This window comes from Cricetulus griseus, chromosome 7 (assembly GCF_003668045.3).
Source record: "Cricetulus griseus strain 17A/GY chromosome 7, alternate assembly CriGri-PICRH-1.0, whole genome shotgun sequence".
In the NCBI taxonomy this organism is placed as follows: domain Eukaryota; kingdom Metazoa; phylum Chordata; class Mammalia; order Rodentia; family Cricetidae; genus Cricetulus; species Cricetulus griseus.
In genome coordinates this window covers 72526696-72597996 of record NC_048600.1, presented here as the reverse complement: position 1 = coordinate 72597996, position 71301 = coordinate 72526696, and the positions used below count along the sequence as shown (strand labels likewise).

Below are 71301 nucleotides of genomic sequence, written 5' to 3'. Positions count from 1 at the left end.
TGTGTGTGTGTGTGTGTGTGTGTGTGTGTGTGTGTGTGTGTTCATATAAACTCCCAGTAGATGGGCTGGAGAAGTGGCTCAGCCATTAAAGGTTAGGATCACAACCAAAAATAAACTTCCAGTAGTTTTCAGAGGTGTGGATTCATAATTTGGAGTTCAGCTACTTACACACTGTCACTGCCCCTTACTAGTACCCAACAGACTGACCCAGAGGTCCCATCCCTCATCTATCATCACAGCATCCATGAGCTGTATGGCCAGTCACAATCCATGTTCTTTAGAGCTGCATTGAACTTAAATGCTTGTTTCATTGTAACTAGTGACATGCAAATTACAGAACAATCTACAAGTATAAATGACATCAGTGAAAATGCAAATATTTATATCACAGTTATCTGGACAAAAATAAGGTCTTAAGAGTCCACACATTCTGGTCACGTGATATGAGAAACAAAGCTGTATTCATCTTCTTCCTACTAACTGGTTTTTCTCTTTTTTTAAGATTTTATTTATTTATTATGTATACAACATTCTGCTTCCATATATATCTGCACACCAGAAGAGGGCACCAGATCTCATAAACAGATGGTTGTGAGCCACCATGTGGTTGCTGGGAATTGAACTCAGGACCTCTGGAAGAGCAGTCAGTCCTCTTAACCTCTGAGCCATCTCTCCAGTCCCTAAGTGGCTTTTCTTGTACTATGAGGTGCCATGTAGGCTTAGGGGATATAAAAGTCAGCAGCTATCTACAAGGCAGCTCCTGACACTGTGAAAGCTAGCCAGCAGGGAGAAGACTTCCTAGCCATCTCTAACTTGATTTTTCCATGTCTTATAAACACCGTGTGTGGTGTCTTCAGCAGTAAGGTCTTACCATCAAGTTCTAGGAGGTGACCAAAAGCAATGGCATCAGCCTGTGTAGTTTTGAGGGTCTCCAGGACACAAATGAGAAACAAGTCAATAACATATAACAATAACACCTGGCAGTGGGCTGTTTGGAAGTCCATGGCTTCTGGGAGCCATATCTCTTGGGAAGAGCAAGTACATTCATATGAATACATGAAGAAGAATAGCAAGCCTTTTCCTATGGCCTTTCAAACATCCTTAGTCCTTTGCTTCTATGTTCTCACTTTTATCCCTTTCCCCTACTTCAAATTCCTTCCCTATCATTCTGTCCTTTGTGCCACTGTATTCTACTCTCATCTTTTCCTAAGATCTTTCCCTTCCCACCAATTAGCACTTCCCAGTTTCCTATAGTCTACAGATTTGCAAATTAAACACACAAATCGAAAGATTCAACACTAAGATCCCCAGATGAGAGCGACCAGGTGACATTTGTTGAAAACAAAAATCATAAATGTGTAAACAGATGCTCACACTGAGAACTAGTTACACATTTCACAACCCAATCACAATAATGTGTATCAATATGGCAGTTCTTGAGAACAGTTCTTGCTCATGAACTATCTAGTGTGTGTGTGTGCAGTGGTCTGTTTGAATCTGTCAGTATTCTAAGACTACCCATTATTTCACTTAATTTTGGCCACATACAAAGGAGGAGATACTTCTCCTTTTAGTAGAGTGCACAGAGGACCAGATGCCTAAGGGATGGCTGGACCCATGGCTGGGCCTGGCCAATGAGTGGGGTCCTCTCCCATGGTCTTCCTGATCACTGGGACCGACTTGTGAGATGAGGCCACTCCACAAAGAACAGAACTTCTCAGTGTCACACAATACTCAGGGTAAAGTGGCTTCATGTGTCTCAGATTAGTTTTACTACATTATCTTCAATTCACTTTCTGGGTAATCATTATCTGGATTATATCTCTGAGGATTTTAAAGCCCAAATTATATCTTTAGCCCATAGAGGATCAGACTTGGGTTCTGGCTGAAATAAATCCTGAAAGTAAGTTTGATTTCCCTTTGAGAGCACTGGTTTGTGATAGTCTAGGACAGTGATCCTACAGACTGTTGTCCTCTAGATAAAAGACACTGTAAGTGACCTGGATACTTCATGACCCTGAAATGTGGCAGTTTCACTAGAAGTTATGATGGTTCTAACTGCAGATATGAATTCTGTTTTGAAATTTTCTTACATACAAGGAAATTTTAAACCTCAGATCTCCAGGCCCAGGGACTTCCTCTGTTAGCACAGTCAGGTTAGTGCACACATCAGAGTATTCATTCCTAGGGTCACATGAAACTAACCCCAAAGCATTCTTGGTTGCCTAGGAGACACCCATGGACATCACCACCTGGATGAGCAACTGCACTGGACCGTCAGACTTCACCCTGGTGGGACTTTCACTCAATCCAAACACCCTGCTGCTCTGCTTGCTGTGGTCAAGTTTGGATTTTCCTGATGGCCTTGTCTGCCAATGCCCTCCTGATCTTTCTGTACACTCTGACTCCCGAATTAACACACCATGTACATTTTCAACAGTCATTTGTTCCTCCATGTGACACTAGCAGTTCAGAACTTTCCCTTCTGGCTGCCCTGTCTTATGACCATTGTATGGTTACTGTTCTTGTTAAGAGTTTTAAGAGAATACTAAGATCAAAACAAACCTATTTTCTGTCAAGGCCACTTTAGGTTCTGTTCCTCCAAGGTCATTTAGACTAGGAAGGATCCCCAAGTCCTTTACCCTCTCTTTTACCAATTGCAAATATTTGGGGATGGGTGAGGGCCTTTCTGACCACAGCCTCCTTCGGAAGTATTGGGATCTTGTCCCTCAGTAGACTGTCTTCATTGTAGAATGTACACTGATTAGCATCCACTCTATGGAGCCTCCATGGCCTCTTGATCAAGAGGACCAGTGACTCATTAGAATTGTAAGAACTTTTGATAGATATGCTATGCCCCATAGGACCTAGGGACCTTGAAAGACCAGAGTAAAAGTACTGACCCTTTAATCCCTCTGTCCACATGGGAGTATGCTCCAAGTTGGTACATCAACACCCAGAATTCAGTTGCTCCAGTCTTGTCTGATATTTTTAAATTTTGTATAATACTGGGGGAGGGGGAACACATTTTGTCCACTAAGTCAGCCCTTGTAGACATTTCCAAAAGCAGATCAATAACTTTCAGTGACTCTAATGATTTAAATAAATGTTTGATTGAACTTTGACCTTAAAATTTTGATTAACATCACTTAATGATCTTTACTGTTCATCTTTACACACATAAGGTACTCAGACCTTCTGTGTCCTGTTGAGGATTTTCAGCTTGTTCTTTAATGTTTTATTCTGGAAACACTTAGCCATCTTAATTTAGATAGAAGTCATATCATATGGAAATCCTCTTTTAACTAAAACTGTCTTCATAACTACTTCCTTGGAACATTTGCTTCTCTGAAGAAAAATGCACACATAAAGCTGAATTCTTATTTGGAGGGAGCCAGTTACTGGGGACAACAGTGATAGGGTGGAAGGAAGAACACTTGAAGGATTCAGAATTGGAAGCTGCTATTCTTTGGTCTCACTAACTGCTATAACTGAAGCTGTAAACAGCTATGTGACACTTGTGAGCCTCACTGAACCCCTGAGATCCTTACAACACTCTGAACATGAAGAAGAAAGACTTCTTAGCCAATTCTCTGCAGAAGGAACAGGTGAGATGCACACAGTGACAGCTCGTTTCCCACTGCATCCCCAGGAACAACAGTCAGTTCTGTGCAGACTGTACTGTGTATCAGCTTCCCTTATTTCCATCAACTGCTTTATTGCATTTCTATGACACATCACTTCGTGGCATTAGTTCATAACTTGTTAATTATATAGGATGTGATTGTTTAATGACACTGGTATTTTTATTTTTCTTCCCCAAAAAAGATTCTCATGAATCAGTTTCCAACACTCTACAAAGCCTTCACATTTCAAGCTGGAGAAGTTCATACAGGACATTGGTCATACAGGAGTGACAATCTGTTGGACAGGCAGGAGACATTGGGATGTCAGGCAGCTGCATTAGATGCTCAATTCTCTGGATCTACTGGTGGCCCTGCTCTGACACCATGCAGCACCCAAGACATTCAAGTCCTAACAGTGCTGAGTCAGCAGCCTTAGGTGCCAGATGCAGCCTGGAGTCCCACAGAGCCTCTGTCACCTGCAGTTGGTGCAGATTCCCCAGACCAGCAGCAACAGGGAGAAACCCTTTTCTTTCCCCTCCCTGCCAAAGTCCACACAGGGTCAGCACTCAAGCCAAGTGTGAAGGAGTCAAGAGACTGCCCCATATACAGCTAAAGCCCTGGGAGCATGAGACGGCTGAACTCAGGAGGGTGGCCTGATGAATAGAGGACACCGTGTGGCCAGAGAATAGAATGGGAACACCACCAGGACATGGGTATGCGATCAGAAACCTTTAGCATTCAGGAAAAGTTCACAGCAATTTGGCTGCAGGTTCAAGAGTGCGGATGGATCCCTGAATCTGGGTACAGGCCACTCTTCCTTCCTTTTCCGCCGACTCATCACAGACCAGGTGAGTGACCCCCTACTTTTACCCAACTCCTGTCCAAAGTGCCATTCACCCAGATCCCCCCAGGCTTGTCCCTGCTTGAAATAGACACACCCAAGCAGGGAGGAGCTCCCTGAATCCGGATACAGCCAGTCTTCCTTCCCTTTCCGCCGATCCATCAGAGACTAGGTGAGTGACCCCCTGCTTTTACCCAACTCCTGTCCAAAGCGCCATTCACCCAGATCTCCCCCCCCCCCGTCTTGTCCCTGCTTAAAATAGAAACTCCCAGGCAGGGAGGAGCTCCCTGAATCTGGGTACAGGCCACTCTTTCTTCCGTTCCCGGCGACCGATCTGCCTGGAGGTGAATGATCCACCACTCTTACCCAACTCCCTATCAAAGCCCCATCCATCCCGATCTACCCGGGCCAGCTCCTGCTTGGTGTAGACCTGCCCTGGCAGTGAGGAACCCCCAGAGCCTGGAAACTCCCCACTCTTACTTCCTGTCCCGCCCACACACACCCGATCCCTATAGAGGCCTAACTCCTTCAGAGTGAGGAGACTACAAGGAGAGGCAAGACCATCCAGAGCTTCGGACATTGAATTCCTGGCCCACACACACTACAGCGTAACAAGAGGAGATAGACCCCACCTGTACTCACTGGAATAAAATATGGGAAGAAGACAGAATAAGAACTCGCTCAACAACAGAAAGACCAATATGACACCACCAGAATCTAGGGACTCCACTCCAGCAAGACCTGAAAAGCCCAACATAGTGCATGAAGAAGAGATGGACCTCAAAAATTATCTCAGCAAGATGATAGAGACCTTCAAAGAGGAAACAAGAAAATCCCTTAAAGAAATAGAAGAAAAAGCAAGCAAAAAATTACATGAAATGGAGGAAAAGACAAACCAAACAATTCAAGAAATAAATCACTTAAAGAAGCTAAAGAAACCCAAGAAAAAACAACCAAACAAGTAAAGGAAGCTCTTGAAACAGTTCAAAGCATGAAAGCTGAATTACACACAATAAAGAAAACACAGAATGAGGTGATGCTGGAAATGGAAAGACTGGATAAACAATCAGGATCTAAAGACGTGAGTATAACTAATAGAATCCAAGAGACAGAAGAGAGAATCTCAGCTATTGAAGACTTGCTAGAGGATATACATTCATCAACCAAAGAAAACCTCAAGTCCAACAAATCCCTAACACAAAATATCCAGGAAATATGGGACACCGTGAAAAGACCAAACCTAAGAATAATAGGTGTAGAAGAAGGTGAAGAAACACTGCTCAAAGGTACAGAAAACATATTCAACAAAATCATAGAAGAAAACTTCCCCAACCTACAGAAAGATATGCCTATGAAAGTACAAGAAGCTTATAGGACACCAAACAGACTGGACCACAAAAAGAAGTCCCCCCGACACATAATAATCAAAACTCCAAATCTACAGAATAAAGAGAAAATATTAAGAGCTGCAAAGGAAAAAGGCCAAGTAACATATAAAGGCAAACCAATTAGAATCACACCTGACTTCTCAATGGAAACTCTGAAAGCCAGAAGGTCTTGGATAGATACCCTACAAGCACTAAGGGGGCATGATGTCAACCCAGACTACTGTACCCAGCAAAACTTTCAATCACTATAGATGGAGAAAACAAGATATTCCATGATAAAAACAGATTTAAACAACACATATCCACAAATCCAGCACTATAGAAGGTTCTGGAAGGAAAACTCCAACCCAAGGAACACAACTACATGCACAAAAACACAGGCAATAGATAATCTAATTTTACCAAACACAAAAAGAAGCAGGAGGGCAACATCCACACACAATGACACCACCAATAATAAATTCCAAACAAACAAGAACCAATGAACAATGGACATTAATATCCCTAAATGTCAATGGTCTTAACTTACCCATAAAAAGATATAGGCTAACAGAATGGATACGAAGACAGAATCCATCCTTCTGCTGTTTACAAGAAACACACCTCAATTTCAAAGACAGGCGATACCTCAGAGTAAAAGGATGGGAAAAGATTTTCCAATCAAATGGCCTCAAGAAACAAGCCGGTGTAGCATTCCTAATATCTAACAAATTGGACTTTAAACTAAAATCAATCAAAAGAGATGAAGAAGGGCATTTCATACGCATCACAGGAAAAGTCCATCAAGATGAAATCTCAATCCTGAACATCTGTGCTCCAAATACGAAGGCACCCACATTTGTGAAAGAAACATTACTAAAGTTCAAACCACACATAAAACCACACACACTTATAGTAGGAGACTTCAACACCCCCATTATGCCACTAGACAGGACTACCAGATAGAAACTTAACAAAGAAACAAAGGATCTGAAAGAAGTTATGACCCAACTAGGGTTAACGTATATCTATAGAGCATTCCATCCAAACTCAAAAGAATATACCTTCTTCTCAGCACCACATGGCACCTTCTCTAAAATTGACCACATAGTAGGCAACAAAGCAAACCTCCACAGTTACAAAAGTATTGAAATAACCCCCTGTATCTTATCAGACCACCATGCATTAAAGCTAGAATTCAACAGCAATACGAATTGCAGAAAACCTACATTCTCGTGGAAAATGAATAACACCCAATTGCACCAGTCCTGGGTTGAGGAAGAAATAAAAAAACAAATTAAGGACTTCCTAGAATCTAATGAGAATGCAGACACAACATACCCAAACTTATGGGACACTCTGAAAGCAGTGCTAAGAGGGAAGTTCATAGCACTAAGTGCCCACATGAAGAAACTAGAGAAAAGTCACATTAGAGAACTGACAGAACAACTGAAAGCTTTAGAGCAAAAAGAAGCAAACTCACCAAGGAGGAGTAGACGCCAGGAAATAATCAACCTGAGAGCTGAAATCAATAAAGTAGAAACTAGGAAAACATTACAAAGAATCAATGAAACAAAGAGTTGGTTCTTTGAGAAGATCAACAAGATAGACAAACCTCTAGCCAAACTAACCAAAAGGCAGAGAGAGAGCATGCTAATTAACAAAATCAGAAACGAAAAGGGTGATATAACAACGGACAGTGTGGAAATCGAGAGAATCTTTAGGTCATACTTTGAAAACCTGTATTCCACAAAACTGGAAAATCTAAAGGAAATGGACAGCTTTCTGGATAAATATCACTTACCAAAATTAAATCAAGATCAGATAAACAGTTTAAATCGACCCATAACCCCTAATGAAATAGAAGCAGTCATCAAAAGCCTCCCAACCAAAAAAAGCCCAGGGCCAGATGGCTTCACTGCAGAATTCTACCAGAAATTCAAACAAGAGCTGATACCAGTACTCCTCAAACTGTTCCACACAATAGAAGCAGATGGGATATTGCCAAACTCTTTCTACGAGGCTACAATCACTTTGATACCCAAGCCACACAAAGATAAGACTAAGAAAGAGAACTACAGACCGATATCCCTCATGAACATCGATGCTAAAATACTCAATAAAATATTGGCCATCGAATCCAAGAACTTATCAGAAAAATCATCCACCACGATCAAGTAGGCTTCATCCCAGGGATGCAAGGATGGTTCAACATACGAAAAACCATCAATGTAATCCACTATATAAACAAACTGAAAAAGAAAAACCACATGATCATCTCACTAGATGCTGAAAAAGCCTTTGACAAAATCCAACATCCCTTCATGATAAAGATCTTGGAGAGAACAGGAATAACAGGAACATATCTAAACATGATAAACTCGATATACACCAAACCAATAGCCAACATCAAACTAAATGGAGAGAAACTCAAAGCGTTTCCTCTAAAATCAGGAACAAGACAAGGCTGTCCACTCTCTCCATACCTCTTCAATATTGTACTTGAAGTACTAGCTAGAGCAATAAGATAAGAACAGGGGATCAAAGGGATACAAATTGGAAAGGATGAAGTCAAACTTTCACTATTTGCAGATGACATGATAGTCTACATAAGTGACCTGAAAAACTCTACCATGAAACTCCTACAGCTGATAAACACCTTCAGCAAGGTAGCAGGATACAAAATAACTCAACAAAATCTGTAGCCCTACTATACAGATGATAAACTCAATGAGAAAGAAATCATGGAAACATCACCTTTCACAATATCCACAAGCAACATAAAATATCTTGGGGTAACACTAACCAAAAAAGTGAAAGACCTGTACAATAAGAACTTTGAGACTTTAAAGAAAGAAATTAAAGAAGATACCAGAAAGTGGAAAGATCTCCCATGCTCTTGGATAGGCAGAATTAACATAGTAAAAATGGCAATCCTACCAAAAGCAATCTACAGATTCAACGCAATCCCCATCAAAATCCCAACACAGTTTTTCACAGACATTGAAAGAACAATACTCAACTTTATATGGAAAAATAAAAAACCCAGGATAGCCAAAACAACTCTTTACAATAAAAGATCTTCTGGAGGCATCACCATCCCTGACTTCAAGCTCTACTATAGAGCCATAGTTCTGAAAACAGCTTGGTATTGGCACAAGAATAGACAGATAGACCAATGGAATCGAATTGAAGACCCAGATATTAACCCACGCACCTACGAACACCTTATTTTTGACAAAGGTGCTAAATCTATACAATGGAAAAAAGATAGCATCTTCAACAAATGGTACTGGCACAATTGGATTCGGACATGCAGAAAATTGCAGATTGATCCATACCTGTCACCATGCACGAAACTTAAGTGCAAATGGATCAAAGATCTCTCCATAAATCCAGCCACACTGAATCTTCTAGAAGAGAAAGTGGGAATAACCCTTGAACAAATTGGCACAGGAGAACGATTCCTGAACATCACGCCAGAAGCACAGACACTGAGGTCTGCAATCAATAAATGGGACCTCCTGAAACTGAGAAGCTTCTGTAAGGCAAAGGACACAGTCAGTAAGACAAAACAACCACCCACAGAATGGGAAAAGATCTTCACCAGCCCCACATCTGACAGAGGACTGATTTCCAAAATATACAAGGAGCTCAAGAAGCTAGCCACCAAAACACCATACAATGAAATTAAAAAGTGGGGTGCAGAACTAAACAGAGATTTTTCAACAGAGGAATCTGAAATGGCTGAAAGACACTTAAGAAAGTGCTCAAAATCCTTGGCCATCAGAGAAATGCAACTCAAAACAACTCTGAGATACCACCTCACACCTGTCAGAATGGCTAAAATCAAAAATACCAATGACAATCTATGCTGGAGAGGATGTGGAGAAAAAGGAACACTCCTCCATTGCTGGTGGGAGTGTGAACTTGTAAGACCACTTTGGAAATCAGTATGGCAGTTGCTCAGAAAAATGGGAATCAATCTACCTCAAGATCCAGCCATTCCTCTCTTGGGTATATACCCAAATACTGCATGTTCATACAACAAGGACATATGTTCAACCATGTTCATAGCAGCATTGTTTGTAATAGCCAGAACCTGGAAGCAACCTAGATGCCCCTCAACTGAAGAATGGATTGAGAAAATGTGGTACATTTATACAATGGAGTACTACTCAGCAGAAAAAAGCAATGGAATCTTGAAATTCGCAGGCAAATGGATGGAACTAGAAGAAACCATCCTGAGTGAGGTAACCCAATCACAAAAAGACAAACATGGTATGTACTCACTCATATATGATTTTTAGACATAGAGCAAAGGTTTACCAGCCTATAATCCTCTTCCCCAAAGAAACTAGAAATCATGAATGACTCTAAGGGATAAATAGACCCCAGGAATGGGAAGTGGCATGAACTCCCAAGCTAATTGAGAGCATGAGGGTAGGGGAGTGGGTGCTGCCACAATAAGAGCACAAGAAGAAGAGTAGAGGAGAAGAAATGGAGGAGCAGAGATATTGAGTTGGGGGAAGAATAGAGGAGAGAGCAGGATGAGAGATAACATATCAGAGGGAGCCACTATAGGTCCGAGAAGAGATCTGGAACTAGGGAGATCTCCAGAGACCTACAAGGATGACACCATCTGACAGTCCGGGCAGTGAAGGAGAGGATGGACTAGAGCCCTTCCCCTAGAATGAGATTGATGGCTACTCTGTATGCTATCCTAGAGTCCTCATCCAGTGGCTGATGGAAGCAGAGACAGACATCCACAGAAATACACTGAGCTGAAATCTGGAACCTAGTTGAAGAGAGGGAGGAATGAAGAATGAAGGGGTCTGTACCAGGTTGGAGAAACCCACAGAAACAGTTGACTTGAAAAAGGGAGAGCATATCGACCCCAGACGCTCTTTGGGAGGCCAGTACGGGACTGATCCAGCCCCCTGATCATGGATGCCAATGGGGAGGCCCCTGCACTCCTGGGAGCCTCCGGAGGTGGACTGGCATTTTGCCCTGGTGTCTGTGGGGGACTTTGAGAGCCCATCCCACTTGAAGGGATGTGCTCTGTCTCTGGACACATGGGGAGGGGCCTAGGCTCAGCACAGGAAGATTTGGTGGACCTGGTGGAGCCCCTGTTGGGGGCCCTACCCTGCCTGGGGAGTGGTGGGTGGATGAGGTGGGGGGTAGGTTGGAGGTGGGGGAGAAGGAATGGGGGTGAGGGGAGGGAGAGGGAGAGGGGACTTACTTGTGTAATAAGCCTGTTCCCTAACTTGAATTAATAATAATAATAAAAAGAGAAAAAAAAAAGAGTGCGGATGGAGTTGGATCCATCTTTTTCCCTGTTTTACACCATCATCGACTACACAGTTTACACCTCACAGATGTCTGCAGTTTAAGTGGAGGTGTGACTTCCTAAAGTGTGACTTCTGTTCAGCTGATAGCAATATAAATATTCAGATTTTCATCTAAGCCATTTGAACTTGTAGGTCATTCTATAATCTTCAGGTCACTATTTAAAATGAAATAAACATTTTAACTGAATGTACTTCTAAAGAATGTGGCTTCTGACTGAGAGCAGAACACAGGGATGAAGTGATGGTGACAGGCAAGACGATAGATGAAGGATGCGGCCTCGGGATCAGTCTGTAACATATTCATAAGGGGAAATGAACACCAAGGTTTGGACTCCATAGCTATGAAAGTTAGTGTGACAAAAACTACTGAAAGTATATATGAACACACACACACACACACACACACACACACACACACACACACACACACACACACACACAAGGCAGGGGAGTAAGGGAGAATAGAATTCTGTATAGTGTACAAGGGCCTGGAAATACAATAACTGATTCATATTGGACCCAATTATTATTTATGATTGCTCTTTTCCTTTTGTCACAGTGGCTGCATTTTAAACCACTAGCACCTGGGCTATTAAGGCTGTAGCCTGGTGCTAGGGGATGGGGGTGGGGTGGGGAGAGATTCTGTTCCCCCAGACAATGGCTCTGTTACTAACTACATCTCTATAATTCTAATAAAACTTGAGATTCAAAGGCTAGGTTGAAAAACCTGTGAGCTCAGAGAGTTAGAGTAGCCACTGCTAACTTTCTTTCTTAGTTGGTGTCCCTGAAACCTCTCTCCTCCCACACCACCCCAACTAAAACACCCAGGCTATGATCCTCCCTGCTACTTCCTGTCAACTAGTTGCTAACACAGTCTCTGAGCCCATGTTAGTTTTATTTAATTAAAGCAAATGCAAGGCATCTTTACATAGTTAAAAAAGTACAGCATAAGCAAATGTAACACATCTTTGTCTGGTTAAACACATAACATGTGATGGGGAAATTCCAGGCCATTGTTAACACTGGCTGTGACTTTCCACTTTAACAAAACTGAAGGTAAATGAGGCTGTGGCAGTGGTTTCCATCACCATCCCTGGCTACATTAGTTACATTCTTCTTTAAAGTCACATGGGGGGGAGTTATTAACAACATCTTTATCCAGGAATAAGCAGGGTCCAGCTAGGGATGACGTCACTTGCCTCCTGATCCTTGTGCACTTAAAGAGCTGCTGTCCCTTGTCCCATATAACCTAGGCTGCAGCTGCATCTGATGGTGAGTGACCCAACAGGAGAGAAGGCACAGCACAGGGTGGACACTAGCAGACTGTTTGTTCTTCAAGGGGTGTGTTGATCATTTATTGTCTACTTTTTATGCGGAGGGAAAAATTCTGCCTTCTTCTCTCTCTTTTTTCATCTTTTGGGACAAGGTTTCTCTGTGCAGCCCTGGCTGTCCAGAACTTGCTCTGTAGACAAGGCTGGCCTTGAACTGTGAGATCTACAAGATCTATATGCCTCTGCCTCCCGAGTGCTGAGATTAAAGTTGCAGACTGCTACACCCGGCTTCTCCTAAAGCTTCCCTTTAGAATTTCCTTACAGAGATTTTTATCTAAGTTATAAATGAAGCAATATGTGTTACACACACACACACACACACACACACACACACACACACACACACACACACACACGCCAGACTGGCCTTGACTTCATTGCTTGTCCCCCTGCCCCAGTCTCACAAATGCTAGGATTGTAGTAGGTATCTGCCCACACACCCACCCATCCTTCTGTATTATTAGTTCATATTACAATCAATCAGTTTTCCATAATGTCTCTTTTGTGGTTTATTTACCTTCAATTGGGGGTAATATTTGAGGGTTGCAATAATTCCAAAATAATTTTCTTAATCTTATTCATGGTTTCATCATATGAAGGAGACCATGCGTGATCTAAACACAAAGTATACAGTCCTGTGGAAATAGTGTTTCCCATAGAACACAGGAAGGTACTGACTCGGTGCCTACTCATAGGTTAAGCATTCATACTGTGCGTTATTGTGTGATGTGAGGCAGATGCCCTGAGACCCTGAGCTTCTCCACCATAAAGGAAGGAAAGGTGGTGTCTCTTACAGAAGCACAGAGTGGCCCAGGGATGATTCTGGCTTGGGATGATGCTTTTCCATTTCTCTGCCCTCACTGTGAGTAATACCCAGCATTAACCATGCACCAAGCTGTTCACATGAAATTAATAGCACAGCATGGGTAAGTGTGGCCTGCTGCTGGTCCCCTGACTTGTGTAGACACCACTTTCCTTTATCTCACTGCTCTCTGGGTGCCTTGTTGCCAGTGTTCCCCACTAAACAGAGTGCACTGCCTTCCCAGCACACCTCCTGTTCCTCACCTGCCTCCTGACCTCCACTCACCATGCAAACACTGTTCCGGGATTCTCATAGACTGTGGTAGCTTCCCTGGCCCTCGTTCACTGTGTCCACAATTATAACCTGGGTCAGCAGGTGCATTAAGGAGACCACTGGAAAGCTTAAGTTTAGAACAGATACAAATTCCTTTCATAAACAAGCCTTCTAAAATGGAAATATGTCTTCCTACCTCTCAGTCTATTTGTCTGTCTGTATTTCTGTCCACCTCCTTCCATAGGTCTCAGGTTTGTCTGATGTTTATATGACAGTGTCATGGACCTGGCTACATCAGCAGCTTGGCAGAAGATCGTCCTTTACAGACTTTAAGCTGAGGCTTAGATCTGATTGTGGATCCTGTAAGGAGATGAACTTTGAGGAGACCAGAGAAGGGTGAGACTTCCCATCATTTCAGTCTAACCAGTGATAGATGAGCAAGCATGTTCTCTGTATTGTATCAATATTTTCATATGGCTATGCTTGTATGAATGTTTATTTAAAGAGCATTATCTATCAAAACAAATATATGTAAGAAACTTCAAATTCAATTTTAAAGGGACTGCATGCATTTTTCAATTAAGATCTCTTACCATGTTATTTTTTTAAAAGCCACATTCTTCAGTGAATATGAAAGGAGAGTGGATCTCATAATGTGTTAATACTACAAGCAAATATACGATGGCTCTTAATAACTTTGCTCATTGGCAGTCTTAAAATGTGTCTATTTTTGCTTATGTGCACTTGCCTTTTATTGTTTTTTTATTTGTTCCTTTTTGTCAATAATTATGCAGATTTCAAGAACTGATTAATAGAGGTCACTGCTAATCATCAGGAATAACCATGGTCATTAACTATAGTAGCTTGAGTCTGAGTTGTAATGGCTCTAACCACAGATGTGAATACTTGATTTTTTAAATTGCTTAATATAAATTATCATTCTACAGGTCCAGGGATCTTTCTCAGCACACTAGGCTTGTGCACATATCAGTAAGCAGTCACTAACCCCAAATCATTCCTGGTTGCCTAAGAGACACGCATGTACATCACAACCAGCATGAACAACTACAGTGGGCAGTCAGATTTCACCCTGGTGGGATTCTTCATTCAGTCCAGTCACCCTGCTCTGCTTGCAGTGGTCATATTTGTGGTTTTCCTGATGGCCTTGTCTGGCAATGGCCTCCTGATCCTTCTGATACACTCTGACACCCGCCTCCACACACCCATGTACTTTTTCATCAGCCAGTTGTCCCTCATGGACATGATGTACATTTCTGTCACTGTGCCCAAGATGCTCACGGACCAGGTCCTGGGGAGCCACAAGATCTCAGCTGCTGCCTGTGGGATGCAGATGTTTCTATACCTGACACTAGTAGGTTCAGAATTTTTCCTTTTGGCTGCCATGTCTTATGACCGCTATGTGGCCATCTGCCATCCACTCAGGTATCCTGTCCTCATGAACCGAAGAGTGTGTCTCCTCCTGATGTCTGTCTGTTGGTTCCTGGGATCCTTGGATGGCTTTATGCTCACTCCTGTCACCATGACCTTTCCATTCTGTAGATCCAAGGAGATCCACCACTTCTTCTGTGAGGTCCCTGCTGTGACAAAGCTCTCCTGCTCAGACACCTGGCTCTATGAGACACTCATGTACCTGTGCTGTGTGCTCATGCTTCTCATCCCTGTGACAGTCATCTCAAGCTCCTATTCATCCATCCTCCTCACAGTTATCAGGATGAACTCTGCAGAGGGCAGGAAGAAGGCCCTTGCCACCTGCTCCTCCCACATGACTGTGGTCATCCTCTTCTATGGAGCTGCTGTCTACACCTACATGCTCCCTGCCTCCTTCCACACTCCTGAGAAGGACATGGTGGTGTCTGTGTTTTACACGATACTCACTCCTTTGCTGAACCCACTAATCTACAGTCTCCGGAATAAGAATGTCACAGAGGCTCTGAAGAAATTGCTGGGTGTGAGAACTCTCTTTCAAGAAACAAAAAAGTAAGTAATTGGGATGAATAGTTTTTCTTTGCCTGCACATCTATTCTTCCAGTTGTCCTGCTTTTATTATCCCTCATCCATCATCCCTCATTCCATGGCCATCCCTTTTGAAGAATTATTTCTCTATTCTAAAAACTTCATTGAAAAACTTCTTGTACATTCAAAATCTTTATTTGTATCCTGTCAATGTTACATTTTATGAAGTCGATAGTGACTTTTTAATTTTGTTCTATAGCTTATCATTCAAATGTTATGTCATATTGAGAAATAAATGGTCATGCAGTGTTCAACTGATAAAAGAGTGATTGAGTTGGGAGAGAAGTGGTTAGCAACATTAAGTAGAGGTGAAGGTGAATCGAGATAAATGACATATTGGATTAACTTTGTGTTTTCTTGATAATTTATGTATGTTTGAAATTGGATAAAAAATAAAGAGCAAGATAGAGTTTTATCCCTTCAGCTCCTGTATTATGATATAGCAAAAACAATGGTTGAAAGAAATTTAAATCTGGATCATACATGTGGCCACAGGGGTTTCAAATCGTCAGCTGTATTTGCACATAAATGTACTCATGTATCCCTCAAAGCAAAACACAGCCCTCACTGCAAGGGAATGAGGTATAGCTTATTCTTGAGCCTATTGTGAGTGACCATGCCCAGGAACATGGATTCAGGTTGCCCCCTGAAAACATCTTCCAACATGTTCCAAAGTTGCATGGGAAGTTACAAAGCACAAACAAGTCATAAGTCACAATTCCAGGTATTTTTCAACTGCATTTGTGGAGACATTAGTGGTTCAGGTTGTCGGAAAGTGAGAAAATCTCTGCCATGGTTCTCAGATGATGCCTGGTGACATGGAAACCTTTTAGTTTGGGAAAAGCTAGCATTCTGATAAACCAGTGTATTCCAAAATGTTTTGCCTGATAGGGAGAGAGATGCTGGCCCAGGAAGCAAAGCTGGCAATGAATGACTCCTAAGGGCACTATAGACAATGGGGGGTCATTTGGCTTTGTATCTTAGGGTTCTAATGATCCATAAGAACTCCATGGAAGTTCTAGTCAGTTGACCAGCCTTGCAGAGTTTGTTTGTGTTTTCTGGTTTGTTTGTTCATTTGTTTGTTTTGTTTAATCTTTAACTTGTATTGGCTTTGTCCTCTGGGAACATCGGTATGGTGTCCCCTGTTGACCAAGTGCTGTTTTATGACCTGTGGTAAGGAAGGTCATTCCTAGGATCTAGACAATCAGGGCAGCAGTCTTTAGGAGAGAGAGGTGGCTGGTGCAGCCCTTCTAATCTGGACTTATTTGTCCCCACTCTCTGTATCTGACACAGCATTTACATGTGACATGTTACAGGAATGTTATATCTGAAGTTAAAGTATCAAGAATAAAGTAAAGAAAGTAAAAATTAGCAAATGAGAGAAATGAGTTTCTTAATTAGAAACTAATTAACTAGAGCCATCTTTCAACCAGGAGCTACCTGTATGTTTCCTCTCTGCCCTTCAGTTATTGGTACTCTATGAATTATTTTATTTGATGTTGAGAAAATTTGAAATAATTTAATTTCTCATAACTCTGCTTTCTTTTGGCTGTCTGGTTTCATGGCTGTAATTTCACATGGAGTGGCTACTTCTAATTTTAAGAAAAATTGTTCTTCAGTTTCAAAACTTTTGTAACTCTTATTTATAGGTTGTATTTTGATTTGTTTTCTTGAGTCAATGTTGCTTCAGACTATATTTTGGAAAAATAAATGCAAATCCACCTTGTAGAAGAAATCAGACAACATGGTATCATTTTGACTTCTTTCCTAACACAACAGTCCTATCCCAATATATCAGATATTATTGAAGATAAGGATGGAAAGGAGCAGCAAAATTCATGGAATTCTATAGATTATTGTGGACACAGCTTATTCATTTATGCCACAATCAGAAATGGAAATGCTGTTTTTAAATGATGTGCTATGCCTTTGTAACACTCCCCACCTCCAGAACCAGTCATTGTCTCTGGACCCTTTCTCATCGCAAACCTCATTTTTGCGAATAAGTATCTCTCAGCTCCTGTCCTAAACCAGCCACAGCCACTCCTTTCTTATAACTAACAATTTCTCCTAAAAAAATACTGTCAGTTCTACAACCACACCATCCTGGGGTCATCACTCTCCTGTTCAGCTGTGGAGGCCAAGAGTCCAGTAGATGGAGGCTCATGTGAGTCCATCAAGAAATTCTAGTGGACTTTAATTTGTATATCTAAAAGATATCATCTGTTTTGGCTTCTCCTGGTCCCCTGCCTAGGTCTTGGGATGCTAGTAGTGCTTGCCATGCATTTTGGGGCTGTTTAAGACAGGCCAGAGCCCCCATTCAGCAAAGAAGCCAGATCAGTCATTGTCCCAATTTCATCTCAGCAGTTGACTTTGTCAAAAGCTAACTAAGAAAGATATAGGCTGTTAACTTCTGGCAGCCACATGCACAGGAACACATGCACACATGCAGCCACACATACATGGTTATCCACACACATACAACACGCATACAAACAAGAACAGAATTAAAATAGAGCTTTCAGGTGACCACTTCTCACTAGTTACCTGCAAGCCAGCACACCACAGAGATATTTGTACATCAGTGTTTAAAACAGTGCTTCTCTCAATGGCTACGTTATGGGACCAACCTACATGTCCCGCAACAGAGCAGTGAATAATACAGAAAATAGGGTCTACATGATGTGATTTTTTTCATAAGAACAATATGCACTGCTTGAAAATATTGCATGGATACCATGCCATCTAAATTGCTGTACCTTTGAAATAAAGAAATACATGCTCTATATTCGTTTGCTTCTGCCCATCCTACATGTATACCTATGCTTTGTAGGGTTTGAGCTTTGCTAACTAGAATTTCAGCATGAAAATTAAGCCAACATGAAAGCTATATAATAAAACCTTTAGTGACAGGTGAGTTTGCAATAATTTCAATAGCTGCTACTAAATCATATTAACATGTGGTCTCAGATACAGGCTAAATTCCCAAATTGAAATGGGTGGGGCATTACCATTTTTTGCAGGGTTTTTTATTTGAATTAGAAACAAGATTGTTTTACATGACAAACCCAGTTCCCTCTCCCTCACCTCCTCCCCTACCACCCCCTCCCCAAGGGGCATGTACCCTTAAACTCAAATTTTCTTTAGAAGACCAAAGCCAAACAATGAAAATAAATCTAGATTTGTCATTACAAAATAAAAAATACCAAACACCTAAATCATCTTTTAAAAATGAAACAGCAATAGAAAGTATGAAAAATATATATTACTATAAATGTAATAACTAAAGTTAATATGTGTGTATGTGAAATAATTTTATAACTAAATATAAGAAATAAAAACAATATTAAGACACAGAAAAGAACAGAAAAGGGGTAATCATTATAGACAGATCAAAAATCACAATTAAATACCTAAAACAGTAGGAACTTTCTTTCTTCTTCTTTTCTTTTTCTTTCTTTCTTTTTTTTTTTTTTTTTTTTTTTGCTTCTGTAGTTCTGCTTCTTGCTAACTGTTGTTAACTGAAGTTATGTCAACCCAGGACATGATTTTGTGCTGAAAAGCTCACCCTGAAAAAGGTTTAATGCTACACTAGGTCCCAAAATCTTTTTATTGGCTTAAACTCATGTCCTAGCAGTCTTCTCTGATCAATGTTACTCCACAACAGTGGAATCTCATTGTTGTGTTAATTTGAACACTTTCTGATAGTTAGTGAGGTACTTTTTTTTTACTTATGTAGTCCATCTTATTTTTGCAGTATTGGGTTTTTTATTTTTATTTTAATTAGAAAGACTATTTTACATGTCAATCCCAGGTCCCTCTCCTTCCCCTCCTCCCTTGCACCCCCAACTAACACCCTACCTGTCCCATACCCTTTTTGCTCCCCAGGGAGGGTGAGACCTTCCTTAGGAGGTCTTCAGAGTCGGTCGTATCTTTTGGGATAGAGACTAGGCCCAACCCTTGTGGCTAGGCTCAGGGAGTATCCCTCCTTGTAGGATGGGCTCCCAAAGTCCATTCCTATGCTAGGGATAAGTACTGATCCACTACAAGAGGCCCCATAGATTTCCAAGGTCTCCTCACTGACACCCACATGCAGGGGGTGTGGATCAGTTCCATGCTGGTTTCCCAACTATTAGTCTGGGGCCCAAGAGCTCTCCCTTGTTCAGGTCAGCTGTTTCTGTGGGTTTTACCAGCCTGGTATGGACCCCTTTGATCATCAGTCCTCCTTCTCTGCAACTGGATTTCAGTTCAGTTCAAGGTTTAGCTGTGGGTGTCTGCTTCTACTTCCACCAGCTGCTGGATGAAGGCTATAGTATGGCATATAAGTTAGTCATCAATCTCATTATGAGGGGAGGGCATTTAGGGTAGCCTCTCCTCTGTTGCTTAGATTGTTAGTTGGTGTCATCCTTGTAGATCTCCAGACATTTCCCTAGTACCTGATTTCTCTTTAAACCTATGTCTCCCTCTATTATAGTATCTCTTATCTTGCTCTCTTCTGTTCTTCCCCCAACTCAACCTCCCTGCCCTATCATGTCCTCCTCATCCCTCCTCTTCTCCCCTTCTCATTCTCCTAGTTCCCTCTCCCCTCCCCCCATGCTCCCAATTTGCTCAGGAGATCTTGTCCAAAAAATATGGAACACTTCATGAATTTTCGTGTCAGCCTTGCACAGGAGCCATGATAATCTTCTCTGTATCGTTCCAATTTTAGTATATGTGCTGCCGAAGCGAGCACAAGTGATGTACATTTTTTTAAGTCCATTGGTCATTCAATTTCATCTTTTTGAGAACTCTGTGTACATTTAATTAGGTCATTTATTAATTGGATTGTCTGATTTCCAATTTTAGCTTTTTAATTCTTGGTGTGGTCTACATATTAATCTTCAGGCAGATGAGCACCTACCAAAGACTCCCCCCATCCTTCTGTCTCTTTAGTCCATCATGTCCTTTGCCTTGAACAACCTCCTGCAGTCTGTGAGGATCTCACCCAATGGCTGTGGGCATCATTTCCTGGCCAGCTGGAATCCTAGTCCCATGTGCTGGCCTGTGCCTGTTTAGGTGTGTTTTCTCTGCTTCCTCCTCTAACTGTTCCAGAGTCTCAGGTCTCATTCAGACTTTGGATCCATTGGAAGTGGGTTTTTGTGTAGAGCAGGAGATAGGATCCAATTTCATTCCTCTGCATGTGGCTCCCCAGCGTTCTCAGCACCAGCCATGGATGAGACCGTCTTTTCTCTGTGGTGTGTTTTTGCATCTTTCATAAATCAGGTGGCCACAGCTGTGTGGGTTTTATTTGGGCCTCCCATTCCTTGCCAGTCTGTGTGTCTGTTTTTGTACCCACACCGTGGTCATTTTGTTCTCTGGTTCTTAATTTGAAGTCAGGAATGTTGACACCTTTGGCATGGTTCTTTTGCTCAGGCCTCTTGTGTCTATCTGGGGTCCTTTGTGCTTCACTGTTAATTTTTGTGTTTTTGTTTTGTTTTGTTCTATTTCTGTGAGGAATGGCATTGATACAGGAAAATCATGATTTTAGTCCTTTGTTCTTCAACCTTGTCCTCCATTGCTAATAGTCTCTCTTCTGTTTGGTCTAGTTGATTGTTGATGATTTCCACTATTTTGTTAAAAGAAGTTTTGGGTTTTTTTTTCATTTTAGATATTCTGTTAGTGAGTTTTTGTTTTTGTGTTCAAAAATCTCAATTTCCCTGGTTACTTTCTTGTGTTACTGAATTCTTCTAAGGAGAAATGAGAGAAAAACCAGATGAGGGAAGATTTTCATTATGGAAACCGATGTATAAATAAAACTAGATAAACATAAGAAGGCAATAAAATATAAGAGCTTTTATCCTCCTTGAATATTATCCTTTAATGTTGGATAATTCATTTTATCATTCACATTCCATGCTTATTTTTATTATTCTTTCGTACAATACATCCCAACCATAGTTTACCCCTCTTCCCCCAAGTTCTCCACCCCACCTCCCCTTCCCCCAGATCCACTCCTCCTGTTTCCCTTCAGAAAAGAGCAAGCTCCCAGGGATATCAACCAAACATGGCATAACAAGTTACAATAAGACTAAGCACAAACCCTCATATCAGGGCTGGGCTAAGCAACCCAAGAGGAAAAGAGTCCTAAGAGCATGCAAAAGAGTCAGAGACACCCCCACTCTCATTGCTAGGAGTCCCCAAAACATGAAGCTAACAATCATAACATACATGCAGAGGACCCACACAGGCTCCCTGATTGCCAGTTCAGTTTCTGTGAGCCACAACGAGGCCTGCTTAGTTGATTCTGTGGGTCATGTTTTTGTAGTATCCTCGATCCCTCTGGCTCCTACACTTACTCATCCCCTTCTTTCCCAGGGTTCCCTGAGCTCCAAGTGGATGACCTGATTTAAATCTCCAATTTGGGCTCTCTATGCCTATTGTTTGGCTGTGGGGTCTTTTCATCTGCTCCCATCAACTGATAGGCAAAGCCTCTCTGATGATAGTTGGGCTAGGCACCAATCTCTGAGTATAGCAGAATATCTTTAGGAAGCATTTTATTGATTTTTTTCTTAGTCTAGTTATATCTGGGTTATCTAGCCTCCAATTCCTGGCCATCTGGGCAATGCCCAACAGGGACTCCCTTTCATGGTGTGAGCTTCAGATTAGACCAGTCATTGGTTGGCTACTCCCAGTAGTTCTTTGCCTTCATTGCCCCAACACATCTTGCAGGCAGGATAGATTTTAGGTCAAAGGTTTTTGTGGTTGGGTTGGTGTCCCAGTCCCATCATGGCAGTTGGCTGGTTACAGAAGATGACAGATTCAGGCTCAGTATCCCCCATTACTAAAAGTTTCCCTAGGGTCACCCTAATAGATTCCAGGCACTTTCTACTGCACTAAGTTTCCACATGCCCCCCCCCCAATGCTCTCCAATTCTAGTCATCTCTCCAAGTACTCTCTCGCTATCTCTCCCTCTCTCTGTGTGTCTCTGTCTCTGTGTCTCTGTCTCTGTCTCTGTCTCTCTCTCTCTCTCTCTCTGTCTCTCTCTCTCTCTCTCTCTCTCTCTCTCTCTCTCTCTCTCTCACACACACACACACACACACACACACACACACACACACACACACCACGCCTGATCCCTCCTGTTCCCATTCTTCCCCACCCTGACTTCATCAGCAAATCTATTTTATTTCCCCCCTCCCAGGAGATTCATGGATCCTTCTTAGAGCTCTCCTTGTTACTTAGCCTTTCTGGGTCTGGGATTTTAGTGTGATTATCATTTATTTAACAGCTAATATCCACTTATAAGTGAGTACATGTCATGTGTGTCTTTCTGGGTCTGGGTTACCTTACTCAGGATAATTTTTTAGTTCCATCTATTTTATGCAAATTTCATGATGTCATTGTTGTTTTAACATCTGAGTAATTCTCCATTTTATAAATGTACCACATTTTCTTTATCCATTCTTCAGTTGAGGGACATCTAGGTTGTTTTCAATTTCTGGCTATTATGAAAAAGCATCTTTTAGGTATATGCCCAAGAGTGGTATAGCTGGGTCTTGAGGTCAATCGATTCCCAATTTTCTGAGGAACTATCATATTGATTTACATAGTGGAAGTACAAGTGCCCACAAGCAATAGAAAAGTGTCCTTGCTCAACATCCTTGCCAACGTTAGCTGTCACTTTTGTTATTGATCTTAGACATTCTTACAGGTATAAGATGGAATCTCAAAGTAGTTTTGATTTGCATTTCCCTGATGGCTAAAATAGTTGAACATTTCTTTTTAACTGTTCCTCAGCCATTTGAGATTCCTCTATTAAGAAATCTGTTTAGATCTGTACTCCATTTTTAGTTGGATTATTTGGTTTGTTGGTGTCTAGTTTCTTTAGTTTTTTGGATATTAGCCCTCTTTTGCATATTGAGTTGGTGAAAATCTTTTCCCATTCTGTAGGCTGTCCTTTTCTCCTATTGATGGTGTCCTTTGCCTTATGGAAGCTTTTCAGTTTCGTGAGGTCCCATTTATTAATTGTTGATCTTAGTGCCTGCACAATTGATGTTCTGTTCAGGAAGTTGTCTCTGGATCAGTGCATTCAAGGCTATTCCCCCACTTTCTCTGCTAACAGCTTTAGTGTATCTGGTTTTATGTTGTGGTCCTTGATCCACTTGGACTTGAGTTTCATGCAGGGTGATAGGTATGGATCTATTTTCATTCTTCTACATGACAACAACAAGTTAGACAAGCACCATCTGTTGAAAATGCCTCTTTTTCTATTGTGTTTTTCTGACTTTTTAAAATTAAAATTAAGGTGTCCATAGGTATGTGGATTTATATTTGGGTCTTTTATTTCATTCCATTGATCAGCATGTCTGGTTTTTTTGTTTTGTTTGTTTGTTTGTTTGTTTGTTTTTCGAGACAGGGTTTCTCTGTGGCTTTGGAGGCTGTCCTGGAACTAGCTCTTGTAGACCAGGCTGGTCTCTAACTCACAGAGATCCTCCTGCCTCTGCCTCCCAAGTGCTGGGATTAAAGGCGTGCACCACCAACGCCCAGCCTCAGCATGTCTGGTTTTATGCAAATACCATGTGGTTTTTATTACTATATGTATATAGTACATCTTGAAGTTGGGGATGGTGATGCCTCCAGAAGTTCTTTTATTGTTCAGGGTTGTTTTAGCTACCCTGGATTTTTTTGTTTTACCATACAAAGTTGAGTATTATTCTTTCAAGATCTGTAAAGAATTGTGTTGGGATTTCCATGGGGATTGAGCTGAATCTGTAGATTGTTTTTGGTAAGATGGCCATTTTTACTATGTTGAGCCCACTGATCCATGATCATGGGAAATGTTACTGTCTTCTGGTATCTTCTTCAATTCCTTCTTCAAAGGTTTGGAGTTTTTGTCATACAAGTCTTTTACTGGATTGGGTATAGTTATCCCAAGATATCTTATATTACTTGTGACTATTGTGAAGGGTGTTGCTTTTCTGATTTCTCTCTCAGACTGTTTGTCATTTGTATATTGGGGGGCTATGATGGAGTCTGAAAGACGCAGTAGATTACAGCTGATATTTAGAAGGCCAATCAACCAGAGATAAACATATCTGATGGAGGACAAACTCATGAGGTGGGGCCTGTGAGAAATACTGCCTTTTGAATAGCTACCTAATTCTAACTGCATCTTGTGTGATGCCGTGCTCCCTTCTCATACAGCATCAGGACCTATAGCCCACAGCCCTAGCAGTGGCTTCCTCATTTGTCAGGCACAATTATTCCTATGCACTGATAGAAGGATGACTTTTCCCTACACTGTGTAATTCTGGGGAATAAAATAAGTCTCATAGTCAAGTCTTTGTTCCACATTACGATAAAAAAAAAAAAAAAATCTCAGAAACCTTTTCCCTATAATTATCTTACTAACAGGACAATTTGGCCAGATGAGGTGTCGCAGCAGATAGACCAAGCGGGACTTTCGCAGATACATACTCAAGGACGGAACTACAGCCTGGATTTGTTGTATCAAAGCCCTTCAGAGATTGAAGAGAACAAAATTGCCCTGAGCTCACCCCACCAGCCCACCTAGGGAAACACCAGTGCTTCCCTGCTTTGACCCCGAAGGCTGTTAACACTTTGTATACACTTTCACCTCAGTTTATTGATTCAAGATTTTAAATTTAGGAGACTGTGTTTAAAAGCCCTGAGATTTGTGTGATCAGCAGGAAGAGGTTGTTAACAGATTAACCACCTCCGGAGAGAGACAGCTTTGTCACACAGTTACTGTGGGAAGTAAACAAACACTGCAGATGGCCAGAGCAGCGGGGATGTGCTCGGCCTCAACCTTGAATAAAATAGTTACAGGTCCCCTCTTTGTTCTAACCACGTAGGGTATAAAATGTACTTTTAGATCTGAAAGGTTGGGATTTTTGTTTGTTTGTTTTAATGACGGCTAACATTTGGCGAATGTGCTGATTCGAATAACGCTGCACCCCCCCCCCCGCCCGCCCCCGCGCGCGCCTTAACCGGGTTGCCATGGTTACTCATTGACCCTCCCCCTGAGCTGGGAGATAATAGCATGTTGCCCTTTCACGTTTTACTGATCACAAGCTTTTATCTTACAATTTTTTTCCCAAGAAAGCAAGAATTAAATTTTATTTCACACTGATAGAAACTGTGAAAAACATGACATATTCCAAGATTATAGCACAAGAATTCAATGGGATATTTCTTACCACAAATAAAATTTTACTGATGGTATAACTGATGTAAGTTTATGTTCTTCAAAGTAAAGCAAAACAGTAAATGATTGTTTGAAATAGTTTTAAGTTGAGACATAAGCATTTGGCTTAATTATCAACATCCTATTTAGTCCATACCCAATGATCTCCAGATCAGTTAGCACCCATTCATAATGATGCTGCTTAGCTTGGTGATGGTCAGTTAAGCAGCAGGAAAAGCAACAATTCAGAAATGACCATAATTTTTGCAACAGATTCAACTGTATGGTAGCTACACTATATATATAATTAGATATACATAGGTTCTAGTCAGTCTTTATTACCTACAAATTCATTTTAATAATTTTCACCAGCCATTTTGAACAGTTGATTTAAAATCAGATGATTGCTATCTTAACGTTTGTACAGGAAACTAATTCTCAAAAATGCCTTTACCTAAGATGAAAATTTCAAATTAGTTACTAGATACAAATAAGTTTCTGATTGCTCATCTTGAACAGTATTTGGTTTTAAATATAACACATGTACAGAAAATGCAAACTTAAAGTCTGCTATAAGATGTAACTGTTTTAGAAGTTAGACTTCAAAACTGGTCTTAAATACTTATTTTTGAACATGCCAAGATACTATTTACCCCTTAAGGTTTGTTTTATTTTGTTTTGTGTTTACATAGAAATAAAAACAGATTACCAGGACTGACGCTTCTACAGTCTAAAGTAGGACTGAGGTGCAGTTCATTGAAATATGCAAGATTAAATAATGTTTGATTTCTTTTCACATTACCCAGATTATCTTACAAATTTTGTCACACTAAAGAAAATATAGATTAGTTCACAAATTTGTTGCTCCCTCCCTATATTTCTCCTTAGTTTAATTTCTCCCCCTTGTAGACTCTTTCCTTTTAGGTGATAAGCCAGAACTTTTCACAGCTACAGCTGCAGACAGTCATAAAAAAGCTAATAAGTTATTGCTACGTGTGTCTCTTATCATATCTACAAACGCATGCTTTGTGACCCTGAGAAACAACCTTGTAATCTTTCTATTGCCAAAGAATTGCTGTTGTATGTGTATATAAACTGTAGACATTTGAAACTGATGACAGAAGAATAAAGAACATGACTTGAACAGTGCCTGTGTGAGTTTATTCTGTAATCCCCCAGATAGAAAACTTTTAAGCTAAGTTTCACTTTGCTGTGGTCTTCTTCCTCAAACCCTGGAGGTGACCTTGAACAGCTGGACTCTTGGGCTACGGTTAGGGCTACTGATACCTTCAAGTTCTTCTTGTATCCAACCACTTCACTGAAAGTGTTTATCAGCTCTAGGGGTTCCCTGATAGAGTTTTGGGGTCACTTATGTATACTATCATTGTTAGTATTCAGGCATCTGTACTGGCCTGTCCTTGGAGTTCTGATAAGATACTCCCTCAGCTGCAGCCACTAAGAGCACCACCTGTGCATATTCACTATGTTCGATTTTTAAAGGGCCCTGCCCACCTCCCATCTCTCTCTCTCCCTCTCCCTCTTTCTCTCCCTCTCCCTCTCTCCCTCTCTTTCCTCTGTCCTGCTGCTCCTGTCCCTGGAGGCTGGTCTTCCCCCTCCCCTTTCCCCCTTTTATGATCCCTTTCCCTAATTAAAAAAAAAAGCCTGTTTGAACCCCGTCTCATGGCATCTTTCTCTCCAGTGCTGCTTTTCTTAAATTACAACAATCATGTCATCTGCAAATAGCAATACTCTGACTTTTCCAATTTGTATCACCTTGATCTCCTTCAGTTAGTTGTCTTGTTGCTCTAGTTAAAACTTCAAGTACTATACTGAATAAATATGGAGAGAGTAGACAGTGTTTCTCTCCATTTAATTTATGTTGTGCTGGAGTCCAGCTGCAGATGGGGGCAGGGTCTGAAGGTGGGTGGATGCAAGAGCAGCAACGGGAGGAATCAGACTGGGATACTTCTTAGTTTCATTTTAGGAAAGAAGAACAGAGAAGCAGCACTTCCCCCATAGAGATACAGGTTCCAGCAGGGGATGTAAGGAGTAGATGAGGGAAGGAAATGAGCTAGGCCATCGTGGTTGGAAGAATTCTGCTGCCTGACTGACTAGCAACCAGGGTGCTTCTTTATTTAGTAAGTGGAATATTCATGGTGTTCCAAAACATAGATCACATCTTTTTTGTTTTTGGACATGTGTTTAACATTTTCTCTTCTTCATCTTTTAGTCATCATGAATAAACTATGACAGAACATAGTTATTACTTCCAATAATTTTCCCTCAAGTTTTGACATCACTGGTAAACAGTTATTTTTCATAACCATTTTTACTCATCAACCACATAACCCAATTTTTAAGAATCTAGAGGCATATGACAGCCTGTTTTCAAGCTGGTAGCTTTTGTTGGCACAAGGACACTAGACCAAACAATCTTCAAGCCATTGGCATGCCCCGAGCAGTGTACTATTAACTCTTAATGGTCAGAGTGCCCAAGAAATATCCTCAGGCCAAAACTGCTGTAGTTACTATTCAAATTCTATCATAATACAATGTTTACATTTCATATCTTTATCGAATATTTTTATCATCTTTCTACATCATTCTTTGCCCATCAGTATAAGTCACTGTGTAGGACAGTGGTAACTTCAACTAATCTAATTTTGTTGCTGTTTATGCCGGAGTGTATAGTGGAAAGAGGCTTTCAATCTGAACTGTGGACCATTCATCTAGTCCACTGAATCTTGTTGACCTTTCTGAGTTATCTTTGTTTTGAATATCTTGTTCCTGTGTAAGTACATGGGCAGACATTACAAGAGTGTCTCATGGCCTCATAAAGAGGCCTCTGTTTTCTTTATGTGTGTCACAACCTCCAAGGCATAAGGAAGACCTTCAAGTAGATAAGGATATCTCCATACAAGTGGGAGTGGTGGTGTGTTCAGGACTTTACTGGGGAAGTTTAGAAGCAATACTCCTGGGAGAAGGCATAAATGATTCATAAGAAAATTTCCATCAATTCAATATCCCTAAATTGTACAAATATTAAAAGTCTCCCAAGTGTGTAACAGTTGGAGATAAAACCAAAGATGGCACAGCAGCCATTATGTGGCTCAGCTTTGCTGGATTTTGTCAAACAGCCATGCTGGCCTTAGGACTTTTGCCATTCCCTTCAGATATGGCTGTGCCAATGTTGGCTATAGGCTTGTTGTAAATTGCTTTTATCATATTGAGATATGTCCCTTGCATCCCTACTCTCTTCGAGATTTTTATCAGGAAGGTGCGTGTGTGTGTGTGTGTGTGTGTGTGTGTGTGTGTGTGTGTGTGTGTGTGTGTTTAGTTTGTTTATATGGTGGATGACATTGATTTTCATATGTTGAACCATCTTTGCATCTCTGGGATAAAGCCAACTTTGTCATGGAAGATAATTTTTGATGTGCTCTTTGATTCCATTTTTGGGTATTTTATTGAATATTTTTGCATATATGTTCATAAGGGAAATTGGTCTGTAATTCTCTTTCTTTGTTGGATCTTTGTGTGTTTTGGGGTTTTGGGTATTGGGTGACTGTGGCAACTTGAAATGAATTTGGCACTGTTCCTTCTATTTCTATTTTGTATACTAATTTGAGGAGTATTGGCATTAACCTATTCTTTGAAAGTCTGGTTGAATTCTACACTAAAACCAACTGTCCCTGAGCTTTTTGTTGTTGTTGTTGTTGTTGTTGTTGTTGTTGTTGTTGCTGTTGTTGTTGTTGTTGTTGTTTTTGATTTGGAGACTTTTAATGATGGCTCCTGTTTCCTTATGGGTTATAGGTATATTTATATTGTTTATCTAATCTTGATTTAATTTTGGTAAGTGGTATCTACTGAGAAAATTATCCATTCATTAGACTTTCCAGTTTTGTGAGTACAGGTTTTTAAAGTATGACCTAATGATTCTCTGGATTTCCTCAGTGTCTGTTGTTATGTCCCCCCTTTCATTTATGATTTTGTTGATTTGGCTATTCTCTCACCACCTTTTAGTTAGTTTAGATAAAGGTTTCTGCAGGACATCTGTCCAGGCTATTCTGGCTTTTAGCCTCTCTATTGAGAAGTTAGGTGTAATTCTAATAGATCTGTCTTTGTGTGTTACTTTGTCTTTTCCCTTGAAGATTTTAATATTCTTTCTTTGTTTTGATTGTTATGTAGCAAGGGGATTTTTCTTTTCTTATCCTATCTATTAAGTGTTCAGTGAGCTTCTTGTACCTTTATGGGAATTGCCTCCTTTGGGTTAGAAATTTTTTCTTCTATGATTTTGTTGAGACTATTTTCTGGGTCTTTGAGCTAGGATTCTTCTTCTTTTATTCCTAGTATTCTTAGGTTTGGTCATTTCATAGTGTCCCAAATTCCCTGAATGTTTTGTGTCAGGAATTTAGTTTTTTTTAAGATTTTCATTGATAGATGTATCTATTTTTTCTACCATATTTTCAATGACCAAGATTCTCTCTTCCATGTCTTGCATTCTGTTGGTAATGCTTGTATCCATAGTTCTTGTTCACTTACCTAGATTTTTCATTTCTAGAATTCCCTCCATTTGTGTTTTCTTTATTATATTTCCATTTTCAGATCTTAAACAATTTTATTTAATTCTGTCAACTGTTTGTTTGTTTGTTTTCCCCTTTGTTTTCTTGGCTTTCTTTAGGGAGTTATTAATTTTCTTCAATTTTTTGTTTGCCTTCTTGATTTATTTAAGGGAACTATTCACTTCCTTTATAAGGACTTCTATGTCTTTATAAAGTTTGTTTTAAAGTCTTTTTTTGTGTGTGTCAGCTGTGTTGGAATATTCAAGGCTTGCTGTAGTAGGATAGCTGGGCTCTGATGGTGACAGTTTCTTGGCCATTGTTGATTGTGTTCTTACACTGGTGTCTAGGCATCTGGGATTGGGGTGATTTTCTATATAGGCACTGATTTCTGAGTTTGTCTTTGTTGGATGGGTGTTTTGTTTCTTGGTTTCTGTTTCCTCTCTGGTCTTTTGACTGGTGTAGCCTCTGATCGAGCTGAGGGTATCTGCCCAAGTTGGGAGTGGGACACCATGAAGAGGAGGGTTAGGGGGCTTGGGGGTAGAGTAGAGGCACTGAGGGTGTGAGGGAGATCCTCAGGCAGGTGTTGAAAACATTGCAGTTCAGATGGAATGATCAAAAGGCAGGTATATATTTTTCCCTTCAGAGTTCAGACTACCCTGTGAAAAGCTTGGGTTGTCAGAACTCTGTTTTAGGTTCTTTTCCCTTTTTACAACTTTGTCATTTTTCCTCAGTCCTCCCAGGAACGCAGCTGATCCTCGGTCAGACAGATTCACTGCCACAGGAGACCCTGAAGGATCTTTAATTGTTCAGTCTCTTTCTGCCACATTGCTCCCTTCCCATCTCCATGGAGATGGTGAAACGCAACTGCTATTTTAGCAAACAGCACAGAATACTGGACAGTGAGGTTTTCATCAGAGGTTTCTAGGTCTATGATTAATTGAAGTCTGGGGACAGACTCCCAGGAGACTTCCTGAAGGGTTCCCCAGTTCCCTGGTGCACAGAAGAGTCAGCAGCTTTTGAGTTGGCCAAAATACGGCACTGAGCCACTACACAGCTCTCAGACCTGAGCCAGGTGTGGATCAGAAATGTGTGAGTCTGTTTTCATGGGCTACAGGGACAGAGGTCAGGCTTCTCAAGACAAGAACTGATTGATTGTTAAGGGGCACATCGAGAAAGGTCATCTGAGCTAACTGTGGTGGGGCACAGAGAGAAGGGCGATCTGGGCTACCTGAGGCTTACTCTGCAGTGCAAAACAGTGAAGTCTGGGAGAAAGAACACTAGCTCCTGACAAAGCCTTGGCTCCCCATGAAGGAAGTTGACTCTGGTTGGTGACTTGTGCTTGAACCAAGATGCAAGGTAGAAACTTTGCAAAGAAAGAACAGGTTAAGTTTGGATCTAAGAAAAGACAGGGTGTTCTTCATGTTGAAGTCATGGTCATAGGAAATGTGCTGCCTCAACAAGTAGAAGAGATAGGAAGTAAAAAATAAAAATGATGCCCTGTTGCTATAGACCAGTGAGTGATTGACTGAAGGGGTCAAAGCCTGTCCTGACCCAGTGAGGATCTTGGGTCCTCCTGTTATATCAGCAAATAGCTAATGAATGGTAGTGCTGCCTCCTTGCTTTGTTCAGTGACTCCAGATTTCACATAGGCTGGGAGAAAGTTAATGGGATAGGATGCAACAAGGATGCTGCCAGTTTGTAAGTGTGTTCATTGCTGTTATTACAGTTGACTGTGAATATTGTCAATGGGGGAAGACATCACCCTCTAGTGGTCCACTTTGGGGGACTGTTGCACTGTGGGCTGGGAGTGAGCGTGTAAATGCAGCTTACACAGAGAAAGATGCAACCTTCCTACTAGGGTAAAGGAACACTGTGCTTCTGACCTTACTCCCAGCTCTGGCTCACTGACTCCCTTAGAAGTATGTTCTTTCTAAACAAACTAAATGTCTCCTCTGCTACTACTGTCCATGTGTCCCTGTCCAATATTGTGTTCCAAGACACAAGAACCTGGAAATCCAATTGGGTGCCCAATGTTCCCTAATTCTATGACAGCACTTGGATATTCTAAAAGCAGAGTTTATGGGTAGTGTGAGGAGTAGGGAGAGGGGTTTTTTTGTGAAATCTATCCCCACAAAATACTGTAGGATCTGCCTTTTGTCATTTTCACAAAAGCATTGTGCGGGGTTTCTTTGATTAGGAATCACTCAGACAGAACTCATTCTATGGTGAAGCTGAATATGTTTTGTGGCTGACAAGAAATGTAACTTACAAGGAGGAAGCAAAAGTATGTGGCCAGAAGAACCCAAGGGTACCACTTCCTTCTTCATTTTGAGATGAACCGAGGTCGTCAGTGTTAACCTCTTGAAGACTAAGACATGAGTACTGATGGAAAAGAAAATGGTGATGGTTTTGTTAATACACTCTTTGTGCATCATTTAGTCATAACCTATAATCTAGTTATATAGTTCATTACAGAATTATCATTTTGGTGTGCTAAAGTAAATATATAACCCTTGCATCAACAGTTAGTGATTTATTATGCTTTTTAAAAAACAAGTTAATGCAGCCTTGCAGGTCCGCTAAGACATTCTGTATTATTTTTCCTTACCTCAGATAAAAGAAAGCATGACAACCGAAGGTTGGATGAAAAGAAATAAAGTATATTACTGATAATGGAAGCCAAACTTACTGTGTTTGTTATTTGAAAAGAAAAAGCATGGCCTTAGCATTTTCCTGACAGACATAGGAAATCAACTTGGTGGGAGGACAGAAAGGAAATTTTTGTTGGGGAGATGGGAATTTCAGTATTTAGGAGGAGAGTTTAGGTGCTACCTTTTCTTACAGTGCAGTGCTTCTGCAAATATCTGACCTTAAAAACAATTTAAATGAGTTTGTTGAAGACTTATAATATATCTTAAGAATTTTTTGTTACATTCTACAGATGATGAGCAATATCAGGAAAATGTACAAAGTGCTATAATCACTGTCTCTTAGGTTGATAATGTAGAAATGAATAATTTTCAGTTTATGGATCCTAATAAATAAAACAGAACAAACAGCTAACCTCTCTAGGCAGATAACTAGAATTTCCTGAGTATAGCTGCAAAGAGGCTTTCAGGGAAGCTCAAAAGATGCTCTGGAGTGAAAACTCAGTGGAAAAGAACACTCAAGAAAGGAATACAGGACTGGAGAGATGACTGAGCAGTCTAGAACACTGGCTGCTCTTGTAGAGAGGACTGTGTTTGATTACCAGAACCCACATGGCCATTCTCAATCATCTGTAGCTCCAGTTCCAGGGGATCTGACACCCTTTTCTGGCATCCTTGGTACTGCACACATGTGAGGTACAGACTTGCAATCAGGAAAAACACCCACATATATAAAATAAAGTAATTTTAAAGAGAAAGAAAGTTGTAAGTCTCAAGAATTCCAAGAGATTGCTCTTTATATAAAACATCAAAGAGGGACACAGAGAAACCCTGTCTCAAAAAAACCAAAAGTAATAATAAATAATAAACCATCAAAGATGGGAGGAAGGAATAATTGTGTTAGAGGTTATCATCAAGGGACTAATTATTAATTTGTTCTAGTCAGAATAACTGTAGGCTATGATCTTGCTAAGTCCTAGGTAAAATATTTCAATAGGGTAAAATTTTAATATGTCTCTGTTACTGGACAAAAGAAGAAATATCTTGGTCCTTGGAGTATCTCTTAGAGCTACAGCCCCAGATAAAGCCAAGACTGGGAGCAGAAGAAAAGTGAAGCAAGTGTTTGAGGAGTGGGCAGAGAAAGGACAGCACATCCTGAAAGGGACAAAGCAGGCAAAGAATGAAGAACTGGTGGCCTTGGGTGGCCATGGAGGTGGTCATGTCCTTGAATTGGACATGAAAACTGATCTGCATGGGTTATCCGGCATCATTTGAGTGCCATGCTCCCACTGCTCAGACCAAACATAAAAGAAGTCCTTAGCCACATTTCTGTTTTTGTTTTTAACTTTATAGCTGGTAAAGGGCTGTTGTGTGTGACCTGAAACTCAGAATGCGCATCTGGGATAGAATATAGCTGACTGTATCTATTACCTGACATTTAGCTTCAGGTCAGCTAGCAGCTGCCACAGTTAATACATCTTGAACCTCTCCAATGAGTACAGGCTGTTCTTCTAATGGTTTGTTTTTAACTGGCCATAGTGACCTGCCACTTGGGATTTTCCACTATTGCTCCTGATGCCCATCTCCTCCCCCGTACCCTGACCTCTGTTCCTGTGCCTTACCCTACCACCTCTCCTGTGGAAACCTGCCCTTCCAGAGTCACAGCCCCAGGGTGTTAGAGCTGAGGCACTAATCAAGCCAAATGCTTTCTCTGTAATACCTTTATTTTACCATTGTAGATTTTCAGTTGTTATAAGAAATTTTGAATGAAAATATGGACCTGAAGAATAAAACTACAGCTGATTTCATCCTGCTGGGGCTCTTTCCCAGCTGCAGGTACCCCAACCTCCTCATCTTCCTCATCCTCTTCATCTACACCCTGGCCTCTGCTGGGAATTCCATCCTGATACTCCTCATCTGGCTGGACCCCCGCCTTCACACCCCCATGTACTTCCTGCTCAGTCAGCTGTCTCTCATTGACCTGGCTTACATCTCCAGCACAGTGCCCAAGGCAGCCACCAACTACTTCACTGGGAGGCAGAACATCTCCTTCTTTGCCTGTGCCACTCAGATGTTTTCCTTCCTCACCCTCGGCCTTGCCGAGTGCATCTTACTGACACTAATGGCCTATGGCCGCTATGTGGCTGTCTGTAACCCTCTGCGATATACCATTCTCATGAGTCCCAAGGTCTGTCTGAAGATGGCCGCCTCCACCTGGATTGGAGCCGTTGGTGCAGCCCTGGTTCATACCATCTACCCCATGAATTTTCCTATCTGTGGCTCCAGGAAGATCAATCATTACTTCTGTGAGATGCCCGCCATTCTGAGGATGTCTTGTGTGGACACCTCAGTCTACGAGATGGTGAAGTTTGTATCAACCATAATCTTTCTCCTGACCCCATTCACTCTGATCCTGACCTCCTATACCCTCATATTCCTCACCGTCCTCAGGATGAACTCTCCCAAAGGGAGGAATAAAGACTTGGCCACCTGTTCCTCCCACCTGACTGTCGTGAGTCTCTACTTTGGTCAGGCCATCTTCATCTACATGACGCCCACTTCTTCCCACACACCTGATCAAGACCAGGTGGGAGCTGTGCTGGGCACTATAGTGACCCCTATGCTCAACCCTCTCATCTACAGCCTGAGAAACAAAGAAGTGGTAGGAGCCCTACAAAAGTGCTCGGGCAGATGCTGCAACCGTGACAGTGCCAGGTCTCTCCAGTGAAATGCCCTATCCTTCATCTTAAAGGTAAATTTAAGTCAACTTAAATCCAAATTGGAAATAGATCGTTGTGAGAAAGGAATGTATACCACTCACAGAAACTGAAATTTGTTGTAATCCTATTCTTAGTTCCATAGTGCTGGCCTCCGTTGAGTAAAGCCTTAATGAGAGTTACTTATTTGTAAAATTACATGGATTTTGACAATAACATCTGTGCAAAGATAAAGAGTTCCTTAATTCGTTGAGTTGCAAGTCAAGAACCTATTCGTTATTCTCTCAACCCCACATTGCTAATTTAGATGGGGTCCTGTTGATGTTTCCTTTTCAGTTTTCTTTTTAACTCTCACTTAATCCCTTGAAATGATTTATGCAATGAAATTCTTCTTTGTTCTAACTGAATGCATTCCTGATTACATTTAGCAGGAATAGGAGTGAATCACCTTTTCTTACTACTTTTTAACCCTCTTCATGAGTCATTAGGACAGCACTATTTATATTTATCAAAATAATGAGTGAGCTCATTTCCAGTTATTGATGATACTCAGTGTGCTTTCTGAAGATGGTAGATGGAATTTTCCTATGATCATGTTGTCTTTAAGTGAAACACGCAAAAATAAAGTCCCATAATGTGGAACAGAGACTGAGCATTGCAGGCCTCCATCTTCTTACTGTCAACAGCACAATCACATATTCTTAAAAAACAAATGTGGCAAAATAAAAGGTAGACAGCATTTAACCACAAACACAAAAATAGGGAAGATCAATTTGTGAAATTGTAACAACTTGCTGGGCTTGAAAAATTATAACAAAATTTAAACGTGACCAGTGACCCTCCTGAATTGTTCCCTCTCTCTTCTCAGTATCAGTCACATCTTATGATGGTTTCAACAGTTTTTAGTGGTTTTGTCTTCTTTCTCAACAAATCAAGTTAGCAGAACTGCTCTGTCTAAGTAAGCAGTACCTGGATTATTCTATCTCCTTCACAGAAAGGCAGAATTAAAAAAGAGAAAATAAGAGAAACAAGAAATCCAAAGGAAGGAAAGATGGCTTTGCAATGTCAATCAGGAGAAAAGAAGGAGGTGGGATGAGAAACAAATGGCCACTCCCACACAGAGAAACACATTCATCCCACATACTGAAATTGGTGGTCAGCTAATTACAATAGATGTCACTATTCAAAGGGATGAAAACAAGCGACATGGCATGGTGGCACATACTTGTAATCCCAAAACTTGGTTAAGTGGAGACAGGAAGAACCAGAATCTCAGGTCATTCCTGGCTACACAACAAGTTCATAGTTTCCTGGGGAACATGAGACATTGTCTCATAAGGAATAATAAGACCACAGGAAGACAGGGACTTCACCAATAAGACCAAGAGGTGAGTGACTGGCCTCCCAGCTAGACAGCCTAGTCTCTAGGCACTAGGTCCTGGGGCAAGACCCTGGGCCCCTTCCCCCCATCTCAGTCACACCAGCCTGTCAGCAGGCAAGGCTCCTGAGGGCAGGCTGTTCTACTCCCACCTTGGGCCCTGTAATCTAGAAGTCCTACTCCACACGCAAACCCCTACAACCTCGGTGGCTCCCTGAGACACAGACAGCTACTGCAACAATCAGACCGAGAGGCACAGACACTGCCTACACTGATTGGAGGAAGAGATGGGCAGATGCCAATGTAAGAATACATTCAACAACCTAAAGAGCAATATGGCACCACCAGAACCTAGTGGTTCTACAACAGCAAGACCTAAACATCCCAACACAGAAGAAGCAAAAGAAAATGACCTTAAAATACCTTTATGAAGATGATAGAGACCTTTAAAGAGGAAATGAAAATTTTCCTTAAAGAAATCGAGGAAAAGACAAACAAAAAGTGGAAGAAATCAATAAATCTCTTAAAGAAAGCCAAGAAAAATCAAGAAAAAGCAATAAAACAGGTGAAGGAAACAGTTCAAAACTGTTGCAATAGAGGCAATAAAGAAAACACAAACCAGGGGAATTCTAGAAATGGAAAATCTGGTTAAATGAACAGGACCTACAGATGCAAGCATAACTAACAGAATACAAGTGATGAAAGAGGGAATCTCAGGTGCTGAAGATATAATAGAGGAAATAGATTCATCAGTCAAAGAAAACATTAAAGCCAACAAAGTCATAACAAAATGTTCAGGAAATCTGGGACACCATGAAAAGGCCAAACCTAAGGATAATAGGGATAGAAGATGGAGAAGAATACCAGCTCAAAGGCACGGAAAATATATTCAACAAAATCATAGAAGAAAGCTTTCCCAAACTAAAGAAGGAAATGCCTATGAAGACACAAGAAGCATACAGAACACCAAATAGATTGGACCAAAAAAAATGTCCCCTCACCACATAATAATCAAACCACAAAATATGCAGAATAAAGAAAGAATATTGAGAATTGCAAAGGGAAAAGGCCAAGTAATGTATAAAAGCAGACCCATCAGAATAACACCCAACTTCTCAATGGAGGCTCTGAAAGCCAAAAGGTCTAGGATGGATATTATGCAGACACTAAGAGACCACAGATGCCAACCCAGGCTACTATATCTAGCAAAACTTTCAATCTCCATAGATGTAGAAAACAAGATATTACATGACAAAAACCATAATTAAACAATACCTATCCACAAATCCAGCCCTACAGAAAGCACTAGAAGGGAAACTTCAACCCAAGGAAGTTAGTGCACCCACGAAAACATCATCAAATTTTAAAGAAGGTAAAAACATGCAAACTACCACCAAAAGATAACAGGAATTAACAATAACTGTTCATTAATATCCCTTAATATCAATAGACTCAACTCACTTATAAATAGAGACAGTCTAAAAAATGGATACAAAAACAGCATCCACCATTCTGCTGCATACGAGAAGTACACCTCAACTTCAAAGACAGAGATAACCTCAGAGTAAGGTGTTGGGAAAAGACTTTCCAATCAAATGGACCCAAGAAGCAACCTGGTGTTGCTATCCTAATATATAACAAAATAGACTTCAAAGTAAAATTAATCAAAAGAGATGGAAAGGACATTTCATTTCACAGGAAAAATACATCAAGATGAGGTCTCAATTCTGAACATTTATGCTCCAAATACCAGGACACCCACATTTGTAAAAGAAACATTACTAAAGCTTAAATCATACATCAAACACCATACACTAGTAGTGGGAGACTTCAACATGCCACTCTCACCAGTGGACAGGTCTTCCAGATAGAAAATTAACAGAGAAATAAGGGAACTAAAATATGCAATGACTCAAATGGGATTAGCAGACATTTATAGAACATTCCTCCCAAACACAAAAGAATATACCTTCTTCTCAGCACCTCATGGAACCATGTCTAAAATTGACCACATACTCAGTCACAAATCTCAACAGACACAAAGAGATTGGAATAAACCCCTGTATCTTATCAGATCATCATGGCTTAAATTTAAAATTCAACAACACAAATTACAAAAAGCCCCCAAACTCAGGAGGTATGAGCAAAGGAGCCAAGACTGTGCTGGAGAAACCCACAGAAACAGTTGACCTGACCTAGTGAAAGCACAGAGACCCCAGTTGTAAAGCTGGGGAACCAGCATTGGACCAAACCAAGCACTCTGAATGTGGGTTCCAGCTAGAAGGCCTGGACAGGCTATGGAACCTCTAACAGTGGAGCCAGTGCTTATCCCTAGAGCACAAATGGACTTTGGGAGAACCCATTCCCTATGGAGGGATACTATTGCAGCCCAGGTACACGGAAGAGGGCCTAGGCCCTCCCCCAAATGATGTGACAGACTTTGATGATCCCTCGTGGAAGCCTCACTATTCTTGGGTAGTGGGTGGGAGGTGGGTTAGGAGGTCAGTGAGAGGCATTGGAGGATGGGAGAATGAGGGAATGGGGGGATTGATTTGTAAAATAAGATTGTTTCTAAAATTTAAAAAAAGAAATACAAAAAAGAAAAGAAAAAAGAAAACTACATGAACAACTACAAAAAAAAAAAAGCCCCCAAACTCAAGGAAACTGAATATTGCTCAACTGAATCACTACTGAGTCAAGAAAAAAAATTAACACTTGCTAGAATTCAATGGAAATGAATGTACAACATACTCAAACTTATGTGGCCCTATGAAAGCAGTGTTAAGGAAAGTTCATAGCACAAATTCCTACACAGAGAATATGGAGGAATCTCACACTAGCAACTTAACAACACACCTAAAAGCTCTAGAACAAAAAGAAGCAAACTCACCAAGGAGGAGTAAACACCAGGAAATAATCAAATTGAAGGTTGAAATCAATAAAATAGAAACAAAGAGAACCATACAAAGAATCAATGAAACAAAGAGTTGGTTCTTTGAGAAAACCAACAAGACAGACAAACCCTTATCCAAACTAAACAAAAGGTAGAGAGAGAATATTTAAGTTAACAAAATCAAAAATGAAAGTGGGGAACATAACAACAGACACACAGGAAATTCATGAAGGTGGGAATGTAATTATATCACTAGACCCAAGATAAATGATAAATGAATGTTTATTGGGGACAATTACACAGAAAAATACAAAGAACCACCAGAGCATTTTCCTGTTCTTCCTACTGGACCCACTGACCCAACAGAAAGAGCACACAAAGGAAAGCCACGCCTCAAGCTCCTCTCTTTCTGCTTCCCTCAGCCTAAATCCACACCCAAAGTGGTGTGGCTGCTCTTTCCGGCTCACAGACGAGATGCCTACAAATCCAGAGAATCATCAGGTCATACTTCAAAAACCTACTCCACAAAATTGGAAAATTTAAAAGAAATAGACAATTTTCTGGATAGGTACCACATACCAAAATTAAATCAGGACCAGATAAACAATTTAAATAGACCTATAACCCCTAACGATGTAGAAGCATTCATTAAAAGTCTCCCAACCTGCTCAGGGACACCTGAGGCCAAGGGATTGCTCTCGGGATCCAAAGTCAGCGGGATCCAACACACCCAAAGTCTGCCAAGGCCCGGTAACAGTCCTGCCTCCATCCATGAAAAGAGGACAAACATCAGAGTATTGGAACTGTTTGCAACTACCAGAAGGAAACCTTGGTCCTGTACCCACCAGGAGAGGAAGAGACTCCTGCTACACCCACAAGAAGAAAGGATGGGAAGAAGACAATATAAAAGCACATTCAACAACAGAAAAACCAATATGACACCACTGCAGACTAGAGACCCTACACCAGCAAAATCTGAGCATCACAATGCAGATGAAGCAGAAGAGAATGACCTTAAAAAACATCTTCATGAAAATGATACAGGGTCTCAAAAAGGATATGAGAAAATTCCTTAAAGAAAGGGAAGAAAAAACAAACCAAAAAAAAAATACAAGATATCAATAAATTTTTCAAGGAAACAGTTCAAGACCTAAAAACTGAAATAGAGACAAGAAAGCACAATCTGAGGGAATGCTGGAAATAGAAAAGCTGGGTAAACGATCAGGAACTACAGATACAAACAACTAACAGAATACAAGAGATGGAGAGAGAATCTCAGGCATTGAAGATACGCTAGGAGAAATAGACTCATCAACCAAAGAAAATCTTAAGTCCAACAAATCCCTAAACACAAAACATCCAGGAAATATGGGATACCATGAAGAAACCAAACCTAAGAATAGTAGGTATGGAAGAAGGTGAAGAAATCCAACTCAAAGGCACAGAAAACATGATCAACAAAATCATAGAAGAAAACTTTCCCAACCTAAAGAAAGACATGACAGTGAAAGTACAAGAAACCTACAGAATACCAAATAGACTGGACCAAAAAAAAAAAGTCTCCTCGACACATAATAATCAAAACCCCAAACATACTGAATAAAGAGAAAATATTAAGAGCAGCAAGGAAAAGGGCCAAGTAACAAACCCGTCAGAATTACCCCTGACTTTTCCATGGAAACTCTGAAAGCCAGAAGGTCCTGGACAGATTTTGTACCAACACTAAGAGACCACAGATGCCAGCCCAGGCTACTATACCCAGCAAAGCTTTCAATCAATTTAGATGGAGAAAACAAGATATTCCATGACAAAACCAGATTCAAACAATACATATCCACCAATCCAGTACTCCATTGTATAAATGAACCACATTTTCTCAATCCATTCTTCAGTTGAGGGGCATCTAGGCTGCTTCCAGGTTCTGGCTATTACAAACAATGCTGCTATGAACATGGTTGAACATATGTCCTTGTTGAATGAATTTGCACTATTTGGGTATATACCCAAGAGAGGAATGGCTGGATCTTGAGGTAGATTCATTCCCATTTTTCTGAGCAACCGCCATATTGATTTCCAGAGTGGTCTTACAAGTTCTCACTCCCACCAGCAATGGAGGCGTGTTCCCTTTTCTCCACATCCTCTCCAGCATAGATTGTCATTGGTATTTTTGATTTTAGCCATTCTGACAGGTGTGAGGCGATATCTCAGAGTTGTTTTGAGTTGCATTTCTCTGATGGCCAATGATTTTGAGCACTTTCTTAAGTGTCTTTCAGGCATTTCAGATTCCTCTGTTGAGAATTCCCTATTTAGTTCTGCACCCCACTTTTTAATTTCATTGTATGGTGTTTTGGTGGCTAGCTTCTTGAGCTCCTTATATATTTTGGAAATCAGTCCTCTGTCAGATGTGGGATCTTTTCCCATTCTGTGGGTGATCGTTTTGTCCTACTGACTGTTTCCTTTGCCTTGCAGAAGCTTCTCAGTTTCAGGAGGTCCCATTTATTAATTGCAGACCTCAATGTCTGTGCTACTGGTGTAATGTTCAGGAAGCGGTCTCCTGTGCCAGTTTGTTCAAGGGTAATTCCCACTTTCTCTTCTAGAAGATTCAGTGTGGCTGGATTTATGCTGAGATCTTTGATCCATTTGCACTTAAGTTTTGTACATGGTGACAGGTATGGATCTATCTGCAATTTTCTGCATGTCTGAATCCAATTGTACCAACACCATTTGTTGAAGATGCTATCTTTTTTCCATTGTATAGATTTAGCACCTTTGTCAAAAATAAGGTATTTGTAAGTGTGTGGGTCAATATCAGGGTTTTCAATTCGATTCCATTGGTCTATCTGTCTATTTTTGTGCCAATACCAAGCTGTTTTCAGAACTATGGCTCTATAGTAGAGCTTGAAATCAGGGATGGTGATGCCTCCAGAAGATCCTTTATTGTAAAGAGTTGTTTTGGCTATCCTGGGCTTTTTATTTTTCCATATAAAGTTGAGTATTGTTCTTTCAATGTCTGTGAAAAACTGTGTTGGGATTTTGATGGGGATTGCATTGAATCTGTAGATTGCTTTTGGCAGGATTGCCATTTTTACTATGTTGATTCTACCTATCCAAGAGCATGGGAGATCTTTCCATTTTCTGGAATCTTCTTTAATTTCTTTCTTTAAAGTCTCAAAGTTCTTATTGTACAGGTCTTTCACCTTTTTGGTTAGTGTTACCCCAAGATATTTTATGTTGCTTGTGGATATTGTGAAAGGTGATATTTTCCTGATTTCTATCTCATTGGATTTATCATCTGTATATAGTAGGGCTACTGATTTATTTTAGTTAATTTTGTGTCCTGCTACCTTGCTGAAGGTGTTTATCAGCCATAGGATTTCCCTGGTAGAGTTTTTCAGGTCACTAATGTAGACTATCATGTCATCTGCAAATAGAGTTTGACTTCATCCTTTCCAATTTGTATCCCTTTGATCCCCTTTTCTTGTCTTATTGCTATAGCCAGAAATTCAAGTACAATATTGAAGAGATATAGAGAGAGTGGACAGCCTTGTCTTGTACCTGATTTTAGAGGAAACGCTTTGAGTTTCTCTCCATTTAGTTTGATGTTGGCTATTGGTTTGGTGTATATCGAGTTTATCATGTTTAGATATGTTCCTGTTATTCCTGTTCTCTCCAAGATCTTTATCATGAAGGGATGTTGGATTTTGTCAAAGGCTTTTTCAGCATCTAGTGAGATGATCATGTGGTTTTTCTTTTTCAGTTTGTTTATATGGTGGATTACATTGATGGATTTTCATATGTTGAACCATCCTTGCATCCCTGGGATGAAGCCTACTTGATCATGGTGGATGATTTTTCTGATATGTTCTTGGATTCGGTTCGACAATGTTTTATTGAGTATTTTAGCATTGATGTTCATGAGGGATATCGGTCTGTAGTTCTCTTTCTTAGTCATATCTTTGTGTGGCTCAGGTATCAAAGTGATTGTAGCCTCGTAGAAAGAGTTTGGCAATATCCCATCTGCTTCTATTGTGCGGAACAGTTTGAGGAGTACTGGATATAGCTCTTGTTTGAATTTCTGGTAGAATTCTGCAGTGAAGCCATCTGGCCCTGGGCTCTTTTTGGTTGGGAAACTTTTGATGACTGCTTCTATTTCATTAGGGGTTATAGGTCGATTTAAACTGCTTATCTGATCTTGATTTAATTTTGGTAAGTGATATTTATCTAGAAAGCTGTCCATTTCCTTTAGATTTTCCAATTTTGTGGAGAACAGGTTTTCAAAGTATGACCTGAAGATTCTCTGGATTTCCTCAGTGTCCGTTGTTATATCCCCCTTTTCATTTCTGATTTTGTTAATTAGCATGCTCTCTCTCTGCCTTTTGGTTAGTTCGGCTAGAGGTTCGTCTATCTTATTGATCTTCTCAAAGAACCAACTCCTTGTTTCATTGATTTTTTGTACTGTTTTCCTAGTTTCTACTTTGTTGATTTCAGCTCTCAGGTTGATTATTTCCTGGCGTCTACTCCTCCTTGGTGTGTTTGCTTCTTTTTGCTCTAAAGCTTTCAGTTGTTCTGTCAGTTCACTAATGTGACTTTCCTCCAGTTTCTTCATTTGGGCACTTAGTGCTATGAACTTCCCTCTTAGCACAGCTTTCATGGTGTCCCATAAGTTTGGGTATGTTGTGTCTACATTCTCATTAAATTCTAGGTAGTCTCTTCATCTCTTTTGATTGCTTTTAGTTTAAAGTCTAATTTGTTAGATATTAGGATTGCTACCCCAGCTTGTTTCTTGAGCCCATTTGATTGGAAAATTTTTTCCCATCTTTTTACTCTGAGGTATCGCCTGTCTTTGAAATTGAGGTGTGTTTCTTGTAAACAGCAGAAGGATGGATTCTGTCTTCGTATCCATTCTGTTAGCCTATATCTTTTTATGGGTAAGTTAAGACCATTGACATTTAGGGATATTAATGTCCATTGTTCGTTGGTTCTTCTTTGTTTTGGATTTATTGTTGGTGGTACCATTGCGTGTGGATTTCGCCCTCCTGTTTCTTTTTGTGTTTGGTAAAATTAGATTATCTATTGCCAGTGTTTTTTGTGAGTGTAGTTATGTTCGTTGGGTTGGAGTTTTCCTTCCAGAACCTTCTATAGTGCTGGATTTGTGGATATGTAGTGTTTAAATCTGTTTTTGTCATGGAATATCTTGTTTTCTCCATCTATAGTGATTGAAAGTTTTGCTGGGTACAGTAGTCTGGGTCGACATCCATGCTCTCTTAGTGCTTGTAGGGTATCTATCCAAGACCTTCTGGCTTTCAGAGTTTCCATTGACAAGTCAGGTGTGATTCTAATTGGTTTGCCTTTATATGTTACTTGGCCTTTTTCCTTTGCTGCTCTTAATATTTTCTCTTTATTCTGTAGATTTGGTGTTTTGATTATTATGTGTCGGGGGGACTTCTTTTTGTGGTCCAGTCTGTTTGGTGTCCTGTAAGCTTCTTGTACTTTCATAGGCATATCCTTCTGTAGGTTGGGGAAGTTTTCTTCTATGATTTTGTTGAATATGTTTTCTGTACCTTTGAGAAGTGTTTCTTCACCTTCTTCTACACCTATTATTCTTAGGTTTGGTCTTTTTATGGTGTCCCATATTTCCTGGATATTTTGCGTTAGGGATTTGTTGGACTTGAGGTTTTGTTTGGTTGATGAATGTATATCCTCTAGCGAGTCTTCAATAGCTGAGATTCTCTCTTCCATCTCTTGAATTCTATTGGTTATACTCACATCTTTAGTTCCTGATCGTTTATCCAGCCTTTCCATTTCCAGCATCGCCTCATTCTGTGTTTTCTTTATTGTGTCTATTTCAGCTTCCATGCTTTGAGCTATTTCAAGAACTTCCTTCACTTGTTTGGATGTTTTTTCTTGGGTTTCTTTAGATTCTTTAAGAGATTTGTTTATTTCTTGAATTTTTTGGTTTGTCTTTTCCTCCTTTTCGTGTAATTTTTTGCTTGCTTTTTCTTCTATTTCTTTAAGGGATTTTCTTGTTTCCTCTTTAAATGTCTCTATCATCTTGCTGAGAAAATTTTTGAGGTCCATCTCTTCTTCATGCACTGTGTTGGCCTTTTCAGATCTTGCTGGAGTGGAGTCCCTAGATTCTGGTGGTGTCATATTGGTCTTTATGTTGTTGAGTGAAATCTTATTCTGTCTTCTTCCCATATCTTCTTTTAGTGGATGTAGGTGGGGTCTCTCTATCTCCTCTTGTGACCCAGTGGTGTGTGGGGGCCAGGAATTCAATGTCCACAACTCTGGATGATCTTGCCTCTTCTGGTAGTCTCCTCACTCGTTGTGGATCGGTTGGCGGAAAGAGATGGAAGAGTGGGGTGTTTCCAGATTCAGGGAGCTCCTCCTTGTCTGTGTGTGTCTACCCCAAGCAGGCAGGCGCAGGCCCGGGGTGGTCGGGGTGAGTGATGGTTTGGGTGGGGGTTGGGTAAGGGCAGAGGCTCACTCACCTCGTTCCTGGGTCGGTCAGCGGAAAGGATGGAAGAGTGGGGTGCTACCAGATTCAGGGAGCAGGGAGGTCCTCCCTGCCTGGGCGCATCTATTCCAAGCCGACAGGCGCAGGCGGGGGGGGGGGGTCGGGATGAGTGATTTTTTGGGCAGGAGTTGGGTAAGGGCAGAGACTCACCTAGTTCCTGGGTCGGTAGCAGAAAGGATTGAAGAGTGGGATGTTAGCAGATTCAGGGAGCAGAGAGCTCTTCCCTGCCTGGGTGTGTCTACCCCAAGCTGGCAGGCACAGGCAGGGGGAGGAGTTCTGGGTGAGTGACGTTTTGGGCGGGGGGTGGGTAAGGGCAGAGACTCACTCACCTAGTTCCTGGGTCGGTCTCGGAAAGGGTGGTCAAATTCTTTTTCAGGAGCCATGCAGGGATTGTCATCAGGTGGGTCTGCATTGGCTGTATGGGACTCAAACATAAGTGTCATCAGAGAAATGTTTGCTTGTACATGTATGTGTACAGGGAAAGGCAATCCTTGAAAAACGACAATTATGAAAGGGTGTAGGCCTTGAAAGAAAGAGCCAAGAAAAGACAAAGATAGTCCTCTAATTCTTCATTTATTCTGTATTATAGCAATTGGCTTCTTGATATAACACAGAAACTTTAAAATTTTGTTAAATAACATGCTTGGATTTTAGGGGAGGAAAGCCAAATCCAGCCCTAAATCCAGCATCGATTTAATTGAATAGGGACTAGGAAATGAAGAGAAAGAGTTATTTGTGAGACAGCTGTAAAGTTTACCATATGGCACGTTCCCTCAAGGGCGTGTTCCGGCACACCTGTCCGGGTTACCTGGGGCGGAGCTAGAGTGTCTCCCTACAACTAATTTTCATCAAAAGTCGTCCCAACCAAAAAAAGCCCAGGGCCAGATGGCTTCTATCAGAAATTCAAGGAACAGCTAATAGCAATTCTCCTCAAAGTATTCCACCCAATAGAAGCAGAAGGATCATTGCCAAACTCTTTTTGCGAAGCTTCAATAACCTTGATACCCAAGCCACACAAAGACACAACTAAGAAAGAGAATTACAGACCAATATCCCTCATGCACACTGATGCAAACATACTCAATAAAATACTGGCAAATAGAATCCAAGAACACAACAGAGAAATCATCCACCATGATCAAGTAGCCTTCATCCCAGGGATGAAGGGATGGCTCAACATACCTTATCATATCAATGTAATCCACCATATAAACAGACTGAGGAAAAAAAAAAGCACATGATCATCTCACTAGATTCCGAAAAAGCCTTTGAAAAATTCAACACCCCTTCATGATAAAGGTCTTGGAGAGATCAGGGATAAGAGGAACATACCTTAACATAATAAAAGCAATATACAGCAAGCCAACAGCTAACATCAAATTAAATGGAGAGAAACTCAATGCAATTCCTCTAAAATCGGGGACAAGACAAGGCTTTCCACTCTCTCTGTACCTCTTCAATATTGTCCTTCAAGTTCTAGCTAGAGCAATAAGACAACAAAAAGGATATCAAGGGGATACAAATTGGAAAGGCAGAAGTCAAACTTTCACTATTTGCTGATGATATGATAGTTTACATAAGTGATCCGAAAAACTCTACAAGGGAACTCCCACAGATGACAAACACCTTCAGCAAAGTGGCAGGATACAAGATTAACTCAAAAAATCTGTAGCCCTACTATATACTGATGATACATTCGTGGAGAAAGAAATCAGAGAAACATCACCCTTTACAATTGCGACAAACAACATAAAATACCTTGGGCAACTCTAACCAAAAAGTGAAAGAGCTTTACCATAAGAATTTGGAGTCTCTAATGAAAGAAATTAAAGAAGATACCAGAAAATGGAAGTATCTCCCATGTTCTTGGATAGGTAGGATCAATAGAGTAAAAATGGCAATCTTGCCAAAAGCAATCTACAGATTCAATGCAATCCCCCATCAAAATTCTAGCACAATTATTCACAGACCTTGAAAGAACAATTCTCAACTTTATATGGAAAAACAAAAGAACCAGGATAGCCAAAACAACCCTGTACAATAAAGGAACTTCTGGAGGCATCACCATCCCTGACTTCAAGCTCTATTACAGAGCTATAGTCCTGAAAACAGCTTGGTATTGGCACAAAAATAGACAGGTAGACAAATGGAATAGAGTTGAAAACCCTGATATTAACCCACACACCTACAAATGCCTGATTTTTGACAAAGAAGCTAAATCTATATGATGAAATAAAGAAAGAATCTTCAACAAATGGTGCTGGCATAACTGGATGCTGGTATGTAGAAGGCTGCAGATAGATCCATCTCTATCGCCATGCACAAGAATCAAGTCCAAATGGATCAAAGACGTCAACATATATTCAGCCACACTGAACCTCCTAGAAGAGAAGGTAGGTGGTACCCTCAAACAAATTGGTATAGGAGACCATTTTAAACATGACACCAGTAGCACAAACATTGAGATGGATAGTTAATAAATGGGACCTCCTGAAACTGAGAAGCTTCTGTAAGGCAAAGGACACAGTCAGCAAAACAAAACACCAGCCCACAGAATGGGAAAAGATATTCACCAACCCCACATCTGACAGAGAGCTGATCATCAAAATATACAATGAACACAAGAAGCTAGTCTCCAAAACACCAAACAATGCAATTAAAAGTTGGAGTGCAGAACTAAATAGAGAATTCTCAACAGAGGAATCCAAAATGGCTGAAAGACACTTGAGAAAGTGTTCAACATCCTTAGCCATCAGGGAAATGCAACTCAAAACTGCTTTGAGATACCATCTTACTCCTGTCAGAATGGCTAAAATCAATAACACCAATGAAAGTCTGTGCTGGAGAGGATGTGGAGAAAGAGGAACACTCCTCCATTGCTGGTGGTAGTGCAAACTTGTACAACCACTTTGGAAATCAGTATGCCTGTTTCTCAGAAAATTGGGAATAAATCTATCTCGAGACCCAGCATTACCACTCTTGGTCATATATACAAAGGATGTTCAATCATACCACAAGGACACTTGCTCAACAAATTTATATTAACATTATTTGTTATGCCAGAACCTGGAAACAACCAAGATGTCTTTCAACTGAAGAATGAATAAAGAAAATGTGGTACATTTACACAATATAGTGTTACTCAGATGTAAAAACAATGACATCATGAAATTTGCAGGCAAATGGATGGAACTAGAAAAAAACATCCTGAGTGAAGTAAGCCAGACCCAGAAAGACAAACACGGTATGTACTCACTCATAAGTAGACACTGGATGTAAAGCAAAGGATAATCAGACTACAATCCACAGCTCCAGAGAAGCTAGGTAATGAGGACTCTAAGAGGGACACATGAATCTCCCTGGGAAGGAGAATTAGATGAGATCTCCTGGGTAAACTGGAGGCAATAGGGGGCTGTAAGAGGGAGAGGATGGGGCATGAGAACATGATGGAACCGGATGGTTGAGTTATGGTAGGGACAGAATGGGAGAGCAATGAAAGAGATTGAGATACCTTGATAGAGCCATTTTGGGGCTAGGGAGAAACCTGGTGTTAGGGAAATTCCCAGGAATTCACAAGAATGACCCCAGCTAAGACTCCTAGCTATAATGGAGAGGATACCATACTGGCCTACCCCTGGAATCAGATTGGTGAAAAACCAACTGTCATCATAGAGCCTTCATCCAGCAACTGTTGAAACCAGATGCAGAGATCCACAGCCAAGCACTAGGCCCCTAGGCCGAGCTACAGGAGTCCAGTCAAAGAGAGGGAGGAGGGAATATATGAGTAAGGGAGATCAAGATCATGATGGAGAAATCTACAGAGATGGGTGAATCAAGCTCATGGAAACTCATGATATCTGGACAGACCGGTGAAGCCTCCATGGAACTGAGCTAGGCCCTCTGCATGTGAGAGACAGTTGTAAAGCTTGGTCTATCCGAGGGGCACCTGGCAGTAGAACCAGGATCCATGCCTGGTGCATGAGCTAGCTTGTTGGAGTCCATTCCCTATGGTGGGGTGCCATGCTCAGTCTTAATGCAGGAGGGGCGGGGGAGAAGCCTGATCCTGCCTCAACTAAATGTGCCAGGCTTTGCTGATTCTCCATGGGAGACCTTACCCTTTGGGAGGAGTGGATAGGGGTGGGGGGGGGGTGAACTGAAATCCTAAAGAAACTCAAGCAGCTCTCAGAGAACACAACTAATTGATGTCTAGAGACAGGATTCCCAGAGGACAAAGGCAATGGGGGCTCCTAAAGGTGCTTATGTAATGCAGGTATCAATTTCATTAGGCAGCTCCTGTCTGAGCTGCAGTCTCCCATTTAGTCCCCATTTCCTGGGGTGTTACAGTCTTGGTGCTGTGTGGTGTGTATTGACAAGTTATCGTCTCCTCTGTCAGTCTCAAACTAACTAACCATCTGAATGGATTTTCCAGAGAAGCCTCTATTCAGGAAGGCCACATTTTCTGCAGTTATCACTCACTGGACATGAACAACTTCATACTCTTGGCCTTGCTGAGGTGAAGTGAGGCTCAGTTCCAGGGAAACCCTCTCAAGGTATAGTCCTTTTGCCCTGTAGTAATTAGAGTTTTTCACCCCAAAGCCTGAGATTTACAAATTTGAGTAGTGACAGTGGCTTTACCCGGAGTAGGATATGGGGGGAAGGGGCAGAGAAAAAAGGCCACCCAATGATGTGGCCTTTCCCTAGCCCCAGTTCCTGTCCCTCAGCAATGCCCCAGATGCTCTATTCCTGACTTGGTTCTCCTTCACGATCAAGAAGGGGGGAGCAGTGTTTTGAGAGTGACTCACTTAAATGTACGGAGGGCTGAAGAGTGTGACCAGACTGCCTAAGTCAAATCCAGGGCCTGTACTTGTACTGGTGTTGGGCAAGCAAGGTGGCTTATGTTTATGATCTACAACCAAGCAATCTCAGTGTGCTGTGAGGGGATCGGGATCGGTGAAGCACATAGCACAGGATTCCCTCTGTGCAGCATGGCAAGCCACTATCACTGCTTCAACCAAGATCATCTATCTATAGGTTGACATTTCTTCCCATCTAAAAATGTGTTTGAATTTCATAATTATTTGTATTAATTTTCTATAACCCTAATTTTTATCTAATTGCTCTTCAAGTCTAGCCTGGCTCATATAGAAAGCTAGACTGGGCTCAGCCTTCAGCATCCAAGCGTGTTAAGCCAGCCATCAAGAGGAAGACAGCAGACCCTGACTGTGTGTTGGCGCTGATAATTTGAAAAGGTAGAATAATGCTTCCATAGGTGACAGCCACTTTTAACCAGCAGTATCACAGTGACTGCTTACTTGGGTAAATGCTTAAAATAGCATCTGTGGGCTCCTAGACATGCCTTAACAGGTTCATTCCCTCCACCTGTATACTTTGCTTCCTCCTATCTTTCTTGATATTAGATTGTTTTATGCACCAGTCATTACATGATGGCACTGAGATATAGACCAATAAAGCTGGGCTTCTCCCAAGCAGACACATCAACAACCGGAAATGCTGTCATCTGAGTAGAGCTAGTCAAACAAAGGCCTTGTTGATGAAGAGGCAAAACCTCAGTCAGTCACTTGCCTGCCTGGTCACCTCAAAGCCCATCATCACATGCAAGTCCCTCATTAATATCAAAACTAATTTTTCACCGCCTTAAAAATATCCCACATAGAGTGAATTCTGGTCTTTGAGAGACAGTGATATGTAGTTCAATTGTAACAAATTCGTCTGTCTGGTTGAGGGAAGGGGGACGGCACATGTGAGAACACTTCAAGGGTGTGTAAAAATCTCCAAAGCTTCCAAATCCCCTTCCCTCACTAGCATCTAATCTGCTTTGGAGACCCAAGAGATCCCTAATATTGGTTTATCCAATCTCTGGAGAGGAAGGACTGTTTCATCCGGGCCCCAAAGAAGAAAGAAGCAGAGGCAGAGTGAGGATCTGCTGGGAACGCATTGCCCAAGGGGCTGGAAGCACACTATACCTGTTACAGTCAGGGAAATGGCCTCGGACACTCAAACAGAGTACCAAAGCCCCCAAAGGCCAGCCTCCTGAATCTCTCAGCTCATTGTCCCTAATTTTAGATTGGGGTCAAAAGTTGAGCATTGTATTTCATTTCAGGTTAGTTCTAGGACGACATCCCATAATTATACTCAGGGTGGTAGAGAACAAGCTCACATTCAGCCAGATGGTGCCATTTCCAAGTGAGTTAAGTGAGTACCTGCATCATGTGTGTGACATTTCCCAGGGCTATCAGCTGTATATGTTGTGTATCCATCTGGATATTCTAAAGCATGCCTCCATCGAGCACATTTAAACTAACAAAGAAAGTGATTCAGTCAGAAACAAACTAATAAGATTATTAGCAGAGGCTGGGGCAAATGATGAGTTCAGGATTTCTGTATGTGATGCTGGAGATTGAACCCAGGCCTTTGAAGTCACAAGGCAAGCACTGTGGTACACTCCCACCCCTGTAACATCTTGGTAAACAGTCTAATTACATTTTGATGTGCTTACCAGATCAGCATGTCAACATATTGGCATGTGAATGGATCACTGAGCTACCAAAGTGCAAGACTCAAACAGAACCTGTTGCTAGAAAATTTGTTGCATTTTTATGATTACATTTGACTGAGAATATCAGGAAAAGTGAGTGTGGAGCAAGAACTACTTAGTGATATTTATCTTTACTTCAAAGAAATGCAAAGGCTCCTTAGGGATATAAAACAGCTCACACCTGTCACTCTAATTGACCCACCATGCCATTCTCCTATGCAGGACAGATGACAACTAAGATTACAATCATCCTCTCAGTTTAAATGTAGTAGAAGGAATCCCGGAATCCTTTAGAACTCTATAGGGTCCTTGAAGACAGAGATTTGGAAGGGGACAGACTATCCCTAGCTCCAAATCATGGTTCCTCTGGCATCATCTACTGTGTGGTTCATGGTGTCAGTCCATATATGCATTTCTTTTCTGCACCATGACATCCCAAGGCAGCTGACCCCACCATAGTCTCTTGCTCCTGGGGAGGGCCCCTAATATAAGGCTACATACATGGCAAACTGTTCAGATCTCAAGAACTTTAAGAAGTATTTACAAATCACCAAATATAACATGATTAATGATGCTCTTGTTTTTACAACTTAAACACCTAATCATGGGAATTCCTTACCAGGCAATTTTTTGCCAAAGAATCCAATTATTTAAGTGTGTGTGTGTGTGTGTGTGTGTGTGTGTGTGTGTGTGTGTGTGTGTGTTGCCTGTGGCTATGTGTACATGCTTACAGATAACTCAAGAGGACAGAGAGGACATCAGATCCCCTGGGTGGGGAGTTCTAAGCAGGTGTGAGCTACCTGCTAGATGTTAGTGGACTGAGATCCTCTGGAAGAGCAGCAAGCACTCTTAACCTCTGAGCCACCTCTTCTGCTCTGTAGCCAATCTTTTTCGACACCTCTCTGGTCTGACCATGCTTGGCTTGTTCCATCTCATATCAGTGTTAATATCACATACAATATATTTAAGTAGATTTCTCTTCAGTCTCAAGACCTCACCTTTCATACCCAAATGTATTTTCACAGAAGTGAGTTTTATGCTGATAAAAAGTCTTGCCCCAGTTGTCAACTTTGTCTTTGATTTGATAATGGTATTCAAAGAATGTAATTTTGGTCACACTTTCTAGTATTTCCTCTGCACTGCCTACCTCAACGTTGGGAGTCCAGACATGAACAGTGAGAATGGGACCTCAGCAGACTTCATTCTCCTGGGGCTTTTCCCAGAGCTGCACTATCTGGGCATCCTCATCACTTCCATCCTCCTGATCTATTTCATTGCGTTCACTGGGAATGCCGTCCTGGTCCTCTTGATCTGGGCAGACACTCGTCTCCACACCCCAATGTACATACTACTCAGCCACCTCTCTCTTATTGACTTGGCCTTAATTTCCACTACTGTCCCAAAGATGGTTATCAACTTTTTCTCCAGAAAGAAAAGCATCTCCAGAGTTGCCTGTGGGACCCAGATTTTCTTTTTCTTTGCCCTTGGGGGTAGTGAGTGTCTCCTTTTGACCCTCATGGCTTATGACCGCTATGTGGCTGTCTGCAATCCCTTGAGATATTCAATTATCATGAACTCTAAAGTTTGTCTGTGGATGGCCCTAGCATCCTGGGGTGGAGGCATCCTGAATTCGCTCATCAACACCATCTACACCATGCACTTCCCTTTCTGTGGCTCCAGGGAAATTCATCATTTCTTCTGTGAGATGCCTGCTGTCCTGAAGCTCTCTTGTGAAGATACTTCCTTGTATGAAACAGTGGTGTCAGTCATTTGCATCGTGTTTGTTCTTCTCCCCTTGGGACTCATCATGTCCTCCTACCTGCTCATCTTCCTCGCTGTCCTCCAAATGAAATCTCCAGAGGGCAGGAGGAAAGCACTGGCCACGTGTTCCTCACACCTGGCGGTGGTGAGCCTCTACTACGGGCCAGCCATGATCATCTACATGACCCCCCACTCTTTCCACACTTCGGAACAGGATGAAATACTCTCCATGATCAATACCATCTTCACTCCCATGCTTAACCCTCTCATCTACAGCCTGAGAAACAAGGAGGTGCTTGCTGCTCTGAGGAAAGTAGTCAGTCCACGATTCATTTTAAAGTAGAAGCCAGGTATGGTAGCACGCCCCTTAATCCCAGCACTTTGGAGCAGAGGCAGACGGGTGTCTGTGAGTTCCAGGGTACCCTGGTCTACATAGTGAGTCCTTATGCCCACAGATATGTGCATCTCTAGTCCCTCATCCTCCCCTGTGGCAAGTGGAAACCATTACAGAAGCCACAGCTGGCCAAAATACAGAGAACAACTAGTGGTGGGGTACCCAGCCCCACCATCATCTACAACACAGGTCCCACACCTAAGGCTCAGGGAACCTTGCACTGTGTTTTTAAGTGTGATCCCACCCCATTCGTATTCTCTACAACACCATCTATGGTCAATCCATTAATAAATGTTTAATGAGAATGTGCTCTGTAGCCAATGTTGCCACAGTCTCAGGGAGATCATAGGGTCAACCTCTTATTTTTATGCAATAGAAAAGTAATGTGGGAATGCCTCTGAGGATGAAGAATGGTGCATTATGGGAAATCAGTGATGCTGGTGGAAGCTGGGAGCAGACAGCGTTTGGGTCCAGTACTGTGTTGTCCTTCAAGAAGGACTGGATCCTTCTGAAATGGTCACTCACAGTGGTTGATGAGTCAGAGAAACTAGTACTACAGCTGGTCAGGCTCATTAATTTAAGTAAAATAAGTGTGTGAAAGTGTTGAGCTCCTAGCTCTATACCATGTGGCCACAAGGAAGCATTCTATGGACCAGCTCTTTTTCCATATGATAACCTGGACATTACAACATTAATTTCTGGTCCTCAGAGTCTAACAAAAGATAATATGATCTATTATTGTGGGAGCTCCACAAGGAAAATTCCTCAAGTTCCTCCTCCTCAATTTTGTCTCTTTCCCACCAGTGTTCTCCACAATGGAATGGTTAACAAGTATTACTGACCTAATACATGAGGTGACAAATGGCCTCATTTCTTTATTATTATTTCTTTAAATTAGTAACCAGCTTGCTTCACATGTCAATCCCAGCTCCCCTTCCCTCCCCTCCTCCCCCACCCCACACCAGCCCCCCTCAAGCCCCTACCCCAACCCCCTCTGTTCCTCAGGGAGGGTAAGGCCCTCCACGGGGGGATCTCCAAAGTCTGCCATATCATCCCAGACAGGGCCTAGGCCCTCCTCTATGTATCCAGACTGAGAGAGCATCCCTCCATGTGGAATGGGCTCCCAAAGTCCATTTGTGTGCCAGGGATAAATACTGGTCTACCACCCAAGGCCCCGTAGATTGCTGAGATGGCCTCATTTCTTATAGGAAGCTGAAGTGGGAGCCTGGACCTGGGCTAGCCTAGCCTCCTGTCTAAGTGTGAGATGTTGCTCTAATGAAGGAGACACATGTTCACCTTTTCAATCATGACATCTTTCCAATGTCAACCACACACCAGTGTGTGGCACTGACAATATCCTGAAGAGGACAAGAGAAAGATGGACTCAGAAGAACTGGCAGCCACTCTGAATTTAATAAATGTGCACTACTGGTGAGGGACAACCACAGTTCTCAGATGACCACAATCACAGAGGCAGGGTCAGATTCCACCCAAACCTACCAAGTCACTGCAGGGCCTCATGATGGAGAAGAACAAGCCAGAAACCACCCACCTGCTGGGATCACACCTCACTCATCACAGCAGGAGAATCAAGGTAAAGGGACCATTTGCTGCCCTTCCAGGATAGGAACTGCACCTGTTGAAACACTGAACAAGGTCTATCAATCAGGAATAAGGGATCAGGGACACAAGGAGTTAGACTTCTCCAGTGAACTGATTCATAGCGTGCCTTGGAATGTGCAGAAGGTTAAAGACCTCAAGAAGGACCACAAGGACCACACCAAGTCCAGGGCTGAACAACCAAACCCAATGGTCAAGGTCTGCAGGAGGCCTGAAAGGCATGTTGTTTAGTACCAGGGCCTGAGAAGATTAGCATTAGATGTCGTGTTGATAACTTTTCTTTCACTGAACCATGTCCCTGATGGGATGCAACTTAAAAAAGGAAAGGTTTGTTTAGCTCATGGTTGAAGGGCACAGTCCATCATGGTAGGGGAAGTACAGTGCCTTCAGGAGGCTGCTTGCTCACATCTGGGTGGGTGGGAAAGGAGAGAAGGGGGAATTCGGTGCTTACACAGCTTTCTCTCTTTATTTTTATTTTTTTGTTCAGTCCAGGATCCCAGCCCCTGGGGTGATGTTCAATGTGGGTAGGCCCTCTTGTAATCTTCTCTGAAAATTCACACACACACACACACACACACACACACACACACACACACACACACACACACGTGTTCCTCAATAATGTCATTTATGATTCTTGACCCAACCAAGTTGACAATGAAGATTTACCATCATAGACACCATATTTGAAAAGTTTCAGGCCAGTGGGTGAGGGAACTGGTTATCAAGCTTAATAGTCCAAGTTCCATCCCTGGGACCCACATGGTAGAATGCTATAACTGACTCCCAAAGCATTTCCCTTGACCTCCACATATGCCAACACAGAGACACATACACAAACACACAATAAATGAATGTTTTTAAAGACCCATTGAAGAGCGTACCTCCTCAGTTAAAGAAAAATTAAGGGTTTCCACATAGGATGTATTATAACACAATCTAGTGATCATGACAAATGATTATTGCAAATTTCAAGTTCACTAAGAGTAAATTTTAAATGTTCTCATTATTGAATGTGGCATTTGGATTGACAGATATGCTAATTATTCTGATTAAAGAATTTTACATTGCAATATTCCAAAACGATGGCATAATTTTAAACACATAAGCATAGAAACTGTATTTTATTAATTTTAATTAAAATTTTAAATAAAAGATTTTATACATGCCAAATGCATTTTTTAAGTTGTCAAGGAGTACTAATAGAAAGAAAACAGGTATGAATGTTACCCATTTTCCACTGAGGAGGTGATGGCCAGAAATTAAGCCATTCAGAGCTGCAGATAGAGTTATGTGATGGCTGGGGTGTGAGGGCTGAGGTGTGAGGGCTGAGGTGGGAAGGCTGAGATGTGAGGGCTGTGGTGGGAAGACTGAGGTGAGAGGCTGAGGTGTGAGGCCTGAGGTGAGAGGCTGAGGTGTGAGGGCTGAGGTGGGAAGGCTGAGGTGTGAGGCAGAAATGGGAAGGTGGAGAAGTGAGGGCTGAAGTGTGAGACTGAGGTGGGAGGGCTGAGGTGCGAGACACAGATGGGAATGCTGAGGTGTGAAGCTGAGGTGTGAGGGCTGAGGTGAGAGGCTGAGATGTGAGGGCTGTGGTGGGAAGGCTGAGGTGAGAGGCTGAGGCATTGGAGCTGATTTGAGGCCTGGGATGTGGAATACTGAGGTGTGAGGCTGAAGTGGGAAGGTGGAGAAGTGAGGGCTGAAATGTGAGGCTGAGGTGGGAGGGCTGAGGTGCGAGACACAGATGGGAATGCTGAGGTGTGAAGCTGAGGTGCAAAGCTTAAGTGGAAAATATGAGATGTAAGGTCTGAGGAGGGAAGGCTTGCTGTCTGAGAAAGATTACTTGATTATCCACATGGAAGAGTCAACACATTGGAAGTTGTTCTATTGTGAAGTGTCCCCAGGAGGCCCGGGAATTTTCCCTGGTGGAGGCTCCTGGTGGTTGTGGGTCCCTAAGAGCTCAACAGTGTGTTTAGGAACCAGTTCTGGTGATCTAGGCTGTCAGAGCTGCCCACCAAGCATCACAACCAGGAAATGTCAGGAGATGGATGGGGTCCTCGGAGGAGCCTCCTGGACTACCATGGTAGCTCTTTACCCTACTGGGATTTGGTCCTCCCTGCCCTTAATTCAAATCTAGAGGATGACTTCATGCTAATAAATAAAAGTAATTATCTCCAGTGTTCCCAGTCAACATAAGGGAGTACCAAAGCTAGTTACAATTTCTCAGTTCCTTGGGGATAACATAAAGCAAACACACTTTCTGATAAATTACATCCATGGTTAAGTCTGACTAAACAGTTTAATATCACTCCGTGTATTATTATACATACATGATGATAATTACATTGAAGGAAACAGTAAAAATACCAATCATTGACCATCTCAAACTTCAAATTTCCCCCACTTTCCATATGTAGAAAACACAGTTTTATACTGTAATTATAATAAGGCTTAACATTACACATTACACTTTAATCATTTTCTTCATCCTCCCATTTCACTACATATTTTAAGCATGGACATTTTAAAGCATTAATAGCACTCCCTGAGATAGACCAAGAACATGCTTATGCCTACTTTTCTTCAGTTGGCAGTGTTGGCTTTCTCCCTCTTGTACTATTATAGTCTAAGCTACATGGACGCTGTGAGCATGTGATTTTGTTCCCCTCACTCACAACTGCTTAAGCATATGTTCACAGAAATGAAACTATAGAATCAATGTGTTTTCTGATTGCTTTGCTAATTTTTATTGCTATAAAAGCTGGAGAGATGGCTCAGAGGTTAAGAGCACTGACTGCTCTTCCAGAGGTCCTGAGTTCAATTCCCAGCAACCAACTAGTGGCTCACAACCATCTGTTGTGGGATCTGGTGCCCTCTTCTGGTGTACAGATATACATGGAAGCAAAATGTAGTATACATAATAAATAAATAAAATCTTTAAAAATTTTGAATGTGCACATAAAACTTGAGTATGCACAATTTTAGATTTCAGATTCCATGAAAACCAAATACTTGAGGTACCTCTTCTGTAAACACATTTGAATGATCGGGACTCAGCACATTCAGCTCTCTGTACTAAAGGGGTGGATTTCATAGATCTGTCCAGATTGGGACCAAACTATGCAGCTGGGGTCAGGGACACAGCAGCTGATCTGGGGAACTCCAACACCCCCTCAGTGGTGTCAGTAAAATACTTTCACAGATTAAAGATAAACATTGTATGTTTACTGTCATTTGTGGTTCCTAGATTTCAAACAGATAGATAAAATCATGTATCTATATATGGCTCAAAAGTAGAATTGAAACTGTCTAGGGGACTAATGGGAAGGGGAAATGGGAAGAGAGAAGGAATGTACTCCATGTACAATGCATGTTGGGTGAAAGTGTCCTTAAACATCACAGTACAATGTACAGTGAGTGCACATGATAATGTTCTCTAAAAACACTTTTGCCTTCGAAGATGCCAGAAGGCCTGCCTGCCTACCTTCCTTCCTTCCTTCCTTCCTTCCTTCCTTCCTTCCTTCCTTCCTTCTTTCCTTCCCCCCACCTCCCTCACCCTCTCTCTTTCTCTCTCTCTCTCTTTTCTTTTTTAAAGACAGGGTTTCTCCATGTAGCCCTGGCTGTCCTAGAACTCACTCTGTAGACCAGGCTGGCCTCAAACTCAGAGATCTGCCCACCTCTGCCTACCAAGCGCTGGAATTTAAGGTGTGCAGCACCAAAAATTATAAGTAAAAATAGATAGATAGATAGATAGATAGATAGATAAACAAATAAATAAATAAATAAGCACTTTCACTGACAGGAAGCTGCATCCACAAAGCCCCAACACACAACAGAATTAAACATTTTAAAGCTGACCCCTAAAGTGAGATACGGGGCATGCTGCTCCTTGGTTTAAATCCTGGCTCAACCCCTTGTCCCAATAAAGTTGTGTGATGATTCATATTTCATGGCACTGACGTGAGGATGAAAATCCTACAGCCACGCCTTCACCCCAAGTATATGATGAATGGTGGCTACTTACATTGTTATGCTGAATGACAATAATTGAGCTGTCCATACTAATTCTGCATGAGTATGTACACGTGTATATGCATTTATGTGTGCATTTGTGTGTGTGTTCTTATGTATGTTTGCATACTCTTTTACATGTGAAGGTCAAAAAGCAACTTCAGATACCATCCCTCATGTTCTGTCCACCTTGTTTTTTGAGACAGTCTCTCATTGGCCTACAATCCATGGATTAGACTAGGGTGGCTGGTCAGGGAGCCCCAGTGAGCCCCCTGGGGGCTTCAATCCTAGGATTACGCACACACCAAGCTCAGCTTTTTAATGTAAGTCCCAGAGACAAGCTCAGTTCTCATGCATACAAAGGGGGTCATTTTACCAGGAGAGCCACCTCCCCAGCTCTAAAATATTATATTTAAAAACTATTTCAATATGTAGGAAAAATACTAGAATGACCACATTTCCCGTAACAATATCTAGTCACTTGCTTGTGGGAAACCATTATAGTGGGGTTAATGCAGGATATTAGCCACAGGTCTAGAAACTAGGTAATGCCAAAGTGGGAGGAGTCCAGTTTTAAACAATGGTGCAAATAGCTAGAGACCTACAACTGTCATCACCTTATGCAATGGAATGATTGAAAATAAAAACAACAGAAACTGTCTTTCAAGAGGCTAGAAGTGATCGCACCTCTATCAGTCAGAAAAGTGTTTGAACCTAGACAATCACACTATGCATAAAACATAAAGAACTTAGCATGTGATGAGGAGGGGAGTTGATCAAGGGAGGTAGAAGACAGACTTGCAAAGACAGCGTTTAACTGGTGAGTGTTCAATGACAGGAGACAGGTGTTGGCTGCTCCTGTTTTGTCCTATGAAGGACCAAGCCTAGGATACAAAGTAAGTGAAGGCAAGTCAAGCTGAGCTACCAGCCATTCTTCCTACCAGCTTGGTGAACCTGGAGTGCATCACAGAGCACTCTACCATGGTAGCTTTGACTCTGCATGTGCACAGAACTGGGTCACATGACCTTGAGGCAAACTTCATCTGAGGCTTATAGACTAGAATGGTTTTATGGCATTGGTTCTCAACCTGGGGGTCAAATGACCCCTTCACAGCAGTCACCTACGTTCACAAGAAAACACAAATATTTACATAATTATTCATAACAGTAGCAAAATTACAGTTATGAAGTAACAACAAAAATAGTTTTATGGTGGGAGAAGGTCACTACAGCATGAGGAACTGTATTAAAGGGTCAAAGCATTAGGAAGGTTGAGAATCACTGGTTTGGAGTAATCCATGCTTCCCTAATGTAGCCCAACCTTGCAAGAACTTCTTAGGTATTACTGGGCAAACAAAGTGTGAGATCACATACAAAGAACAAAGAAAAGCCTGGGGGTGCATCTCAGTTGCTATAGTACTCGCCTAGTCTGCATGAGACCCTGGTTTCAACTCTCAGCACCACATAAAATTGGCATTAGTGGTGAATGCCTGTAATCTTAGCACTTGGGCGGTAGAGGCAGAAGGAGCTGAAGTTCAAGGTCATCTTTGGCTATATAAAAGATTTCAAGACCAGCCTGGATGGGGGCAGAGCGAGAAAGAACAACTTCAATTGCACTGTGGGTATCTATGCATCTGCAATGACCTAAATCCCAAGGATAAACATGGGGCTAGTGTGGTATACACTGGCCATGTGAAAGACCAGGAAGGGAATGACTCTGTGGTGACCTGAGACCACATCCCAAATCTGCTGTTGGTTGAACAGGTGACCTGAGCACTGAACTAGTTAACTGTCTGTTTTCATGTTTAAAAACAATGATTGATCTCCCCCGTCATGTTATTGTATAAGTAACAGAAGGAAGTACATGTCTAACACAAAACAGAAGGTAAAAAGGCAATACTCCATTCTAATTTCTTTCAAGTTGAGAAATAACAACACATTATAATAATAAGACTTTTAAGAAAACATTATAACTTAAGATGGATGTAGTGTTACACAACTTTAATCCCAGCACTCAGAGGCAAAGGTGGGTGGATCTCTGTGAATTCCAGGCCAGCTTGGTCTATAGAGTGAGTTCCAGGGCAGACAGGGTTATACAAAGAAACCCTGTCTCAAAAAACAAAATAAAACAAAAAATACATACATACAATAACTGAAACCAACTTTAGCTGATATAAGAAAAGGATGGGAGGGGGAAGGAGGAGGAGGAACAAGGAAGGAAGGAAGGACCTGTGTGTCTCTAATTGCTCACTGGTGAGTCGTTTCCCCCCAGACACCAAGAGATGTTCCCTTGATCTGTTTACATGCACCCAAGATTGCCCAAGTACATTATGAATATATATGTGATTTAGAACAATAGCCTGAGGGCCCTGGTGCCCCTGAAGGTCCTTCACTAGAACTGAGGGTGTGTGTGTGTGTGTGTGTGTGTGTGTGTGTGTGTGTGTGTGTGTGTGTGTGGTTTCCCACTTCTCTAGAAACAAAGAGCTTTTAGTTTGACACGAGCTCTTATTTCCAAATCCTCAAGATCTAGTTTGTGTTTCCTTTTTAGAATCACTGGGTTTTCTGCTCAAAGAACATCAAGGAATACTCCGATAAGAAGAAAATCTCTGGCTTTCAGATTCAGAGGTCTCCTCCAGCCCAACAACAGACCTCGGATCTGTTTACAGGTGAGGAATGCCTCGCCCTCCTCACTGACTGAGGGAGGATAAAGAACGCAGCTCTTCCTTCATCTGCTATTTAAAGACAAACATCTCTCTCTGCTGGGATGTCCTGTTTCCTGGAAGCCCAACTATCTCTATTCATTAACCCTGAGCCACTCCCTGTTCAGGTACTAAGCTGGGCCCAGAAAAGCTGAGAACTGTGAGCCTGGCTTATCATCTTGCATGTATCTCTTTGCATACATTGCTTTAGTTATTTCCACTTAGGTTTAGCTTGATCAATACCTGTAAATTATATGTCATGGGATTAAGCCAAGTCTGCTACGTGGTGTTTTTTTTTTTAATAATTATTAGATAGACTATCATTCACTGATTTTTGGAGATGTGAGGTTTTGGAGGGCAAATGTCAGAACAAGACCTGGCTTTTGGTCAGAATGTGCTAGACTCCACCACTCTGCCATCTCAGAGTCTCAGCATTCTATAGCTGTGAAAGACTCCAAGGCAGAGAGGGAAGGTAAAAGGCAGAAAAAGAAAGGTAGTACAGTCATCTACATCCAGACAGTATGGACCTGAGAAATCCTAGTGTCCCAGTGAACTGTGGAGCACAGTGGAAGCAACCTCTCCTCCCCTACACCTGCTCCAACTGGTGACAAAATGACTCAGAAATTAATGGCTCTCATCATGGCCTTGACAGTCTGCAGAGCAGTGAAGCAAGAACCAACTGTGGATGTTCCTCTGTGGGCCAGGCATTGTCGTAGTCAGGGATCCAGTAACAGCTATTGCTTTCTGGTACAGTCTGCCACTCAGAGGAGCCTAGCAAACCCCTGTACTCTGCAGTGTGACATATTCTGCCTGTTTACTCACCTGCCCAGTTAGCTGTTTGTGCCAAGCTCTTCACTTGCTGACTACGTTTGTATCCCCAGGAGCCTGGGCTGTGGGTGTTTGGATGATCCGATAATGGGAAATGATATTCATTGAGAAAGTTTCTCCTGGGCTCGGGAGATAGCTTAGTCAGTAAAATATTAGTCTTGCAAGGTTGAAACCCTGAGTTTGATCCATCCCCAGAACCCATATAAAAAGCTGGTCATGGTAATGTGCTTTTATCCCAGACCTGGAGAAGAAGAGTTAGGAGCGCTTCTGGGTAGTAGCCAGCCTAGCCTATTCAATGAGCTCCATGGCAGTGAGAGACCCTGCCTCAAAACAATAAGGTAGTGTCTGAGGAGTGACACCCAAGGTTGTCCTCACACATGATCACACACATGAACCGTACACACCAACATGCACACACAGCTCTTCCACCTTCACCTCTTCTGATAACCTGTAGAGACCACACCCATCCATGCTATCCCTCAACACCCTAATTCAGCTCCCACTCAGGAAAGGGGATAGAAACACCCTCGTATAAGCTTAGGACCAGTCAAGCTCACCACAGACAAGAGCAGAGTAGGAGTGGCCTTTCTTGGCCTCAGAGCTATGGGTGTGTGTTGGGCTAGCTAATAATCATTTGTGTTGAGAGCAGGTTCTGTGCATGGAGGGTGTTGAACACCATACCTGGCTTCTCCCCACTTGTCAGCAGCACCTTACCTCTTCATCATGGCTATCAAATAGATCTTCAGACATGGACTAAGGTCCCCCAAGAGGCAAGCAAACCCTGGTTGTGAACATCTGGCTAGAGCATTGGCTCTTCCAAGCCTCCAAACAGTGGCTTACTTGGAAGGGTGTTGAGATAGACTTCTGAGATCCACTCACTTTCTCACTTGTCAGACCCAAGTTGGAGGGTGAGGGTTGTTACAGCAAACATATGATGGATGGTGCTTGTCTGGAGCCTGTGATCTGGTCTACCCCTGTGACTGCTGGCAGTGGGCACACCCATCACTCCTGTCTAGGGAGTCCCTAACTCAGTATATTTGTTTGTGCTCTGAATTTTTTTAAACCTTCCAAAGACCAAGCTATGCCCCCAGACCAGTTAGATGGCTGGTTTTAGGAGTGAAACACAGGCCTCGGAAGTTGTGGAACTGTGATGATCTTTTCAACATTAAGACTGACAGACAGTTCTAAGTCCCATTTCACCTCTGGCTTACAGACTTGGGACAAGGCAGTTGACAGCCTCTCAGTAAGCATGTCATATAAGTCCAACTTGCACAGGAAAATGACAATCACTGCTCCAGACTTCCTGATTGAAGTCCTGAGAGTGGGGAAATCGGGGCAGCTCAATCATGGAAGCTTTTCAGTGGTAGCATTCTGGAGCATGCAGGTATGCCAGCAATAGCTACCAGCTTATTGTCCTTGCAGTAAAAGTCAGTAGACTATACTGTACAGAGAAGGGGCTCCGAGGGAACATAAGAATTCTTAAAGAGTACCTTGTGTGAGGAGAACAAATTTCACACTCAGCTTTCATGGCTCTCCATGCAGACCTCCCAAGGGAGCTGCTTTGGTCTCTGAGCCTCAGCTTGCAGCTCTGAGAGAATATGGAAGAAGGAGAGAAGTCAATGAGAGAGGAAGTTTCTTGATGGGTAGTGCACACTGGGACAGTGTGAGGTGAGTTGGGAGGGGAAGACAATTTTCTCTCTCAAGGGTTCAGCACTGGTATCTCTGACAGTCAGTAGTCTAACATTGCCCTTGTCTAATGTCAAATGTCTGGTGTTATAAAAAAAAAAAAACTAGGGCTATACCTTATAGGGTTATAGTTGGGGGTGAATGAATGTCAGTCTAATCATGAGATGGAATAGTAAGACATAAAATCAACCCAGAAAAACCATAGGAGTCAAAACAACCAAACCAAACTTGGGCTAATACAGCTGTTATAACAGCGAACATAAGGGTCACACCTATAAATCCCTTTATTCATTCTATCCATTCTTCTGTGCCTGTTTTCCGCTAATTCTGATCTCCATATGCTAGAAGAGATAGAACAGAAAACCTCATTTCTTCTAGAACACCGTGAAGGGAAAAGATTTCCTTTGAGTAATTATTCTCTCTTTATCTATCTATCTATCTATCTATCTAACTATCTATCTATTTATATCTCTCTATCTCTCTATCTCTCTCTCTCTCTCTCTCCCTCTCTCTCTCTCTCTCTCTCTCTCAGACACACACACACACACACACACACACACACACACACACACTTACAGTTAAGCATATACACACAGACAGGCGCATGTTACATATATTGAAATGCCCATGTGTACATCAACTCTAAAAACCCACCAAGGGAAGAAAACCCATGTTGGAACAAAGAAGGAAGCATTTCTGTGTCAGGGAGGAGAGCCCAACTCCTAAATGGGATGATGACCTCACATGACCATGGCATAGAGGTGGTGGAACCTTTGTGAGCAAACATGCTTTCCCATCTACTCCACACATCTTCCTACCACCCCCAGCATTGACCTTGAGAGAGCACAATACAATTTCTATGGAGGAATATAAGAGAAAGAAAGTCATAGTCCTTCACCTCAGATAACCTGAAGTCTGTGTGGGGCTATCCCCACCACACTACATCCTGTTTAAAGAATCAAAACATGGAGCTAGGGAATCTACATATGGGAGGGACTACAAGCATTTTGCAAAGAAGTATATGGTTATGGTGAAAATTAAGTTGCTTGTGTGAAAAGAGTCTACACCATACCTGCTCTGGAAAAGGCACACCCTCCTTGTATCCCTTATTCTACACTCACAATAACCCTGGGAAGTGAGTACTAGAACCCAACTTACAAAGAAGTATGTGTGAGCTACATAAGCAGCAACAACACCAATGCCAGCAGCAGCCAGTGCTCAGAGGGATCAGACTTCCTGCGGACATTCCCAGGTGTTCACCACTTACTGCTCTCATTCTTTTGAGATGAGGAACCTGAGGCTAACTGAGTAACCTGCTCAAGTTACATAGCCGATAATCAGTGGGGATTGGTCCAGAACCTAAGCAACTTGCCAGCACCTTAACCATAAAACCTGACAAGGACATTCAGCTAGATCAAAATAAAAATATGAAAGTGTGTGAGATCCTAGGCTTTTTAATTTGCCTCAGTGGAGAGGAGGGAAGGGAAAAGATTTCCTGCAGAGATTTCCCAGAAGTGATTACAGCTGCAGGAGGCATTCCATGCTGCCTTGAGAGCCTTTGGGCTATCACGATGAGATCTGATTGCCACTGGCATCTAGAGGGTACAGTAAGATACAGCACTAAATGTTCTACAATACAGAGGGCATCACTGCCTGCAAAGGATTGCCCAGCCTCCAATGCTGGTGCTGGGGCTGAGAAAACCCAATGCAGAATAGCTGTGAAGATTCTAGCTGTAGCCAAAGGGTCAGGTTTGTGGGCCATGTTTCCTATTGCTCACCAATAAGATGAAGATAGTAGACCAGGTTCCCATTAGATATAAAATCTGAGATCTTAGAGACATAAAGCAAGCTGTGCTTACAAAATACCAAAACTTTTAGTTCTCTTTAGGGGAAAGTCTTAAATGCACCTGAAATTTTATTTTTATTTTAGTGCAAGGTCCAAAGGTCAGGGGACCATTGTTGGCCAGACAGTTTAGTACTCACAATGCCCAAGAGTAAGAAACACCCCATGCTACACAGGGCCACACCAGAAAGTACTGCATGATTGATCCAGAGTCAGAGGGAGGGAGCAGAAAGTATAGACAAACTCTTCCTGATTTGTTGTTATTTTTGGTTTGAGGCAAATTCTTGTGTACTCCAGGCTGACCCCAAATTCACTGTGTAGACAAAGATGACCTTGAACTTCTAGTCTTTCTGTTTCTACCTACCAGTTGCTGGTATCACAGGTGTGTGCCACTATGCCTGGTTTGTGCACTGCTGAAGATCAAACCCAGGGCTTGTGTGTGCTAGGCATTACAGCCCCATTGACTTTTCCTCAGTTTTGTTTGTTTGCTTTATTTTGTTTTGTTTTTCTCTAAGAATGAATGATCAAGGTAGGTAAGCAATGGTATAGGCATGGTTCAAATGATTTGGGCTGGCTCTGGGTACAGGCATCATTTCTAATGCCCAGAATCTTGTTGTAGGGTCATCTAAGATAAGAAGATAGGTGTCCCGGACTGTCACCTAGATAGTAGAAAACTATGGGCTGTTGACTCTAAAATGGATGTTTTGCATATAAAAGGCATGCTGGCAGGCAAGTTGTTAGGAATTAGCCCTGAGAGACATCATTTATTTTGACTTTGTCTGCAATGGTTGGTTCTAACAGTACTCTTCTGTGCTCTACTCCTGAGACAGGCTTCAGAGTAGACCCTGGGATCCTGGGATAGTCAAGCTCAGATCTTGTTTGAATTGGATTTGAGATCTTTGTGCTTAGCATGGCTAGCCTGAGAATGGCGAGGTTGAAGCCATAAACAGGGCCCCTTGGCAGAGCTGAGAGAAGCACCATGGAGAGCTGCTTCCTGCCCCTGCTTCTGACTGTCTCACTGTGGGACAGTCTTGGCTTCACCAAGTATAATGCTGAGATGGGGCTAGGGTCTAGTTAGTGGATCTCAACCCAGATCTCCCATTACAGCAGTCTGTGACAAGAATGGTGCTATATCTCAGTGGGTAGAGTGTTTGCCTAGTATGCAAGAAGCCTGGGTTCCATCCCTTGCATCTCATAAAACCAAACATCGGGGCACATGCCTAGAATTTCACCTGGGATGTGAAGGCAGGAGAATTAGAAAAGTTCCAAGTCATCCTTTGCTACAGAGTGAGTTTAAGGCCAGTCTGGTTGTATGGCAGCTTATCTCAAAACAATTATTTTTTAATATTTTTATTTTTATAGTTATAATAGACCAATTTTAAATTAGAAACAAGCTTCTTTTACATGTCAATCCCAGTTCCCTCTCCCTCCCCTCCTCCCCTGCCTCCCCACCCCCTACTCCAACCCCATCTCCTCCCCTGGAGGGGTGAGGCCTTCCATGGGGGATCTTCAAAGTCTGTCATAGCATTTGGAGCAGGGACTAGACCCTCCCCCCATGTGTCTAGGCTGAGAGAGTATCCCTCTATGTGGAGTGGGCTCCCAAAGTCCATTCATGTACTAGAGATAAATACTGATCCACTGCCAGAGGCCCCATAGATTGTCCAGACCTCCAAACTGACATCCTCCTTCAGGGGGTCTGGAACAGTCCTATGCTGGGGTCCATGATCTTCCCCTTGTTCAGGTCAGCTGTTTCTGTGGGTTTCTCCAGCCTGGTCTTGACCGCTTTGCTCATCATTCCTCCCTCTCCACAACTGGATTCCAGAGTTCAGCTCAGTGTTTAGCAAAACAATTATTAATTAATTAAATTTAACAACAGACAACCTGTCAGTCTTGGAGACTAGATTCAGGGACAAGATCCAATCACTCACATTGCCCGGCCCTGGTAGTGATTCTCACGGGAGTGTTGAACTTAAGCTATCATCTGTCACATTTGCCATTCTGCCTGCAGTGTCCCAGAGACCCATCTGTCAACAGTAATGGTTTCATGTATCCACAGCACCTTCATGGAACTCTGAGTGGTTCCTTTTATTTTCCTTCAGTCATTCCACTCAAGCCACTTGCTGTCAGACCCCAGCAGGGCAGGATTCAAGGTATTCCCTGGGATACACGCTGCTGGGAACAGTGTTCCAACATGTCATGGTAAACAAAGGAATGTGCCCGAAGGGGAACTGGCCTATAGCCTCATCCTAGCATCAGAAATTGGCCTCACCTTATTCCTTCCCTGGCCTCTACTGCCTTCGGGTGACTTGCTTCCCATCGTAGCTTCCCTCAGCTGTGCTTTGAGACTGGAGCTCACCTAAATGAACGCAGTCTGAGGGCAGAGGGCCTCCAAGGAGAAATTACTACTGCTGCTCTCCCTGTTCCTTACAAGGAGCCCATGTGTTTATATTTACAGAGCCCAACAGGCATCAGAGTGTTGCAAGGGCTCTGAGTACTGAGACAAGACTCATGAAACTGTTGAAGATCAGAAAATAACAGTATGAAGATGACCACATGTTGTCAAAAATCATAGACAGCAATCACCGCACCAGAGCACAAAAACACCCAAATGTGAGTTTCCTGATGACCAGGACTACATGGGAAGTGTGGGGCTGGGCACTTTGGGCAGGTGACAAAATGCCCTTTTCAGCTACACCCACAGCTCTGGCTTATAAGAAAAACAAATCACACAAAACCTTCCATCAACAAAGTGTTGAACCATATAATTCGCACATGTGTGGGCCTAGCCCTCGGGTCAGCCATTAGTTTGTTAAATATTTTCCTGTGTGCATCTGTTTGTTTAGAACTGACAATACCAATAACTATGTGTATCATATAAATGGAGGGGTTTGCTGTGATGTGCTGGGTTTTTTCCTGGCATCCTTGTTTTCTCTGTGGGATGGGAAGTTGAACTGTTAGTCTGTAGTCTTTTGCAGCACACGTTTGGAATGGTATATTTCTCTCTGAACACTGTTTTCACTATAGGCCAAGCTTTCAATAGTGGTTTTCCTATGAAGTAATGACCCTATAAATACTGGCAAGTTCATTAATGACAAAGTGTATCTGCTGCCCCTTCGGATCCCTGGGTGGTCCGATGGGCTCTCTGGGTGTTTTCTTCTCGCCTCAGCCCTTCTCCCTCACTCAGCCACTGGTGAACTTGTTCTTTCTCCCCACAGGGAAGCTCAGCAGAAGATGGGCAGCAAGTACTGGAATTATTCCACCACTGGCTTTATCCTCACCAGCCTTTTCAACAACAGCCAAACACACCTGTTTCTGTTCAGCATGGTGGTGTTGATCTACATCCTTGCAATGGCTGGCAACACAGCCATGGTCCTTCTGATTTG

General features: G+C 41.9%; 4 protein-coding genes and 1 non-coding gene across 5 annotated transcripts in view; 4 read left to right on the top strand and 1 right to left on the bottom strand.

Moving 5' to 3' along the window:
* Positions 1-14630: 14630 nt before the first annotated feature.
* On the top strand, positions 14631-15593 carry LOC100773064 (olfactory receptor 2T29). The gene has a single exon (XM_027427397.1). The coding sequence runs from the start codon at positions 14631-14633 to the stop codon at positions 15591-15593; it is 963 nt and encodes a 320-aa protein (XP_027283198.1).
* Positions 15594-20250: 4657 nt separating this feature from the next.
* On the bottom strand, positions 20251-20357 carry LOC113836860. The gene has a single exon (XR_003487378.1). It is a non-coding gene; the product is annotated as a U6 spliceosomal RNA (small nuclear RNA).
* Positions 20358-34792: 14435 nt separating this feature from the next.
* LOC100769903 (olfactory receptor 2T27) lies at positions 34793-35746 on the top strand. The gene has a single exon (XM_027427399.1). It carries the CDS (start codon positions 34793-34795, stop codon positions 35744-35746), a length of 954 nt encoding a protein of 317 aa, XP_027283200.1.
* An 18501-nt stretch (positions 35747-54247) lies between these two features.
* On the top strand, positions 54248-55183 carry LOC100772774 (olfactory receptor 2T11). The gene has a single exon (XM_027427401.1). It carries the CDS (start codon positions 54248-54250, stop codon positions 55181-55183), a length of 936 nt encoding a protein of 311 aa, XP_027283202.1.
* Positions 55184-71149: 15966 nt separating this feature from the next.
* The window catches only part of LOC100772482 (olfactory receptor 2T1), a 948-nt gene continuing 796 nt past the window's right edge, over positions 71150-71301 (top strand). The window contains exon 1 of the mRNA XM_027427400.1: positions 71150-71301. This exon is cut by the window's right edge and continues 796 nt beyond it. Coding sequence (XP_027283201.1) covers positions 71150-71301 — 152 coding nt within the window.

Coding starts and splice junctions, on each gene's coding strand:
- LOC100773064 (XM_027427397.1), top strand. CDS start 14,631: ATGTACATCACAACCAGCATGAACAACTACAGTGGGCAGTCAGATTTC.
- LOC100769903 (XM_027427399.1), top strand. CDS start 34,793: ATGGACCTGAAGAATAAAACTACAGCTGATTTCATCCTGCTGGGGCTC.
- LOC100772774 (XM_027427401.1), top strand. CDS start 54,248: ATGAACAGTGAGAATGGGACCTCAGCAGACTTCATTCTCCTGGGGCTT.